Here is a 72089-nt window from a genome sequence, read left to right on the forward strand (position 1 = left end):
ATCAAAGAGTGGGACCACTGATGTACCTTGCTTGTGGCAATCATGAATATATCTCTGTCTTGACCAGAAATTGTCCAGGGACATTAAGAAGCTAGTACATCATATATCCTTCCTAACAAAATCTTTTGTTACTTCTTTTTCTCATCACACCATTGACCCTACTTCTTAGTTTTCTGAAGGAAAGTATTCTCTTTGCTTTTCTTTTCTCTGTACTTTCTTTTATATTTTAGATATTTCAGAATCAACATTACAGTTTTATATTAAGAGGTAAAACAAAACTTTCTTCCATAAGAATCTAAGTGGGTTTTTTGTTTTTTATTAATATTATCCAAGTCCTTCATAATTGTACTTATTATGAGGCTTTGTTTAATAGAATACCACTATTCAAATTGCAGCAAATAGACCTAGACTTTGCTCATTATCAACAGCAAGTGTGCTGCCAGTGTTCAAGACTGAGTGATAATCTATTGTTTGAGAGTTTATTAATTCCATTAAAGCCCTTAATATAAGCTCATATTAATTGTGTCTTTAAGCCTCATTCCTCAGCTTAGCAATGTTGAAATTTCCTAATTGGAATCTGGACTCTAATTATAGTTTACTTAGCTGGAATTTGCAAACTATTTTGCCTCTTACAATTGTTAAAGTTGAATCTCAACTGAAAACTTTCAATAAAGAGGTATAAAGGGGCCTAACCACACATGGAAAGTTTTATCGCATGCAGGCATAACATCTCTGAAACTTGAGCCATTCAAAGTCATATATGATACTTTTGTGTGGATAAATTACTTTTAAGATCAAATCTTCTGGAGCCGAGCTCCTTTTGTGAACAACACATTTGTTAACAATCATCTAAGGAGTCAAAGATTTTCAGAGGAAGAAACTGCCACCAAGGACTCAAATTGAAGTCTTTTGACTTGAGCTCAGATTCTGGTTCACCATTCCACCTGTCGAGAAGCTGAAAAATATCATTATTTGACTTATTTGAAGCTAAAAGCTTATGATATGATGCTTTATGACTATGAAAAATGTCTCCCTGAAAATCACATCTTCATAAACCAAGCCCAGATATAAATGCTATTCTTCCAAAACATTTTTTAGTAATTCAAAATGCAAGCATTTATAGTAATATTATAGAAACATTATCTTTATCAAGACAGAGAGTAAATTTAATCATATTAAAGTGCCATTTGTCTGTTAGTATGTGAAGTTTTAAAGTATATGTAGAAGATATGGTACAGACTCAGAACTACACATTCAAAGACAGCAGAATTGCACAGAATCAAGGTGTTTATATGTCTTTTCTCTCCCTTTCTCAAAGTATGAGAAGAGCTGGGGGAGGAAAAGAAAGAATAGCCTGATGCATTAGAATTACTGATAGTTCAAAATTGGGATTCTGGGGCTGGGAATATGGCCTAGTGACAAGAGTGCTTGCCTCGTATACATGAAGCTCTGGGTTCGATTCCACAGCACCACATATATAGAAAATGGCTGGAAGTGGTGCTGTGGCTCAAGTGGCAGAATGACAGCCTTGAGCAAAAAGAAGCCAGGGACAGTGCTCAGGCCCTGAGTCCAAGGCCCAGGGCTGGCAAAAAAACAAAAACAAAAACAAAAAAACACACACAAAACAAACAAACACCCCCCCCCAAAAAAAACCCCATGGGATTCTGTTCTGATATTGTCATTAACAACATAAAATTTCCAGAGTACAGCTATAGACCAACCACAATGTGTTATGTAATTCTACCTATTGCAATCAATTAAAAAAATCTAGCCAGGCTGCCATGGTTCATGCCTGTAATCGTAGCTACTTAGGAGGTTGAGATCTGAGGATAGCAGTTCAAAGCCAGCCAGGACAGAAAAGGCCCCTTGAAGCCCTTATCTCCAGTTAATCACTCAAACACTGGAAGTGGGGCCGTGGCACAAAGTGGTAGAACACTACTAGCCTTGAGTGAAAGACCAAAAAAAATCCTAAAGTTTAGAAAGTCTAATAATTATATACTTCACAAGATAATAATGCATGTGTGATTGGAAGCACACTACTTGAATCAATAAAATAGTTACTTCAAATATTTACTACTAGTCAAAAATGTGTCTTAGCAAGCTTTTTAATTGAAAGCATAAAATGTTTTGTTAATAGCATCCTAGGTAAAGAAGACAAAACATATGGCCTAATAAATATTTTAAAATCCCTATAAATACAGGCACAAAGTGCAAACATCATTAGGAAGAGAAAATTTATCACTGTGTCCAAAAGACATAAGTCAATCATAAAAGGACAGAAATAAGGATTTAATGTTTAATATTGAAGGGAAATGTAGATATACAGGAATGAAGGTGAGAAAAGAAAATACAATATACTAGGAATACCAAAGGAAAGTTTCCATGTGATATTTTGCATGCTATATTTACTATTGCACTAGACAAAAATAAAGTATAGCCTCTGATTTCAAAATGGGTACACATCCTTGGAGAAAGTGCCTTAAGTTAATGGAATAACTAGAGAACAGCACATATACTATACATAGCAGCTGGCTTTCTTGATGGTGACTTAAACTCCTGAATAGCAGTTCATTTTCTGCTACATATGGAAGTACATTTCCTGTTAATCCAGCTACTCTCACAAAAGACAAAAGGAAAACTTGAGAGCAGGCAGAGTAAAGTTAGTGAGAATTTTATCTCAAAAATAATATTCAAAAAAGAAAAAAAAAAAACGTGACTCGGCCAAGAATAGAATACGCATACTTCCCTGGGTTTGTCACCAATATCACAAAGGATTTATTTTTTGGTATGTGAAGAAAAAACAGGTTTATTTAACTATAGTTTCAGAAGCAGAGAGTGCAACTAGGATTACAACTGCACTCAGTGGTACAACATGATGCATGGTGCATGGCAGAGTACCTGAGGGAAGAACGATCACATACTCATATGGAAAGCTGATAGAGTCTTGGTGCTAAAGCTCAGGCTTTGCAGGAACTCTGTAAGTACTTAGTTCAGGAGACCACCATTCCCTTTGGAAGGAAGCCCCACAAAGCCTGGGCAAAGATAACCAGGGCTTCTATAGTCCTTTCCCCATGTGACATTATATACAAACTTAGGGCACATCTGTGAAATAAAGAGCTAGGCAGAATACCCTGGATCATACCTCTTAATAGGCCTCTGGTAGTTTTTATTTATCTCACTTGCTCATGAAGTCCTGCTAATAGCTCTTATGACTTGTCTGGAAATATGGTGTGTGTGTGGGGGGGGGGCCCTCACACAAAAAAACTAATTTAAAAACAATTTATTATATTTACAAATAAATAAATGATTCAGGAAAGAAGGAGAAAAGCAATTTATTTTCCACTGGCATCTGAGAGCAAAGTTTGATGACCCTTCCACCAAAATCAAGAGGTATTGTTCTACACATCATTTTGAGCTCCAAATGTAAACATTTTGCATCAACTAGACATGGCTTTTTGCAACTTCACATAATGCTCACATCTTTTGTTATCACGTATATGCAAACAGGATAGTTATGTTCTACGAAGAAATGCATAGTCTTGTTAAAAAAAAACAACCCATGAACATTGTGAACCAAGAGAATTTCCAGAATTTTCTTAGTGAGAATACAAACAATTAAGAATTCTAACTTTATCTTGTAGAATTTTTCTTTCCTTTGGGAAAGGGGTCTCATGTTGTTTCTAGATTCTTTTTCATATTGTAGCAAAAATTAATGATCTTTGTTATATATTCCTATATGCTTTTACCGTTTGTTTTTTTCCAGAGTAGTTTTCTAATTTTCAGTCATCATTTACTTTGTGTTCGACATAGTGGTTACTACATGTGTGAAAGTATCTCATAGAATTTTTACAAAGCAACATGGGATGCTACATACCTTGTCATATCATACTTTTAGTGTAAGTGCTCTTGCTTAAATTCAAATCAAAAGGGCCTCTTGATTATTATTAGATATTATATACTTGGGGTTGTATGTATTTTTTACTCTTCTCTTAGACTGTCATTCACTGATGCAACTGTTGGGACAAAGTGAAAGGAATGTTTGTATATAGTTGCCATAAAATGTATATACCTTTACTGCATCACAGATGAGACTATTGAGTAATCAATTTCATTTTTAGAAGTAACTCTCTCTCTCTCTATATATATATATGTGTATCTATCTATTTATAGAGAGATCTATATCTCTATATAGAGATAGATACAGATGTATAGATACATATAAAAGTTATATGTACATATATATTTACTTTATTAATTTATTATTGTTTTGCCAGTCTGGAATAACTCAAACTCTCTATAAATACATTTAAAATGGCTGTAATAATGCTGGATACGTGCAGTAAATGATAAGGAAACAAAAGAAGTAAGGCCTACAAGTGCTATTGTTTAATATCTGAAGTTTACCATGCAATGATGCAGGAAGGAGGGGCCCACAGAGTGAAGGGAAATGGCTATCAGAGTCACTATAGGACAAAGAATAACTGTTCAGTGAACACCCCCAGAGAGCAGTTAAGACCCCATCTCAAGGATTCATCCCTGTCCTGATTACTGCATTTGTCACAAGTTTCCCAAGGGTGTAGACAGAACCATCTGAAAGAATTAGGAGAACACTGATTAGGAGAGCACTGTGTGTAATCTTAGCTCCTCAGGAGGTCTGGAGGATCCCAGTTCAAAGTCAGCCCAAGCAGAAAAGCCTGTGAGACTCTGTCTCTAATTAGCTAGCAAAAAGCGGGGCTGGGTGCATGGATCAAGTGGCATATTATCAGCCAGAAGCAAAAAAGCTGTTATACACACACACACACACACACACACACACACACACACACACACCCTACATGAAAAAAATTGTAAAATCAGTAAGGTAATAAGGTCTGAAACTCATGCAGGACTGAGATAATCTCTTTTTCTGTTTCTACTACTCAGACAAGAAATTTTTATTATAAAGGTCATCTTTCAGATTAAAAGTGAAATAAAGGTATTCATGAATAAAATTGTAAGGTATTGTTTCTTGCATACTAGTTTTGAAAGACTTTTCAGCTAAAATAAAGTGGCATTGGGTAGTAACTTTAACCTAGATAATTTAAAAAAATCATGTCCCAGTAAAAGAATATATGAGTAACTTTCTAGAAAGGATTATATAAATTACTTTGGATCACTTACAATATTACATTATTTAAACATAAAAATCGATAACGTAAGTTATAACTCTATGTAATCAGGTTGAGAGTTTAAATAATTAATATTTATGAGAATAAGAGAACAATGAAGCAAGCATAAATGAATAGGTATTTGTATAAAGTTTCTGTTTTTACCAGAACTTAGAATATGTTGTGGTGAGTTAAGGTATATCATAATAAAATGTCTAAAACAAAGCACAAATAAAATATAATTACAAATTTAAAATATAAAAATTTCACAGTAATGATTACATTAACTAATCTGGTTAAGGAAAACAAAGAAGATCCTTGAAAAATGTAAAATAGAGAAGTTTACCAAGAAGACAATAAATATGTAAACGAGTTTTCTACTGATCAAAGTCACTAATTTTAGTTTGTTTTAAATATAAATATGTGGGGCTCACCGACTGGCCCCGCCTGTCCATGCCCCAGAGGTGTGTGGCTGTTGTGCCTCACCTCTGAAGTGAGGCCCTGAAGAGCCCCACCTGCCTCAGTCCCTGGGGGCGTGCTAGCTTGTACAGCCTCTGAAAGAGGGATCCTGGTTAGCCCCGCCTGCCTTCTGGGTCCGGAACTGGAAAGGTGGCTCTAGCTGGCCATGCCTCCCAGCCTTAAGACCATGTGCAGCAAGATGGCTGCTGGCAGTAACCTGGGGGCGGTCCTGCTAGTACTTAGGCCGCCCCTTAGGGAGGTCCCATGGCCTTCTGCCCTTGACTAACAGCTCAGACCGCCAATCATAGCCCCTGACTAGGTATATTACACCCTCCTCTTCCTGCCATTGCCCATACTTAAGATCCGGTCCACACCACTAAACGGAGAGCAGTCTTGAACTTCTCCCAAGTCTTCTGATTGTCCAACTGCCGGCAAAAGGTTGGTTGGGCTGAGTGCGAGTGACTCGCTGCTCATTACCTATTCTGGGTTCACCCTCAGCGGTGTGCGTTTCCTTGCCTCTCCTGCTGGTTGGGAGAGCACCCGGGGCGCAAGGACCTCTGCACAAATAGAGAAAGACCCAAGTATCCTCACTAGTGATTTTTATCTATCATTTGAAAATAAAAGAGCTCTCTTAAAATATTAAAGGAGTTGGGCATAATGGTTTGTGTCTGTAATCAGAACTGCCGGGGAGCTAGAGATCAGGAGTATTGAGGTTTGAGGCCAGGCTGGGCATAAAACTCTAATTTCAACAGAAAATTCTGAGCACCATGCCTATCAGTCTATAGTGGGAAAAATCTCAGTCCAGAACTAACCTGGGCAAGAGAAAAACCTACCCTAAAAATAAACTGTGCATTTAACAAAATGACTACTAGGAAATTGAAACATGTTTCAATGGGGCTATGTGTTGGAGATGGGCTATGGGCTGTGAGAGAAGGTGGACATAAAAAGATGGGGAAGGAGAGAGAACATACTGTAAATGTGTGAAAAGGGAATAAGGAAACTGGGGGTGGGATGGGTATATGAAGGAAAGGAGGAGGAGGGAGGATGTAGGGATGAGTCTGATCAAGATACATTGTATACCAAACACTGCTCATACTAAAGGATCTCACTAGTTAACCAGGCCAATAGACCAAAACACTTCTGTGATAATGAGCTGATATCAGATAGAAGCCTGAAACCTTACATGAAAACCTAGAATGTCTCCTTAAGTAAATGTTTGAAAAGATTAAAAGAAGTAGAACATAGACAGAAGTTTTATTTTAGTTTAAAAGTGTCTGGTGGTTATCTACAAAACACAATGATCAAAATGTGGCACATTTTCCTAGCTTGCAGTAGGTAGGCATAAGTAATGTATTTGGAGCTCAATAGGAGTTGTTCCATAATTTTTTTGAAGACACATAGGAAAATGCTTTTATCTTAGGCAGAAAAAAAAGTTCAAAAGTTTATGTGAAAATATGGCTTGCCTGATCTCAACTTATTATATTCCCAATAAACATGAAAATACACACTGGTAATTGCAGCGTTTATAAACTCATGAACTCAGATTTCCCTCTGAATAGCAAAATACAGAACAACCATACGTTCCCAAATGCTATTCTCTCTTTATCCCAACAGGTGGGCCCCAAGCTTTTCTATACACCCAGTTATTGCTGGACAAATCGTTCCCCCTCTGCCTAAGCCATTCACCCCTCCCTTGGGCCACACTCCTTTATGATGAGATGACTCATTAGCTTTCTTCCTGGTAGGGAGCTGACACCCAATTAATGAGCTGACACTGTTCTGTGTCTGCTCTCACTAGTGCAATAAGGCTCTGTTTACAAACACAGGCTGTTAGATCTGTTAGGGAGGGCATGTTAAAATCTCCCTGCTGGGCCAGTTTGTTCAAAATCAGAAGGCTTCTTTAAACAATGCCTTTGTGCCTTCAACATCAGACATACTGCTTTCAGCAGGAAGCAAGTCACCCTAATGACAACATCCTGTTTGGCGGGAAAGGAATCAAAGGAGCCCAAGTTTGGGATTGTAAACATAAATGGTAATATTTTAGGAGAGGGCTTATTCACTATTTTTTAAAATAGTAGCTAAGCGTTTACTTTCCAGATAAAATTTCAGATTTGCAAACTAACCTCCAACTGAAAGGTATGGCTAAATATAGACTCTGATTCACTTCCTCTATCAAAAATCCCATTTGCTATATTTCATTTGGCAAATATCTATCTTACTTTACTCAGTCCAAGGATCATTCCTTCTGTGAAGTCTATCTTGAATTGAATAAGTGGTATTTCCTTAGATTCATTTCATTTTTAACACCCTCCTAGAAGCACTCATCACATTAACTCCTTTTAGTCACGTTCTTTTGCTAATATAATGATTAAAACATAGCATATGTGTCAGTGAACCCCTGTAATCCCTATATGGGAGGCTAAGGCAGGAGGATTGTGAGTTTGAGGCCAGAAGGATTGTGATTTTGTATCCTGGGATATACAGCAAAAAAGAAAAATACAGAAAGATGCATACCATTATCCATGATACATGGTATTTAATGCCTTAGGTTTTCAGTTCGAGGACTATAAATTTTCTATGGTGCTGTACACCTATTAACATACACTGTCATTTCATCTTATTCTTGAGAAACCCATTGTGTATTAAAAAAATACGTCTCTTTCTATACCCTTAGACTTCCAGTATTTCCCATTTGAATGTTTAGTTATCTGTATTGGCCATATCATAACTTATGTAGAGCTAGTTGGAAAATGTAGTGCCACCAAAGAGTCTTGTCCCTCCAACAAGTTTGACAAGTTTGCTTGACAAGTATACACATATGTTTAAATACCTTTTAGGCTGTGAAGAAGAGCTACAAATGATCCCTTTCAATCTGGCTTTGCCATCTCTGTCTCTGAGGTCAGTATGGCTAGAACTAGAGACAGATAGCAAGAGAAATAGGTGAACAGGCCTAAGTGCTAAAGACACTGCAGACCAGACTGAGTATAAATTACCATAAGATTCTGGTCAAAAACATTAAATGATTTTTGATGGGGTTGGACAAAAAAGACAAAATATACATTTCCAAAAGATTCTTTTATTGCCTAGTCAGATTTGGATGGGAGGGTGATCTAAAGGCCTATTAGACCAGCTTGGCGGTTGTGGCAGCAGAGAGAAAGGAGAATATGGACATTGGGGCAAGGTTACTAGTTGTAATGAGCAGCAGGGATATGGTAAAGCATCATTTAGGAAATAAAAATACAATTTTGGCAACTTAGAATTTCTTTGGAGCTTTTCCCATAGAGTGATAGAAACAGAAGCCATGGTGGAATGAGACAGGGGACAGAGGATATTGGGAGATGAAGAAATGGAATCACTAAGCATAGGGAAGTGTTTTCCTCCCCTTAAGTCTAAGGAAATTTTAATAACAAAGTTTGAATGTTAAATTTTAGGTAAACCGTTCAGTGGATTTAACTATACTCATGTTATTATGAAGCTCTCTGCCTATTAGTCACTAACTCATTTCTCAATCACTAGTTTTAATGGGAGGTCAAACAGAAGCAGCAGAGAAAAAGAGTTTATAGCATTCCCTACATTCTTTCAAATTGAAAGGAAAAAGCATTTTTTAAAGCTACATGAGAAGGATGTGTCTGAGTTAACAAGAATAAGACATATTTCCAAGAGGAAATAATTCAAGAAGATCCAACAGTTGAAGTAGGGGTTTTTGAAAGAAAATGAACAGACAGTTTTATGTTTTGTTTTACGACACTGTTTTACCATGTTGCCATACTGGTCTTAAGCTCCCAGGATTTGAGATTATAAGTATATGCGACTGTGAGCAGCTAAGATATGTAGGCAAGGAGAAAGGAAGATATAGTAACAACAGATACAAGTTAATTTCCCTTTGCTATGTAGGAAAACTTGGGATTTTTTTCATATATATTATGCATATATATATGCACACACACAAACACACACAGACACATGCATGAACAAACACATGAGTATTAGCAAATGGGAAAATGAGGACTAAAAACCTTTGAAATTTTGCAGACTTTAAATATTATTAGACATAGGAGACCCATTTTGTTAGAATAATTATGATGCTGAGTTGATAGCAAGCATTATACCTCAGAGGTCATTTTAAAAGTTAGATATATATTCAAACAGATGTAGGGAAGTTCTTCCATTCAATATACATTAAATGAGCAAGCACTAGTTAGGCACTTGCCAAGTATACAAGACAGAGCTCATTTCGATGTATGGCATGGTCTCAGAGAATTTACTCTGCAGCAGCACTGAATATTTGAGCTTTGATCCATAATGAATGTACTGACTTTCAGTCACTACTTTTTATGGACACACAGTGACAAACAAGGGTTACAATCTTGGTAGCTAGTACCAAGCAGTTTTAAATATTCTAAATATAGATCAAGAGGAAACAATGATTGCTCTTTGGCCAAAAGGGAAATCATGGACTTGTGTGTTCAAGAATGAATATATTTCCATCTAGAGAGGCAAAAAGCAAAAAGTGTTGTACCTGTAAAAGGAAAGAAATGGAAAACCCGGTTAGGCATTGAACGTACCACATAAAAAATGATATATATGTGTGTGTGTGTGTGTATTTATATATACACATATGTCTATAGATATAAATATGTATATATACACATATGCACACACATGATACATTCACCCATATGCATTCATCTAGGTACATGAGCCAATACTTTTAGGTAAATGGGTAAATGGGTTATAAATAGGGGTGAAGGCACTGGCCAATGGAATCATATATATATATTCTAGCCCTCAAATTTGTGTCATTCTGATAATTTACCTAACTGAAAATACTAATTATAACAAATATACTATTACATATGACATATGATCAATAAATAGTCTCAGATAGAAAATTGTTGGTTGTACTGTACATGTATGTATGTGGGGTGTGTGTGTGTGTGTGTGTATATGTATGTTTGTGGACTGCTCTCATGATCTCACCCTCCTGCTTAGCTTTTATCACTCAAGCTGGCACTACTTACAGATTTTTACTAGTTTATTGGAGATAAGAGTCATGGTTTTTGTCTGCCTGGGCTGGCTTTGAAACACAATTCTCAAATCTCAGTTTCTTAATAACTAGGATTATTGGAATAAGCCATTAATGTCTGATAAAGGATAGAAGTTTGTTGATACTTATTGAGGAAAGGGAAGAAAGAGCAGGAGATATATACATATACAGATATATCTAAGACTGAGTCATAGCACACTGGAGCCCCCCCACTGTGTAACTGTAAGTCTTCTCTCTTGAGCAATTAATTGCCCTTTAAAAACTTTTTTGATGTGTAAAATAAGTTTTGTTTTTGAGAAACCCTTAGGAAATGGTCTAGCAAGGAAAAAAAATCCAATTAGTATAATTAGCACATCCATCTTGCCCTGACTGGCTACTAGCCTATCCTGTGATATGCATACTCACAAACTAGTATAACTGGAAGATTTACTTGGTGCTAAATTTCACAGTTAGGGTAACATTTATCTACCTAATTAGTGATAAGGAACTTGTTTCTACTAAATAGGTCCATAATTTCCAAACTTGGAATCATAGAAAAGTTCACAACCAAACAGACTTAACATGAACTGAAAGCTATAATGTTTTCCTTGTCTATTTTTATGACTAGAAAGCTCAGATCCACAAGACATAAAGGTACATATATGAAAAGTTTCTTTTCAAATTCAAAGAGGGGGTATGATAGAGTCAGGGGGAGAGAAACCTTGTTAGCTTTATTTAATCATGCTTTTTCAAATTTGGTACACTACTGAGAAGTTTTTATCATCACTTTATCAATAGTAAGTGGAAGTATCACCCACTCTAGTCAGCACTATAGACTGGGATTGCGGTCATCTAAAATCTTGCCCAGAGCTAGAATATCTTCTTTTCCATAGGGTTGTGCCCAGGGAGCCTCAGCTTCTCATTATATGAACTTCTCAACAAAGTCACACAAGGGCTATCATGACAAAGCAACTGGCTTTTCCAGCAGCAAGCAAGCAAGCCCAGAGAGATAGGAAGGCAAATGCCATGGTTTTTCCAATACTTAATCTCAGAAAAGACATAGTCAGTTTCCTTTTCTTCTAAGTGAGTCACTAAATGCATCCCACAACTCCAAAGGAATGTGGTGGGGTGTAGTGGTTTGGTTCTGTATCTGTCTGTTCAGTCATCTCCTTGTTCTTCATTCACTCTGTCTCTGAAAGGTCTGTAGCCATGTGTCCAGGAATGTAGTTTTAGAATATTTATAGAACCTAAACAATAAATCCAAGGCAATGAAAACAAAAACCAATAATATTAATAATGACTCATTTTGAGGGGAAACATTTTTAGTACAGAGAATACCATACCTACACCTTTGGGCAGAGATTATAAGTAGTATATATGAAGTTATTATACATTGTGAGAAAGTATTTGTTGGAGAAATACCAGTTGAATACAATGAGCCTATGTGACTTTTCAATTAAGCAGCAGAATTTGATATACTCTAGTAATATCTCAAGAAGTATTTCTGTGAAATAGAAATACCCATCTATTCTTCATCAGATAAATTCAATATCCTGTCTATTCTGTCTTATCCCAGTGCTTTCTATTCTTTCTTTCTTTTTTTCCTCAAAGTAATTCAAGTGCAAATAGTGTCTTCCTGGGGCTCTTGCTAAAGACTTGCTGCAGCTCTTTGCTCAAGGCTTCTCTTTTAGCTCGGGTGGAAATCACATTAATAAATGATGACATCTGTGCCTGAGATCATTGGGAGCTATTTCAGGTAAGGCCATGTGTTGTACCTTGACCTAACATCTCATTTCTCTCCACACCATTGTGGCCAATTAAATGAGGGGCCTTTTAAGGAACCAGTTGACTGGCCTGGTCGTGTGCCGGCTATCACCACAAGAGCTTAAGGGCCACAAATCTCTGTTATTACCAAGCTGTTGCTGCCAGAAGCATGCTGATTCATGACAAAAAGAATAGATTAGGATCAATCAAATCTCCCCCAGGCTTATCAGTGGGACTTTTAACCACACCTTCTACCTCAAACTTTCCCCTTCACCTCCTTCCAAGCACCTACCCAGCAGCAAGCTAACAAGGTGTCTGCCAAACCATATGTTCACAATTAGTTAACTTCTTGCCTGTCGCTAGAGGCACCCCTGAATCAGCCACAGCTCTCAAGGGTGTTGGGCATCCAATAAGATAGCACCAACCAGCCCCAGCCCCTCCCCTCAGCGGTAGGAGAAGAGGCATACTTAATTCCAGCTGTGGCATTGTTAAGTGAATTAACTTTATCCTCAATTTAAAAAGCCAGCATGAAATCAAAGGAGACCCCAGAAAAGAAAAATAGAGAAAATGGAAGAAAAAAAAAGCTTGTAGGTTAACTCAACAAGTAAGCTGAATGAAACTCAACTGGGTTGGCCCCACTTAGCCAATCACTGCAAAGCAGGTTTCTGGCACCGTTTGTTACTTCTGGCATAATTCTTCCTTTTATTTCCCAGTTCTGTGGTTAAAGTCTCTTGTTACACACAGAGGGGATTGATGATATAATTGTTTATGAGTCTGTGGAAGACATTTTTAGATAGTTAGTGAGGTTACCCGGCAATGAGAAATTAATGTTACAGGACAGCAGAGTACGATGCTGGCTAAGAAATCTCATCTCAAGGTAAGAGTGCTACATGAAATTAAATTTGCAATGTCTTCTTTGAGCCTATACATGTTTGAATGTATGGGTTTTCTTTATGTAAAATTGTTGGCAAACAATGGTTTGCAAAAAGGTAAAAGAAAATGAAAAATTTGAAGTCTTTGATTACCATAGACTAAAGAAGAAATGTCTTAAGATTTTGAGAAACTTTATTTTCACTAAATGTGTTTATTAATGAGAAATACTGGTAATTACTCTACTTTGACCAAAACTATTTCCACAGATGCTGTAATTAAGTAACTTTAATACTAAGAGTATATAAATATACTGAAATTTAGTGGCCAGAATTAATTACAGTGTTATTTCTTGGTTAAAACCTAGTAAGACCCTGAGGAATAAATTTCTAAACCTGAAAAAAAATATTAAGGATCTATTACCTACAAGTATTACAAACTCTTAAAGTATTAAATACTATTTAAAGTTAGTATACATTAACATAATGAAAAATTGGAACAGAAAAAAAATTAGGCAAACCTCTGACTTCTAAATGTACATTCTTAAAATTGCTATATAACTTAGAATGAAAAGATGGAATTGTGTGACAAATATTTATTTTGCACTAACAACTCTTATGCAAAGAAACATGGTAATATACACATGCAACACAACAGATAATTTAAAGTTAAATAATAAAATAAAAGCAGCTCTGTTACTGTGATTCCGTCACTGTTATTCATGTTTTCACTAGGAAGAAATTCTCTTGTGAAACAATCTGAATTTCTGATGATGTAAAGATTGGGACAGAACAACTCACCATTTAAATATCTACTAAACATATAGGTCATTGTTCCTTATAAGTTAAGTATGAGATTCAGATCCAGTTTCATTGTCAATTGCAGGATCTCTGCTATTATATTAAATAACCATTGATGTTGGCAAGGGATTCAGGGGTCTTGGGTAACAGACATTGTCATAATGATATGTGGCTTAAAGTGAATTAGGAAACAACCAATGTGGTTTGGGACCAGTGAATTATAAAACATAAGTCAAAGGGAAAATGCAGAAACCACAGCCTGGTACAAGTTACAGGCAATTTTCTTAATCACCCCCTTTACAATAATGTTGGAGGAGCTACGCTGAGTATCTTCCCTATCCTCCATGACACAAACTGGTGAAAAATCAGAGCCAACTGTTTGCTTTTAAGGACAAATTTTGCTATCTGAAAAAAAAATTACTTCTCAGTAAGTAGCATTTCTCTGAAAAATGAAAGTAATCTGATTTAAAATGTCCACAGATTTAGACACCTTTTTTTCAGTTTCATCTGTCCAAATTTTTAGTTTTCATGTATTTTCAGCAAAATAAATAAGCTTCATTCAATTAAAAATACAGTCTTGTCTCCACAGCCCAAGCTTTTGGTTAATATTTTATAGTAGGTAATCTTTATTTTAATTTTCAATATGGTTAACTCATAATGAGATATAACTTATGAGTACTGGAGCTATAGAACATGAACACACATGGATTTGAAATGTGAACTAATGCTAATTAGATATTAAGAATTGATTTTGAGGCATCTCAAAATTATGTAGCTCTGTTTCAGAAAAAAAAATCAGTGAAGTACAGATAATGGTGATTTATTAATATGACCAGTGTGCTTAGACAATAACCTGAGCAATGTTAAGCAGTGCAGATTGGAGGAAAACAAGAGGCTGATTGAAGGTGCTGTGTTCCAAGTTAGCCATGAGCACTTTGCCAAGGCAACACAAATGGCATTGGATAAAAAGAGACAAATACAAGATGCATTAGCTATAGCTAAGGAAAGAGGGATGACAATGCCAAATCATCAAGTTTATGGCCCTGACAAAAAAGATGGGAAGATAAGTCAAGAGTTCAGTGTTTGTTTTATTTGATTGGAGAAGTTTTAGGCATAGTAGGATTGACTATTTGGCACAATGATCAGAGAGGGAATATTTCAGTCTGGGTTTTGTTGTTGTTGTTGTTGGATGAAGGGCTTGAACCCAAGGTGTGGGCTCTGTCGCTGAGCCTCTTTTTGCTCAAGGCTAGAGCTCTACCACTTTAGCCACAGCACCACTTCCAGTTTTTGATTCATTATTTGGAGATAAGAGTCTCCTGGCGACTTTTCTTTCCTGGCTGGCTTCAAAACGTGATCCTCAGATCTCAGCCTCCTGAGCAGCTGGGATTACAGGCATGAGCCACTGGCGCCCAGTTTGGGAGTTTTCAGTGTAAGGAAAACATCTACACTAATGCTAATGGGTTGCACTCAAGTCAATAGTAGGAACCCAAAATAGCAATAAGTCAGCATCTAGTTGTTTGATTGCTAATGGAAGACATTGAAACAAAAGAAGTGAAGATTGAGAACACAAGTGGAGTATCTGCATGGGTCAGACAATATCATCTGCAATATAATGGCGTGACATGTAGCAAGCAACTTGTAGAGCTTAGAGATCAAGTAGGAAAAATTGGCTAAAAAAAAAAAAAAAATCCAAGTAAACTCTATCAAAGATCCAAGACATCCTTGAAGATCCATCTCTAAACCACAGTAAGGACAAGGAACAGATAGAACATTTCCCAATATATCATGTAGTACTTCACAGCTATCCTTATAGGAGGGAACATCAATAAAACTACAATTTTTTTTAGGCATTTCTTTCTTTCTTTCTTTTTTTTTTTTTTTGTCTTTTGTGCCAGTACTGGGGCTTTCACGTGGGATCTTGTACTTTCATTTAGTTTTATTTGCTCAAGGTTAGTCACTTAAGTCATGTTTCTACTTCTTAGGCCATTCAGAATGTATTTCTACTACCTTCATAAACTTTTCTTTGCCATTACTTTCAATAAATTATCTGTATCAGAAAGTTTGATTGAAAACAAAGGTAAAGCCATAGGCCATCAGCATATGCCTATAATCCTAGCTACTTGGGATGCTGAGATTTCCCTCCTCAAATGCCAGAGAAAATATATACTACTATCTGCTTAGTTTCTTTTTCAAGTTGATTTAAGTTTTATTATCTTTAGTCAACTAATCTATTTCTACCTCCATACATATAGATAGGGAGAGTTCAAATTTATCATAGGAGACTCTGAAGCCACAAGAATGATATTTATGCTAAGATGAGAGAGTATTTGAAATAGGAATCATGAGCAAAATGTCAATAACAATGTTGTAGAATAAATGAAAACCATTTTGGTACTAAATATACTATAAAAATTGAATCCTAAAACTCCTAATTTTCGAACTGAAATAACATGACTAATATGACTAATATTACTAATAGTGATTTAAATATTGCAGGAATTTCCACAAATTTCTCCCCCCCCCTCCCTCCCTTCCTTCGTTCCTTCATTCTTTCGTTCCTTCGTTCCTTCCTTCCTGGTTTAGAGGAAAACAGATGAGAGATCATGGTATCAAACAGAATAAGCCAGTTTCAAAGGCAAATATGTTTTCTGTTATATTAAGAATCTAGATTTTTTTGAGTTACATGGAAGAATAAAAGAGATTATGAGAAGAGAGAAGGGAGTAGGGCAAAAAATATTAGAGAATCGAGGAGAGTAAACATGATAAAGCACACTAAATTCATGTATGTAAACATCATATTTAAACATGTTATTTTGTTTAAGTAACAAATGCTAATGAAAAGATCATGTTTAACTATTGGTAAAAAGAAATGCAAGGTTGAAGTTCAGGCCTTCTCACTATGTTTCTAATATTCTTTCATTAAGCCATTAAATCAACCTATGATATAATGTCACACAGATATTACATAATTTAAACTGAACAAGAAAAATGTATGTAGCAGTTTTGTTCAACAAAATAGCTCATCATATTTGTATCCATGTGCAGAGAAATCCATTAAAATCATCTGTGTACTAACACCTGATAATATGTAGCACATATAGATTTCAGCAAAAAGCAAAATAATAAAATAAAAATACTATACTAATGCTGCTCCTAAAGGAGCAGTAAAAGGAAGAAAAAGGAAGGGAGAAAACATTAAATTCGGACATAATTTCCACAATTAAACAAGAAAAAGAAATACTGTCAAATAAGTTAACGTTACACAAAGATTATCCAAATGTGACCTTCTGGGTTAGCTTCAAATATCAAAACTTAGTTAGATCAGCCAAAACTAATAAATAGATAAAAACACAATCAATGTATAACAATGATAGCTACCCCAGTATTGAAGTCTTTCAGGCTCAAAAGGAAACTGGTGGTCACATGGGAATGAGATGAAGCCATAGTAAAATGCTTAGAGCTTCCTAACAAATGTGATTACAGAGAACAGAGCTAATGAAGCAGAGTCTAAAGCACACAGAAATGCTATTAGCAATATAAGTGAAAATGAAAAACAAGAAGCAAAGTTTACATGGTGACTCTAGTGGTCAAATTATATACCATGATTTTTTCTTTTCTTTTTTTTTTTTAATGAAAGGGCAGGATGCTGGTGCCTCACATCTGTAATCTTAGCTACTTAGGAGGCTGAGATCTGAGGATCACAATTTGAAGTCTGCTCGGGCAGGAAAGTCTGTGAGACTCTTATCTCCACTTAACCACCAAAGAGAAAACCAGAAAGGGAGCTGTGGCTCAAAGTGGTAGAACACTAGCCTTAAATGAAAGTGTTCAGGGACAGCACCTAGGCCCAGAGTTCAAGCCCCACAATAAAAAAAAAAAAAAAAGGATAGATAAACCTCAAAATGAATAAAGGATAGCAAAGCAATGTAGGCTTGAGTTAGATATAGCAGTGGTAGAAGGGAAAAAAGGAAGCATTTGTCTATAATTAGTGAGGCTCTGGATTCCTTCTCCATAAATGGAAATAAGAAAAAAAAGTGAATTGAACCACTGTAATTCTTCCTTTCCCTTGTGTAATGACTGATTTATTAAAGAAAGCAAACTTCCCTGAAGGGTCTGGAAATTGGAAAGCAGTCATTTCACACCAGAGATGAAACCTTTCATGCCATCTGGCTTTGCAGAGAATGTTCCACCCAATGCATCTTATTCCCACAGTGCATTGTCTATGCCCTGGGCCATTTAAAGAGGACAAAATTTTACATACTTGAATGAACTGTTTTATATCACTGATATTACTTTGAGTATCTGCTTTCCAGGCATTCATTTGTTTCATCTGTTATTCTAGTCCTACTGAAGTCCTTTGAAATTTATGGTAATTGTGCTTTTATTTAGAACATGAAAGAAAAATGTATAACAATTAAAAAATTGAAAAGACAAAAGAAAAAAGAAATGAAGACTAAGAAGAGACTAAGGGCCTGATGCTGGTGGCTCATGCCTATAATTGTAGTTACTTGGGGAGAATAAGAGCTGAGGACTTGTAGTTCAAAGCCAGTCCATGCAGGAAAGTCCATGACAGTCTTATCTCCAGTTAACTATTTAAAAAAATGAAATTGGAGCTGTGAGTGTTAGCTCCGTGTCTAGAGACAGCATTCAGGCCTTGAATTCAAGCTCCTAGAAGAAGAGGAGAGAGATAAACTTGCGGACTCTCAAACACTTTTTGGTTATAAATATAAGGAATAATAGGTGAGAATACAAAAGAGGCAATGGATGCAAAGAATAAACAAAAATTACCTTAATTAATGCCAAGTATCTCCATCTGGAAAGTTTAGAGGTTTTAGGCCATCAAGGGAACATAATTCCAAAGCCTAAATTACATACTAAGATATAATATCATCAAAAGTAATAGCTAACAGATTACAAAAGAATAAGCAAATTGTCTAAAAAAGAAGTGAAGAATCAAATTCTTTTTGACCTAAAATATTAATGCTGTTTGACCAAAAATATATTGAACTCTTTAACAATTTAAAAAGCAATAAAAATGCAAATTGACTTTTTTATCTCCCCCAGAATTATCCTTAGAATGGTAGGAAGATTTTCTTTTGATCTTCACAAACGTCCTAAAACTGATTTCCTTGGATCTTAAGATGTAAATAAGTTCATCATAATGTTATAAAATTACATTGGTTTATTTCCTAAAGAATGTTGATCAAAAAGTGCGCTGGGTTCAGGGAGAATGCCTGATATCTTTAATCCTAGCTACTTGATAGGTTGAGAGAAAGGATTGTATTTCAAGGCTAGCCTGGGAAGAAAAGTTTGGGAAAGCCTATTTCAAAATAATGAACTAAAACATTGGAGAAGGACCAACTCAAGTATTAGAGTACCATCTAGGTAGGCACAAAGCCTTCAGTTCAGACCTTAGAGTGCCAAAGCAGAAACAAACAGAAAAGGCACAGCAATATCATAACTTTCCTTTAATGGTGTCTTCAAGTAGTAATGTATTCAATAGATAATTATGTCCTTCAGGATCCTACTTCCATAATGTAACTTTCTTTTCCTTTGGTTTCTCAAAGTGCTTCTAATATTTTCACAAATTAAAACGTAAAAGAAAGCAGATTCTACACCTGACAACTATTTAAAACAAATTAATTTAAAGTTACATTATACATCCATAAGTAGTACAAAATTCTGAAATTGTGGTATGATTCACACCATTTGGATATTTTACAGTACAAACTAGAACCACATTTCTTATTTGGAATGTGTGTAACCAAGAGGTTCATCCTTTGCTTAAATCTGAGATATAGTAGAGAAAAGTCTCTAGGAAGCCCCCTCTAGTGTTTAAAGAATGCAAAAACTGGTTGGCAAAGGATTTGTGAGAGATTAAGGTCAGAGCCCTTGATGCTTTCTTTATTTTTCAAATAGAGTCTTTTGTAATTGCTTGCACTGGCCTAGATCATAACCTGCCTGTTTATAAGCAGAGCTATCATGTAGTTTGAATGGAAGATAAGTGTTACCCTGTCAAGCTATTGGCTGAGATGGAATCTAGACTTTATGCTTGGACTGGCTACAAACTGAGATTGTTTGATCTCCTCTAAGCAACAAGGATTATAGCTAGGATTACAGGCAGGAGCCACTGGCACCCAACTTTTCATCTTTATTTCTTTATTCTGATTGTTGAGTTTTACATCCATTTTGTCTCCAAGTGTATTTATTTTATTAATGCTTTTGAAATTGGACACATCATGTTTACGAATTTAGATGTAAATTCAGAAGATTTAAAATATTGCAGTTTTCAACATGAAATTATTATGTTTATGACCATATGGGTCTTCATATAAAGGAAAAGAAGCGAATGATCACCACACTTGTGACAGTGATGATATCTTGATGTAGTGGAGAAAATATGTGATTATTTAATAGATACCCTATATCAATGGGAAAACTAAAAAGAAAGGCTGAATCTCCTCTTCCATATCACACAATGTAAAAAGGATATCCAGATTGACTATAGGTACTAAAGTGCAAGGTAAAACAATAAAACCTCCAGAAAAAAATAGCAACTTTCTTTATGATCCTAGAGTAGCTAAATTTTCAAAATAGACACAAAAAGTATCAACTACAAAGGAAACAGTGGTTAAACTACTTTAAAGTCATAGGACTTTAGATACAATAAAAAGATACAAATAAAAGCAATACATGGTAGTAAAAAATAGTTGTGCTTATTATACAGTTAATAATCACTGTTGATTGGGTTAATGAATGATAAGTGAGTTTTGGTTTCTCATAAATATTTGATTATCTCAGAAATTATGTAACAAGTACCTGCTACATGTTAAAAATGTTCATTAGGTACTTTATGTACACTATTTCATTTCTTGTTTACCACAATATGCAAATAATGTGTTAATATACTTTATTTACTGATTAAAAAAAACAAAGCTCAAGGATTTAGTTTATTTTACTAATCAAGGATTTAGGAAACTAAAACTCTCATTTCTAACACGAGACTGATCTACAATTTAAGTCACACCCTTCTTCCTCAAGTCCAAAATATCTCTGTATTCTGCCTTGGTTGCCTTCACTAAGACTCTAATTGTCAGTGTGCAATCTGTGATGAACTCAATGGACTGATTTAAGTTATGAATAGAAGGAGATTTAGGTATCATCTCTACACCACAGAAGCCTCCAGTGGGCTTTTGAACTTGTCGGAAGTAGCAGCTAAGTATTGAGGGCAACACTGGAGGGAAAGCAGAAGAGGAAAGGAGGACTTTGGCAAGAAACAAAAAAGATTCATTAAAAACCCAAATAAAGAAGTATGGAAACTTAAGGGACAGACGTAAATGAAACAGAGTATCTTCTGTACAATGCAAAGACTAAAGACTATACTGACATAGAATTCTGGAGTGCTTGTCCAAGAAAGTGCTCTGCAGGGTCTCCAGTCTGAATCTCTCTGTGCTAATCAGCTTCTCTTTTCAAAACTTTTCCTCCATCTCTGCCGTTAAGCAAATCTCCAGCTCAAGGATATATAGTCTTGGCCAAATGAATACTAAATATATCTACAGCCATGGGTTTTTATTTTGATGCATTTCCCAAAGTGCTTGATTAGATCCAATTCAACAGGCACTTTAAAGAGTTGGATTTATTTTCATTGCAATGTTTCTGGGAAGTTCAGGTTCCACTTCTACCAGGCACATATTCTATGTTAAATTTTAGTGAGGTCAGTATTATTGGAGTGTATAACATGTGACTGTCTTGTATGTGTCCATCCAGTTCCTTTCATGTAAATAAATGTGAATAAACTATTCCACTTAAAAAAGTTAAATACAGAAAGAAAGGAAAGGAGAAGAGGGGAGGGGAAGGGAGAAGAGGGGAGGGGAGGGGAGAGAGGGAAGGGAAGGGAAGAGAAGGGAAGGGAAGGGACAAAGGGAGAGAAAGGAGAGAGAAACACCAACTGGATAAACTGGATAAAGTTTCCTTCATAAGGGATGCTCACACCATGCAGTTAGGCCCATAAATGTAACAGAGAAATAAGATGGTACCATCTAGGAGCTGGAGATCCTGGCAACCCTGCCACATGCTCGTAAACATGTCTGGCGACATCCTCTGCCCACCGTTGCCCACGGTAAGTATCTGCCAGTGTGACTATGCTGTCGCTGCCACAGAGAATTGTATCTGCTTTCCCTACCTTGGATTATGGTAAGTGTCATTTGGTGAACAGTCATGGGAGGGGAGGGGAGGTGAGGGGAGGGGAGGGGAGGGGAGGGGAGAGGAGGGGAGGAGAAGAGAGGAGAAGAGGAGGAAAAGTTGTATACCAGCCAAAATCCCATAGAGGGCAGTATGGTCCTAGTTGTCTTAGCATTAAATGTTATTTTAATCCTATGTTGTTATAAAAGAATATAATTACAGCCAATTATAGAGAAACATAAAATAAAATATTGGCTGTGGGGAGATACTAATTGAAAATGTGCGTATTAACTTAAGAAAGGGTGGCCAAAGTACTAGTGTTTATAAATTAATAAGCAATCTTTATTAAATAACTACCAAAGTCAAAATACATTTTAAGTTATCCTTTATTCCCGAATTCAGACACGACCATATGGATGTCGATATGTCAATAACTTCTATCAGATTACCTAGTTTGATATTAATATTTTCTTCATATCACATAAGATTATCCTACCTTAGGATATTTGTATGACATTTTTAATGGATGGATACAATTTCTTTATAAGGACCTATATGAGATAATTTAAACTACTTTGCTCTTGATTTAATTTGAGATGCATTTCACCTTCCACTATAAGTTAATTCCATGTTAAAATATTTTACTTGAACTTGTATCTTGATTTCTTATATTTTGCAACAGCAATACCTAAAAGATAATATGCTGTAAAACAACTCTACATCTCAGAGGAGGGAGTGGAGGGAACCAGGGAGGGGGAAAGGTGGGGAAAAAACGGAGGAGGTAAAACGGTTCATAAGAAATGTACTCACTGCCTTACCGATGTAACTGTACCCCCTCTGTGCATTCCTTTGACAATAAAAAATAAATAAAATAATAATTAAAATAATAAAAAAAGAAAATACTCTCAAGGTAAGAAATGTGGGTAGGTGGAACATAATATGTAAACATTTCTTATATCTACTTCCAAAGTACCCTATTGTAATTATTCATCAAAGTTATAAGCACGTACAGATTTGACAATGTTCAACTATACTTTTAGTTTTAATTTGCAATTCAAGAATGGTTTCCCACTTTATATTAATTTATGACATGGAAAAGCCTTGCTATGAATAATAATCCAGAATTAAAGGTTCTAAATAATCTCAGCAAAATCCTATGAATAAAAAGTTTACAAAATAGATTATAAATATTGTTCAGAGATCTCCTAGGAAGGGCAGATGAGAATAGGGAAAAGAAAGAGAATAGATTTAATATCAACTCATCTTAATAGAAGGAAAACCTGAAGAGGTAGAATGCTTTCTTGAGAAAAATATTTAAATTTATGAGTCAGTTTATAGAAATGGAGTTCAAACTTTTGAGTCTTAGTCTAATTGGTATAAAAATACTATACCCACTGATTACCATCTGGATAGATATGGTTACATTCTTGATTTCTCTGTGAATAGCATGATGATTATATCTATCCTGTAGGGTTTTTGTGAGGATTGAGTTAGATTTTAGATATCATTACAGATTTTCATCTATAAACTATAGATAATATAGAGATCATTAACAATTTTCTTTTGGTCAAAATGCAGTAGAAATGTGTCTTAAGTCTGAGTACCTAGAAAGAAAGGAAACTACTGAGTAATAAAAAAAATATGGAATGGATTTCAAGCTAACAAGATGAAAATATGGAATGAATATAAGTTTTATGAAACATAAGATTAAGGATTGGAAGGAAAAAAAGATACAGGAAAGTTTAAAAAACAAAAGTAAACCAAATAAATAAGTGTAGAAAAAAATTTTTTAAATGAGAGCACTAGATCTGTGGGGAAGTGGAAGTATTCTGCATGACAATGTCATGGTAGATGTACAACACAGTACATTTGTCAAAGTTCACAGAAGGAACAACACACAAAAGGAACTCTATGGATGTCAGTTACAATGGTTTATCTCTCTTGGCTGGTCAGTTTTAGCAAAATGGACCATGGAGTAGGAGATGTCAATATAAAAAGGCAATTGAGATTGGAAAATATGTTCAGAGAATTCTGTGATTTCCATGTATGTATGTATGTATGTATGTATCTATGTATGTATCTATGTATGTGTATGAGGTGCCTTTCTCAAGCCCTCTCCCTCAAACATGTTTCAGTTTCCTGGTATTCATTTTTAGTTCAAAGCTAAAAATAAAAAAAAAAGCTAATTAACTAAAAAGTATGCAGAAGTATTTGTTTCACTCTATGCAGTATTAAATACATTTTGTGAGCTATGTAACATAATGCATTTATGTTAGCTTTTCTTTCCAAATTAATTTTGCTTACTAGCACTTGGAAAACTTCTTAGTGCTTTAAAAATGCTTGTAAATTATACCATCACCAGCATTCCCAAGAAGAATCCAATGATGAGTGTTATATATACTTTAAATAATAAATTGGAGAAATGAATGAGAAAAAAAGTAAATTTACCATAAAATATCTTAATCATCTTTGGATAGTTTTACAAAGGTGTTTCCATTTTCCAGAACAGCTTATGAATACAATGTATCTTGATCATGTATCCCGTTTTAACATTCTCACCCCTCTCCAATTTAGCCCTTCCCTTACTATTCTTAAATTTTTTAGTATAAACAACAGAAACTTGACTACATTCTCCAAAAAGATATTTTTGTTTTAGTGAACATAAAGACTAATTCTTCCAGTGTTTGATCTTAGGCAGATTTGTATTGATATTCATCATTTTTTAAAAGGCTAAACATAAAGATTCAAGTAAAACAAAATAAAATGGAACGCATAAAAGTTTCTACCCAATCATGACATAAATTCTAAGTGGCTCATAATCTTCAGGGAAAGACTTAAGCTCTTAATCTGAATTTTGAATACTACAGCTTTACTCTGTTTATAAGAATGAAAAAGGAAAGGACGAAATGAAAATCTGAAGTAAATGAAGGTTGGATGGGTTATAATGCCATTAATGTCAATGTATGTAGGTTAAGGTTTAAAGCACTATACAGGAAATAATGTAGGCATAGACTGATAAATAACACATTTAGTGAAGAAGATATACCATTGTAGACCATTCAATAACAAACCACAATAGCCAAATTGAAAAGTAGAAAGTACTTATTAATACCTTGGCAACTGCATAAAAATACCACTGTAGGAAGAAGAATTAATGTTGTTAATGTTCTTTTGAGGAAACCTAACTATTTCAGAAATAATCTTCACTATAACAATCCTGAGGCGTGGACATGTTTATAAGATTTACTTGTAATTGGGGAAAAGCGAAAAATAAGCAGGTCAGTAGACTTTTTTGAGATGTCCCATTGAAAATGATGAATCCCTCATAAATCTGCATAAGAACAAAAATGGAGTGTAAAATATAGGATTTTAGGAAAGATAAGACAACTATAGATGATGTTAATCAAATAATGAACATATGTAATTCTATGGAACAGTTCTACGTAAAACAAAAGATGTGGACACATATTTTAAAGCATGCATAATTGGGCTAGGAATGTGGCTTAGTAGAGTAGTTGCCTAGCATGCACGAGGCCCTGAGTTTGATTCCTCAGTAACACATAAAAAAAATAAAAAAGAGTACAAGACTTTATTTAAAATAACGAATAAAGATGGTAGAGCACTAGCCTTGACCTGAAGAGCTCAGGGACAGCATCCAGCCCCCAAGTTCAAGCCTCATGACCAATCCCCCAATAAATAAATAAAATAAAAATACATAATGATTAAAATGAATGAAACAATGGAAGAATTAAAACAAATACTTAGAGAAAATTTTAGAAAATCATACTCATAGTTGCTTTCTCTCAAATATCCAAAGAATAAGGACTTCAGATGCATTAAAAACACAATTGCTGCAATAGAGTATCAATTATGTCAAGAAATAAGAATACAAGAAAGCACTTAAATTTAATACTTGGCTATGTACATATTGAACAACAGATATAGTCATCAATAGCAAAGGATGTCATGCTGAAATTTGTATGGGGGCTGCCTTAAACATTAAATTTCAATATTGGTTGAAGCTATCTATAATAACAGGATAATTAATATTACTACTAAAAAAGACAAGTTTGCTTCTTTGTCCTGTTTGGATGATTCTAACAGGTGATTCTAGAGAAGCATTTCAATTAACATGGGAGTTCAGAATGAATCTGGATAGATGACCTGCATTTAAAAATATTGGTTTTCTCTTCAGTTTTGAAGCGCTTATAAATGGAAAACAATTTCAAACCTCAGTGATTATAATGGGTATGTATGCAGCAATAAGTACTTACTTAGAAATTAAGAGTGGAATAGTACCTATATAAAATATGTACCCCTACATATAAAAGCATGCATGCATAATCATGTGTCTCAAAGCCAATCAATGCAGAACAATTAGTGGTAGTCTCATCTCCAGTTAACCAGGCAGAACTGGAGGTTCAAGTGGAAGAGCCTCAATCTTGAGTGAAAAAAGAAATAAGTGACAGCATGATTCCCCGAGTTCAAGTCTTCAAACATAAGGAATATCTCAGAAGTTCTACAGTTCCTTTGCTTGCAAAAGTGACAAAACCCACAAATGAGGTTTCAAGTTAAAAGAAATTTTCTCCTGTTGAGAATGACAGTTATAGAACATGGTGAAACACAAGTACAGGTACAGCCATTTTTGAAAAATGTAATCTACAGAAGCAATGATGTAAGATGTCATGTGTAGGATTATTTCTGTAAAACTAACTAAAAATAGGGCTGGGGATATAGCCTAGTGGCAAGAGTGCCTGCCTCGGATACACGAGGCCCTAGGTTCGATTCCCCAGCACCACATATACAGAAAACGGCCAGAAGCGGCGCTGTGGCTCAAGTGGCAGAGTGCTAGCTAGCCTTGAGCGGGAAGAAGCCAGGGACAGTGCTCAGGCCCGGAGTCCAAGGCCCAGGACTGGCCAAAAAACAAACAAACAAAAAAAAAAAAACAAAACTAACTAAAAATAGACATTTTAGAACTTGGTAAAGTTAATTTTACAAATTGGCAGCCATATATTTTCTTCTGTGAATATTTATACTCATTTTTTTTATTTTAGTGTAATATTAGAGTTGTCTTGTTTACCTATACATTCCAAGCTATTATTAATTACCCTCCACCTAAAAATATGCCTTTTATATTACAAATACTGAAAAATGATGCTTAAATAGTTGAAACACTAGAGCTATTTCAACTGTAATTTGATTTCAGAATATTATATCAATGTTTTTTAAATATTTAGAATAGCCAAAAAAGATATTAGAATCAATTTAATAGCCTAAATTATTGGAAAATATTTTTCATATTTAAAGCAAGACAGAAGCACTGAATAATTAAATTTTAAATTATATGTAAAACAATATTGATTAAATAGCAAAACTTCCTAAGAGCTTAAATATCTAATTCTAGTTCTAGCATTTTACATTGATGACCTTTTGCAATGCCATCAACCTAGATGGGTCTCAAGAGTGGGGAAAAATCAGGAGGATGCACAGATGCAAAAATATTAGAAATTCTACAGGATCAATGGATAAGAATGTCTTAGTTTTGTTTTCAAGTGTGTGTGTGTGTGTGTGTGTGTGTGTGCTCTTCATAAAGGTTATAAAGACCTGTACTGCCCAAGTCATAACTTATTGGAGACAGTACCTTAATTTTGAAGACTAAAATATTTAGAAGGACATTGTTTCACTCATTATTTGATGCTGCAAAAACAAATTTGATTTTACTGCCCTAACCCAAAGCCTGCCATAACTTCCCATTGTTTTTAAGGTAGGTCATGTGACCTGTAGGTAGGCTGAGATCTATCTCTGCTGCCTCACCATACCATTCCTCCTATGTGTGTGGCTGAGCTTTTGCATGCTCTTTATCTCCGAGTGACACATTTCCTTCCACCTTCCCTCTGCTCAGCACCTACTCTCCTTCAAATCTTGTTTCAAATGCCATTTCACCAGGAACCTATACCTTCAAACCTTGGTTTGTTTTCCAGCTTTCTTCTTTAGGAGCTGGATTCAAATGGGCTGGGTCACACAGGAGAGGAACACAGGCCAGAAGGCACACAAAACCCTGTAATTCCTCCCTCTGCACACATCACAGTTCCCCTTTACATAAATATACGTGAAATATTTTTCCCCAACTTAAAGAAATTATATGTGTTCTGCTTAGCATTTTCCCCCAGGACTTATGTAACTATAACATAGCATAAAATGGAAAGGAAGATCTGTCGCTTCTTGAATGAATGTGTTGCCTATGATCACTCAATAAAGTCTGCTCTGTGGCTTTTAGGACACTTTCCGGCATGGAAACCTTATTATTACTTAAAAGACAATAATTTATGACAATTCTATGAAAAGCACCTTCAGTTGTAGACCATAAACCTGTGTCCTGCGTTCAACCTTTTGATTTTAGTTTCTTCATTTACATAGTAACTTGGAAGAGTCATCAAACATGAAGAGCTGCCCTTGCTTGGAAATCATGTTCAACTAGAATTGTCATGTTAATCTAGAACTTAGACCCATTTCCAGTGGTGACATTTTCAGAGAACGGGTTTGTGACCTGCACCAGTGATGAGGGGCCAATGACTTGCTCTATAAAGGGAAAATGTAAACTAGTTAAACTGGGGTTTATTGGACTCATTAAAGAAAAAAACTAGTCCACACATTCTCCTCTACAAATTGATGACTTTTTAGTTCATTTTTTTAACAAGTAATTTGTTTTAACTAGTTCATTAAATTAATATTTTTCTTTTGATATATATCATCTATCTATTTATTTATGTATGTATGTGTGTGTGTGTGTGTGTGTGTGTGTGTGTGTGTGTGTGTTTTGTCTTACTGAAGATATTCAGGAAAATTAATTAGAAAGAAGGTTCAATCTCAGCATAACATGAAATTGTGAGTTTGTTGCATTGGAAATGATTTTAACTTCCTGGTAGTATGGGTGAATGTGCTAATGTAATGCATATGAGAGCTCCAGTAATCTAGCCTCTTTGGGAATTCAGGTATTACCATGCATTCATCTTTTGTAGGGTATCAAGTTTTATCTTTATTTTTTTTAAATTTTTATTGTCAAACTGATATACAGAGCAGTTACAGTTTCATACTTTAGGCATTGGATACATTTCTTGTACTGTTTGTTACTTCTTCCCTCATTCCCCCCTCCCCCCTCCCCCTTTCCTTTTCTCCCCATGAGTTGTTCAGTAGACTACACTAAACAGTTTTGCAAGTATTGCTTTTGTAATCTTTTGTCTTTTTTACCCTGTGTCTCTCGATTTTGCTATTCCCTTTCAGTTTCCTAGTTCTAATACCTGTATACACGGTTTCAAGTTTTATCTTTAAATAGTACTGTGTCACTAATGTATTTTTTTCAATCTGGCACTTTGCTAATGCTAACTAGTTATAATAATTCTGTTTGATTTTTTTAAATAATGCTGTATGAATTTGAAGACTATAATCTTGTTCTAGTTAACTGTATTTTCTATCAAATAATAAGGGTAAGACCTGTGTTTTATTACCCTGAGTCATTGGTGTTCAAGTCCCACCGTGTCTCAACAGTGGTTAGAGTTTAGAGTAATGTCCTCTATATTTGTAAGGATTTTAAAAATGAAGAGAAGGAAACAAATCATACACCCTTTCTTTGTAAATCAAGTAAAATCCAAAACAGAGAAGACTTATTTTGGTAAATTTGTACATAGTTATAATTTGTCACTACTCTTCAAGGTGTCCTGTTTTAATTATGAGTTTATTCCACCAAATAAATCACTTATAGTCATTTTTAAATTTTATACATTTTTTTGATTATAAAAGCAAAAATTCTAAATTTTCAGAAATGTACAAGAATGTGAAAAATAAGACCATTATTTCAGTATAATCAGTATTTCTTCTATGAAACATCATAAAAATATTAGTATATTTTCATTTTAATGTTTTTAAATTCATACAAATTTTAATACAATTAACCATTATTTTCCCATGAATCTAATTTTTCCAGAAAGGGTTTTCTATGAATATACAATCCACATTGCGAACATACTCTAATAAATTAAGATGCTCACTTCCTTTTAATTTTTTAATTTTTTTATTGTCAGGTGATGGACAGAGGGTTTACAGTTACATGCATATGTAAGGCAGCGAGTACATTTCTTGTCAAACTTGTTAGTTTGTCCCTCATTTTTCATCCACCTTCTCTCCTCCCTAATCCCCTCCCACCCCCCACTGCCCACCTGTGTTGTTCAGTTAGTTTACAACATATTGTCTTGTAAGCATTACTGTTGCATTGGTTCACCTTTTACCATTCTAGGGACATTTTAAAATGTTTATAAATGTTCCTTATACTGACATAATAAACAAAGTTGTAAATAATTTGTGCTGAAGTTTGTTATTTTCATAATTAGTTTCCTGGCTTGAAGGATGCAGAGGTATTAACCTTCTTGAAATACATCTTACTGAAGATAGAAACGGAATATATCTTACTTGAAATACATATTACTAAAGGCCAAATGCATGTAATTTTCTTTTGATTATTTTTGTTTTTAGAAAAATCACTTGATTATTTATATAGCCCTTTTACATGCCTTTTTAAAGGACAATAAGTTACAAACATAAAAGACAGAAAGATAAATCCTACTGTTAAAAATACAAAGCCTGATTATAACACATATGCATATAGTTTTAGTAGGCTTCCTAATATCTACTTCTAAATAATGTAGATTTTTTCACAATATTATGAGTCAGACTGAAGACTGAATGAACCACAAAACTATTTGTTACACTATTCTTTGTGAGCTTTCTTTATTAAGTGGTTGTACAGAGTTTATAACTCCATAAGTCAGGTTTTGAGTACATGTTTCTTGATCAGCATCACCTCTTCCCTGTTTTCTCCCATTTTCCCCATCCCTTGGGTACATTGAATATGATGGCTGTATTTACTCACCCTTCCTCCCTCCATTCAGGTGCTTCCCCTTTACTCTCACCCCTCAAAACATGTTTCCACTTCTTGTAGAGGATACTTGTTTTCTAACACCTGTACATTGCAATCTGTAATTATTTCAATATTCAAAATTTGAGTTTAATTGATTACTGCAAAGATATCTACATGTATATATGAGAATGTATAACATGTCCATACCCAACTGATATTAATAGGTACTAAAGAATTCATAAACTAATTGTTAATGTGCATTATTATTATGAAAACTCTGCAGAATGTAGCAAAGCATGTCCTCAATGCTTTCTAAGAACAAAAAGGTATTTTAAAAAGTAACTAAGTCAACTTGCTTGCTTGTTTCTTGATATTTGCATACTCCCAAATGAAACTACTGAAATGTACTTGTTTAAAACTCATGAGGATGATTTGGTTAAGCATTGGTGATACTTCTGTTACAGTGATTGTAGCTGGGCAGATTCTGTTTGAATAAAGCAGAAAGATAGAGGGACATAGAGAGAGAGGGGAGATAAAGAACAGAGAAGGAAGGAGAGAGAAAGTTTATCTGTACTTTCTTACCTTATCTACTCATAGAGGATTCTGAAATTTCACTTCACTGTTGGATTGTTCCTGGATTGTATGAAAGATACTTTGTTGCTATTATGCCATTCTTCTCCATTCCAGTGATATTAAGCATTATTAGTTTCATAGCAATATGATTTTCTCTAATTTAATCAAATTGCTTTAGAATATGTATATGATTCCCCAGTAATACTAAATCTTTTTTATTAAAACTTCTAATATGTAAGTGCATCCACTAGATATAGGTTAGCATTGTATTTTAATTTTCTGAAAAAGGAATGTGGAAAACAGAGTTTGATAAGGAAAAAATTCATTTTTTAAAAAAGTAATTTTCAAGTAAATTTCTTGACCTATTGCAAATAAGATGATCAAGCTAGAAATCAATAAGTTTCGAAGAACTTATTTAATACTTATATGTTTTTCTTATCTTAAAAACATGGAATTATAGCTTTACTGTAGGTTCATGTAGTTCCATTTGCACTTTATTTACTTTTTAAATTTTCTTTTGGTAGAAGAATCCCATTCTTTCAAATTATCTGATTTTTGTTTTATTAAACATTTTTCTTTATTGTCAAAGTGTTGTACCAGAGGGGTTACAGATGTAAGGCAGTGAGTACATTTCTTGTTCAACTTGTTACCTCCTCCCTCATTCCCACCTCCCCCCTTTTTCCTATACCTCTCCCCACAAGAGTTGTGCAGTTGACTTACATCAAATGGTTTTGTAAGTATTGCTTTTGAAATGGTTTGTCTTTTTGTCCTTTGTCTCTCAATTTTGATATTCCCTTTCCCTTCCCCAGTTCTAATACCTATATAAACAGTATCCAGGGTAGCCCACAGATTGGGAAAAGATTTTTACTAACCATACAATGGACAAAGGCCTGATATCTAAAGTGTACACAGAGCTCAAAAAATTAAATTCCTCCCAAACACTTAATCAAAGAACCAACAGCCTATCAACAAATGGGCTAAAGACCTAAAAAGAAACTTCTCTGAAGAGGAAATGAGAATGGCCAAGAATCACGTGAAAAAGTGTTCCACATCACTGGCCATAAAAGAAATGTAAATCAAAACAACATTGAGATTCCAGCTCACCCCAGTAAGAATGTCCATTATCAGGAAATCCAATAATAACAAATGCTGGAGAGGATGTGGCCAAAAGGGAACCCTACTACGTTGTTGGTGGGAATGCAAACTTGTTCAACCCATCTGGAAAGCAGTATGGAGGTTCCTAAGAAGGCTAAACATAGAACTCCCCTATGACTCAGCAGGCCCACTTTTGGGCATCTACCCAAAAGACTACAAACAAGACCATAGTAAAGCCACCAGAACAACTAGGTTCATCACAGCACAACTTGTCATTGCTAAAACATGGAACAAACCTAGATGCCCCTCAGTAGATGAGTGAATCAGGAAAATGTGGTACATATACATAATAAAATTTTATCTGATTTTATAATTCCAAAGCTAGATGAAATCCTGGCTGTCGTTTTTGAGTACTGTACTCTTATTCTTTTTGACAGAAAAAATTACTACCTTCTTTATTTCTCTATCTTCAGGAAATATTGAAATGACATGGTCATTTCCAATTCACCTTTCAGGCTTCTTTAGCAATCAGTCCACTACCTTTCAATCAAGTCTCTGAAAGGGATTTCTCACAAAAGCTCTGAGTCATAGTTTGTGAAAATGCTGTCACTCCTGGCACAGAAATTAATTTTACTTATAATTTTAGTTGACTAGCATATCTTTGATGTATATTGGTAACTATTTGATCCATCCTCTAGTTTTGCGGAGCAGAGCTGAATTTACTTATATTTGTGACTCCAATCTCTGACCTCCATAACAATGCAAAGTAAATGTCCATGATCAGTAATATTGATAGTATTTTATTTCAATTTGCCCAGACTGGTTGCCCTAGAGGAGGGTATCCCAACCATGGCGCTGATGCATAATAGGTTGTGGACATGTGTGGCACTTCCTTCCTCTAATCTCAGGTGGGATGTGGGGGATATCACAAGTCTCATTTCTATCAATAGTCAGGAAATCAGTAAACCAATATGCTGGGCTACTTATTTTAACTTTGGAGTATTTTATGATGAGAAAAGTAATGCCATCAAGTATAAGAAGGGTTTCTCTCAGTTTACGAACTGAACACAGATCCCTTACCCATTTGTTAGTTATGTCTTAGACATGAAGTAACTAGTTGATTTTTGAAAGATATCCTGTTAGGCTAAGAATGTTCAAATTTGTGAATATATGCATAGTAAATTGCTATAGTATGAAACTGCTCTAATAAAATGCAATGCAGTATAACTGAACAATCACTTGATTAGCCAGCAAATAACTGAAAATAATTATAAAGGTAGTTACTAAAATATATTCTGGCTGAAAGATCCAATGAAACACTTTCATCCTAACACCCCCACCCCACTACATTTGGATATAGTTCTATTTTGATTAAGCCCTCAATGGAACATTGTACTCCTTAATTAATCCAGGGCCTTTCACTTTTCTGCTTGATATTCTGCTATAATTTTCTGAAATTATTATTATCTTCATTTCTATTGCTAGATTCAAGAGTTGACACTCTTATCTTTAGCTACTATTTTGTTCATGTAGACATACATTCACCATTACATATGTCATAGCTACTAGAAAGTTATGTTGGCATGAAGATGGTGAATAGTACTCAAGTCTCTGTCCATGACAAAATTAATTGATACTTCCAAATACTTCTGTAGAGGTATAATGTAAATCTATACACAAATGAGCAGAATAGATTAATGGCTTTCAAGTTATGTTTACAAAATTGTAAATGCAGCTGGGCCCCAGTAGCTCACACCTTTAATCCAAGCTGGTCAGGAGGTTGAGATATGAATATCATGATTCAAAAATAGCCTGGGGAAGAAAGTTTGTGAGATTCTAATCTCCATTTATCCACCAAAAAGCCAGAATTGGCACTGTGGCTCAAGTGGTAGAGCACTGGCCTTGAGGAAAAAAATCACAGGGACAACACTGAAGTCCTGAGTTCAAGTTCCAGGAACAGCACACACAGAAATTGAAAATATTAAATCTTCCAGTGCAAAATCTTTACGGCACTGAAATGTCTCTAGTAGTAATACTCTATCTAGAAATGAGAACAGAAATTTTATCTGTTTTTATTGTCAAGGGACTCAGCTGTTGAAGCTTTAGGGAAAAGCTATGTTCATGAAGAAAAACTTAGAAATTTTCCTTATTACACATGCTACTGAATCTACTAATGGGATAATCAATTAAGGTGTTCTCCAGGGGTGAAATGAAAGAGCATTCCATATGCCAGTCTATTTGTCTCCTCAGCCTACCTCTCTGCTCACACTTTACATTCTCTGTCTTCAGATGTGGCTCTGTGCAGATCAAATTACCTCCTATTTTGTTGTATCTTTGCTCTGGCAGGAGGCAGAACCTTGACTCAATAACTGGCCTATTATTATTCACCTATCTTACAGTATCCCTTTAGACACAATACAGAAGGCAATTTTCAACTGATCTTATTATTCCTAGAAAGAAAAACATCCACATGGGTTTGTGACTTGTCTATGTCTCTATAATCTTCTTTCTTTCAAACAGTTGAGGTACAGTTGCCAAAATATTTTACATTATTGCTTACTGGATGCAGTTTTAAAAAAAAACAAAACCTTTGGGGCTGGGAATATGGCCTAGTGGTAAAGTGCTCATCTCGTATACATGAAGCCCTGGGTTCGATTCCTCAGCACCGTGTATATATAAAAAGCCGGAAGTGGTGCTGTGGCTCAAGTGGCAGAATGCTAGCCTTGAGCAAAAAGAATCCAGGGCTCAGGCCCTGAGTTCAAGCCCCAGGACTGGCAAAACACACACACACACACACACACACACACACACTCACACACACAAACTCTCACAACAATAGTTATTAAGCTCCTAATAAAGAATAGATCTTATATATATAAAATGATGGACTAAATCAGATCTTAATAATCAAATTTAAAAAAAAAATTTAATAATCAAATTTTAATGCAGGGAAGATTTATGTTTTGATTTATATTCAAATTGTCAATAGCACTTCACTACTTAACTGTACCTAACAATATTTAATTTAAATACTGTGTACATTACCACACACTAACAAAGCTAAAGTAGTTGATAATTCATAAAACACTCATCTGTTAGATAAAAGACTTTAAAATTATGTTTATTCTTCAAACTATTTTGAGGATTTTAATTTAAAATCTACATTTCATAAATATAGGATTGATTTTCACCTATTTGTACAAGATAGAACAATAGAGTCTTTCAAAAAGCTGAGTTCCCTACCTCTAAGAAAAAAATAGTAATTATTCACTATTGAATTTGCAAAGTAGGAAATTATTCAATATTAAGAAAAGCAGGGACTGGGAATGTGGCTTAATGGTAGAGTGCTTGCCTAGGATGCATGAAGTCCTGTGTTTAGTTCCTTAGTACACTTCCAGAAAAAGCAGGATGTGGCACTGTGGCTCAAAGTGGTAATGATTAGCCTAAAGCAAAAAGAAGCTCAGGGACAGTGCCAAGGCACTGAGTTCAAGTCCCAGGACTTGAGAGAGAGAGAGAGAGAGAGAGAGAGAGAGAGAGAGAGAGAGAGAGAGAGAGAGAGAGAAGCAATCATGTTTTCTTTTATGATGATGTTGTTTTTTATTTTGTGCTGGTTACTGGAGTTCTAACAGGCTCTTGCTCTTTGCTTAGCTTTTATGCTCAGGGTTGACATTACCACTTAAGTAACACTTCCACTTCAAGCTTTTTTTGCTGTTAATTGGAGATATTCATCTCCAGATATGTCCCCCAAGTCTAGTTTCAAACCAGGATCCTCAACTCTTGAGTAGATAGGATAGTAGGCATGACTCACCAGTGACCAGCTTGAAAAGAAACCAGGTTTTAATGTAAATGTCTCGTGTGGACATTGCTATCCTAATTTGAGAGATGAAATAGTAGGATTTAGAAATCTTAATAACATAACTCCAGGTAATTTATTCTCAGAGAGAAGAACTTATTATTAAAATCTAGGTAACTTATAGTCCTTTTTCTTCTCATGTGTGGTCAATTGCTTAGTTGTATTATTTCTGGAACTAGAAAAGATACCTTCCAGAGGTTCACATTTAATTGTGACAGCTTTCCCCAAACAGAACAGCTCTCCTTTTTCTGCCCTGCTGCTCATCATGAAACCAATTAGGGACTTGTCAAACAGATTGCATTTTGGCAGGACTAAATGCATGAGCAACTCTTTACCTTAAACAAGAGCACCAGTTCTGATCATCTAAGCAAAATTTGATCTGTGCATTCATATCCTGTCCCTTCTCCATTGAGGGCAAGGAGGGGGCCTTTCTTACATGTCACACTCTGAGATGAGTCACTGTTGAGTGATTTGACTTGTCTGTCTTCCAGGAAGTCATCCAACCCCCTGGTACTTCTCATTTAAATTTCTCCTTTCAAATAAATAGTATTGAAGTATGAGGAGAGAAGTTCCACCAAGTCAGATATCTTTTTTTCCCCTATTTCCCCCCTCTGGCTTTTGATACAGAGTATTTAATGAGTGTCCTAGTCATTTTGCTAAGGGCTAAGACTGATAAGTACAGGAATAGTGAAGAGTTAAGGAAGGTCAAGGAAGGGCAACAATGCTACCCAGAACTGGAGATTGGTTCTTAGTTCCTAGATCATGTACAAACTAGTACACCAGGACTGCCAGAACAAAAAGGCCACAGAGAAACTGACCTTAAACCACAGAAGCTATTTTACAGGCTGGGACATTCAAGACCAAGACCTTGACCAAGACCTTGGTTTTGGCAGAGTGTGCCCCTGCTCCCAGTCCTCCCCCTGAATCCTACTTGATTTGCAGACAGGTGACTTTCCTTTGTGTCCTCATGGAGACTTAATGCTATCCATGGAAATGGCTTCATTTTATAAGAACTTCAGTTTTGTTGAGATAGCCTTTTAGCCTAATGTCCTCACTTAACCTTAATTATGTCCTGAAAGGTCAGATCTTCCATATACATTGGTAATTGCATTAATTACCTTTTTAAAGGCTTTATTTCTATAATACAGATAGATTTGAGTGGAATACAATTCAGCCTGTAACAATGCCCAATACAAAATGTCTATAAGAAGTCAAAGAGAAATCAATTACTTGTGAAAAATAGGAGCTGAATGATTTAAGACTTTTGCGGCTTTGAATTGTCTTCACAGTGACTGGGTTTCTTTTTTAAAAACATATTCATTTATTGTCAAAGTGATGTACAGAGGGGTTACAGTTTCATACATAAGGCAATGAGTATATTTCTTATCCAACTTGTTACCCCCTCCCTCATTTATCTTTCACTTTTCCCCCATCCCCATTTCTCTCCCCCCTTGAGTTGTACAGTTGGTTTACAGCATAGAGCTTTGTAAGTATTGCCGTAAGTATTTGTAAGTATAGCTTTGTAAGTATCGTCTTTTATCCTTCGTCTCTCCATTTTGATGTTCCCCTTGCCTTCCCTAGTTCCAATTTATGTACATAAAACACTTAATCTCAGAGCTTCATCCCCATGCCAGTAAAACAGAGACAGTGGGAGTGTTTCCTTCATCTTCTGGCTGTTCTATCTGCTTTCTGTGTTAAGCTGAACTGTTAAGTGGGTAGTGGTAGATGAAACATTTAAAGATGGCATTTCACCTGTTTCTACTCTGATAAGGCCTGATAGAAAACACTGTGTAAATAAAATAGTAGAGAAATGATGGAGTAGTTACAAACTTTCAGGAATATTAGTTTATACTGTGTGTGTGTGTGTGTGTGTGTGTGTGTGTGTGTGTGTGTGTGTGTGTGTTGATACTGGGACTTGCTTCTGGCTTTACCTTAGCTTTTCCACTCAAGGATAGTAATTACCATTTGAGCCACGCCTCCACTTCTTGCTTTTTTCTGGTTATTTGGATATAAAAGTCTGTATGGTTTCACTGCCTAGGCTTGCTTTGAATCATGTTCCTCAGATCTAAGCTTTCTGAGTAGCTAGGAATGAGCCCCCTGCTCTGGGATTAACATACATCACTTTTAATGAAAAGAACTCAATTTTCATAATAATATTTGTGAAGAGATCTAACAAAGAGAAACTCACTTTCAGTTCCTGAATACATAACTCAACTCCTCTTTCCACAAATCTTTATTGAATACTTATTTTTCGGTGTTATAATTTGTCCTACCCAGGCATTTTGAAGATAGCTGGGGGAAAAGTCTCTTTCACATGCAGCTTACATTATACTCTTGATACAATGTCACCTTCACACTTAATATTCATTTCTAAAATTTTTTGGGGGTGTATCTTTTTAAAACCTTATGCAACAAGTTGATATTAATTTGTTATCTGTTGCAAGAAAATACTAACTGTGGGGTAGCTTGGATGGGCTTCCTCAGGGGCAGCCCACGTCCCTGAAATAGGGGTTTGGCTTTTCCTAGGTAAGATCCTGAAATAGGGGTTTGGCTTTTCCTAGGTAAGATGCCCTGGTACCTGAGCTCATCTGCCTGCCCAGCCCGGTCCTGCCCCGACTGGCCCCTCCCCGTCTCGCCTGCTTTTGTGCGCTGGCTTGAACCTCAAGGTCCAATGCCAGGCTACTTGGCCTCCTGCCCATCACTGGCCACGCCCAGCCCCAGGTGCGAGTTGACCGGCACACGCGCGGGTTTCAAAGCGGCCAGGCACACTCAGTGCCCCGAGAGTGAGTCTCGGATACTGCCTAACCGTCCCTCCCCACCCCCAGTCCCAGCCCAGGGCTCTTCCGCGCATCTCAGGTGCAGATGCGATGGACGCAAGAACCTTTAAAGGCTGAGGCTGGGTAGATTCTCAGCGCTTCACCTGTTGGACAGCCTTGCACCACATCAGAGCGCTGGCCGGGAGTCCTGAGCGTCACCGGTCACCAGGGGATCTCCTGGATTAGAGCTTATTTCTCCTAGCCCCTGCCTTCTATCCCATGTAAAAGCTCCCACTGGCTTTAAGAAAAAGTTCAGTGCCGGTTTAGTGCCTGCAGCGATTTCCTCCACTGCAAGATGGTAAGTGAAAGGGGGCAGGCATTAGCCAGTCTGCCGGCAAAGCGGGGAGGGAGGAGTTTGAAGCCTAAGGAACTTTGCTTTTACAAGTTTCACCTCAGCAGCAAGATTTCCTGGCTAACTTACCAATTAAAAACAAGTCCTCTCAGCTACCCCTTTACCCTCTTCTCTTCCTCTCTCCCCTTCCTACTCTCCTTTTCCTCCTCTTTTCTCTGTTACTTCTGGTCCTATAGCTTTCTTCCAAAATTTGTATCTTCACCTGCTGCGCTCAAGGTTCACACCACCCTTCCTCTAGATTATGCACATATTTGCAAACACAAGTGGACTGCTCTAAGAGACTTGGGTTTGTTTTCCTCTCAGGTGGCACTTGCATAATCCTTTAGCTCTGATTCCAATAATAGCCTCCAGGAAGGAGTCAGCAAACAGGCTTTCAGAGTAAAACAGAATAGCACTAGATAAACTGTTGGCTGGACTTCCTAGGTCAGCACTGCCCAACCTGCACTTGCTTCAGGCCAGACTTTTTCAAAATTTAACTCATTTGGAAGCAGGAACAAAGTGTAATTTTATTGAATTGATGGTTTTCTTCTTATATGTCTACTGTTTGTGGTTTGTTGTTGTTGTTGTCTTATTTCCAAAGAACTCCTCAAGTCAACAAAAGACCATACAGGTCAGAAAAAGAGTTGATCCAAATCTGAGTTCTGTTGAAATGAATTGCTTTGACCTGATTAAACATTGACACATCATTTGTTGTACAAATTAACTCAGGAAGGCTACATACCTGCCCCTGTCTGGAGATTTGGGAAGACTGTGTGTTTGAGAAGATTGGGGCAAGGAGACAGGAGAGTGTTCATTGAATCAGAACATTGTGTAGGATATCTGCCAGAAAGTTAGTGGCTGGCAAGATAACTTTGGGAGTGCAGGGAGCCCAAGTGATGAAGGAAACTATACCTCATTGTCTTTGTATCACTTGTTTCTTGAGGCTCTTATTAGGTGTTTGTTTGGGGTGGTATTAGGGTACCAGTAACTAGACTTGGAAGGAAAATTGACTTAACTACATCTGGGATACACACACACACACACACACATACACACACAAACACACATGTGCATATGTATATGTATATGTGTACACACATATCCATATCAATCATTAAACAAAGACTCAAGCAAATCTATGAATCAGAAGTGAAAATATGGACTTTAATTTATATGATGACATATTCTGTATATTTCATTGTTTATCCACTGGTATTTCCTAGGTTAGCAGAAACTCCTTTGACATAGTCTCTGGAGAAAGCAATATATTGTGTGTATCTTCAGTCATTAGTCCAATTACTTTCATTTACTCCTTGAGTAACTTTAAGAGAACTAAGCATCACAATGGAGAATACCCTGGGTATTTACAAATTTTGTCCACTCAATACTTACCTGCATTTTTCTCAAAAGACTGTTTTGGTAGTTATAATTAAACCACTTAAAATTAATCTGAATTTATACTTAACCTCTTTATTGTTTGTTTGTCACTGCTATATTTTCTTTATGTTTGTCCCATTTTTTTCCTCCTCAAATCTCCAACACCCTATCTCCTGCCACCCCCCCCCCCCACTTGTCATCCTGGATTTCACAGAACACCATTCTGCCTTGCCAAGACCAGTATTTCGCAGGAGGCCAGAACTATAATTGCCCCTATTCCACTACAACGTCAGACTCTAGTGTTGATGTTTCCACGGAGACTTGGGTCTCTTTCTGGGCTGCTGGTCTCCTGGACAACAGTGAGCCCCAACAAGCACCACAGGCACCCGGTAAGTTCTGTTCTTCTGCCTTACTGATAAACCTGGAGCCATTTCCCAGCCCCATGACTGCAAAGCATCATGGCTTGGGACTACAGAAAGTGGAGTGTTACAGAAAATTTAAGTAAGGCCAAAGGTTGGAGTTTACAGATTTAGAAGTTGCTACTTGACTTGATTTGCCAAATCATGAAAATGGAGTTTTTTTCTCACATGTTAGACAATGTTTTACTCCCTACATTTCCAGTTCCAAGAGACTCTCAACTCACTGACAGAGTTTGGGTCTGGGTCAAACTTTTATAAGCAACACTTTCACAGGAGTCTTAGGAGTTAGGATACCAATTGGGACATTTATTCTGGAATTCAGGAGATTTTTCTGGGTATGAGAGAAAAGCAAGAATGAATAACTTAATCAGTGCCTATTAATAGAAATAATTCCCTCCTATTCTTACATGACACACATACACGCACATGCACGCATGCACACACATTGTCTATTGTGGGTGGAAGTACAACATTGATGGATAATTACAAATAGCATTAATTTTAATCTGGAGCTTTCTGAACAACTATTACACATATTATAGGAACATCTATAATTACATTTAAATTCTATAAAAGCTCTCAGGCACATAAAAACTAAATATCTGTAATATTGATTCCACCATAAGATTATGTGTTTATCTGTATCTGTGTATGTGTGAGGGGTTATAAAAAAGACACACAAAAAAAATCCTCAGAAATATGGAAACATGTATCATGGGAGCATTGTAGCTTTTCATTATAAGCAAAGGTAAAAATAATGCCTAATAATTCAAACACATTGTTTAGTCACAATTTAGTCTTATGTGTTTACACACCAATCCACTGGAATAAAAAATATACTTCAATAACAGGAATTTAGGAAGTGGTGCTGTGACTCAAGTAATAGAGTGCTACTAGCCTTGAGCTGAAGAGCTCAGGGACAGCGCCCAGGCCAGAGTTCAAGCCCCAAGACTGAGAAAAAGAAAAAACAAAACAAAACAGGAATTTAATTAGAGCAAGAGATAGATCAGAATGGTATTATATAGGGGATAATAAAAGTAAGCTAATTCAGCATACACAATTCTGATTGATAGATATCATTGACTGTCAATTATGGAAAAAAAATCTTTGAGAAAGCCTAAGAAACACCAATGCAAACATGTATAACAGGTCGTGGGATCATTTATTTCTATCATGATTTTCAAAGAAGATGTGAATAATTTTGATAATTTTAATGGGAGTTGAGAACTTGGTTCAGTGCTCCATATCTACTGTCTAGTAAGTGGCAAGCCCTTGGTTCAACTCCTACTATGACATGAATTAAAAGAATAATGAATACATGAATGAATAAATAAATGAAATTTAATATTCAAAAGTGCGACCACACAGAATTCTAGCAAATACCATACTTTCAATGTAGCAGGCAGCTAGGCAAATGGTAGCATTACGAACAAGATTCAATTTTGGAAGGAACATTGCATCATCAAATGCTAAGTTACTAGAGGAAAAGAAAAATTAGACAAAGAGAAATTGCAGTGTTATTCCTAGTGGAGACAAAGGACCCATAAACATGTGAATGAATTTGTAATGTAGATGAGGCCTTTCTTAATTCAATCTGCAGACTCCACACATTACAGAAGCACATGCTCATTAAGTTTCTAAAGGGTGCAAATTTTAGCCAGTTTGGTCTATATTGTATAAGTATTTGTCTATCCCAGCTGGCCTTTCCCTTCTGAAAGCTTCAAATATTTTATTTTACTATGAGAAAGCAAAGGTATTTTTAGGAGTATCACTGAGCCTACTGAATTTTAGAAACCAATTGACATCTCTATTGCACACATATGACAAGTATGTTCTCTCTGTTATTAATTTGTGTTTTTACACAGAATCATCTTGTGACTCAAATTTTCCTGTTTTGGACTCTTGCTCCTGGGAAGAGGCTCAACTCTCCTCCCAGCTCTACAAAAACAAGCAAGTATGTGTAGGAACTCAAAACATGTATCCTACATAGACACCTTTCCTTATTATCAGGTTGATCCTTCTAACTCCTCCTCTGTTTTTGTGGTGCCAGTCCTGGGGCTTGAAGTCATGGCCTGGACGCTGTCCCTCAGCTTCTTTTCCTCATGGCTAGTGCTCTACCACTTGTGCTACATACAGCTCTACTTTGGCTTTTGGGGGAGTGAGTAATCTTATTGGAGACAAGAGTCTCATGGACTTTCCTGCCAGGGCTGGCTTTGTCCCCCTATCCTCAGTTCTCAGCTTCCTGTATAGCTAGGATTACAGATGAGAACCACATCTGTGAAATCAGAATATTTATACATTATATCAGTGGACTGTTGGAAAGATCAATGATTTCTTGAATATTACAGTATTTTAAAACAACAGTCATAGTTTGATACTGGAAGAAAGAGATAAGTATAAGTGTTTTGCCAATGATGGCTTTTTTTTTTTTTAGTATTTTGTTAATTGCTGTTCCTCAAGAATAATTTAATGTAATTGGCATACAAGGAAATAAATCTGAGACTGGAAGAAACCGAACATGCATTGTTTTATTTTTTTTTCCTTTAGAGAAGTACAAGAAATGATTTTAACCGAACCTTTTCTAAATATCTTTTTCTATATTTAAACAATTGCATGCAGCTCATTTTCCTTCATACCTACCTGACACTCTGTGGTTACAATTTTATAAATCATATAATCTCTTCAAATACTTTGTCATGAATAAAAACCTTAGAGCATAAAACTGAACAATCAAGTAGTAGGAGGTTGTAGACTAATGTAGGTTTCTGAGGATAAGGACTCCTTGAAATTGTGTTCATAAAACAAACAGGAGAAGAATCAAGTTTAAGGAGGCCAAGGAACAGTGGCATTGCTATAAGGTTACAGAGTCAATACCATGGAACGCCTTCCCCATTGTCTGCCTTTGCAGCTCCAAGACACATTGGTACAGAAGGAAGAAGAACTTGCACGGCTACACGAAGAGAATAATCACCTCAAACAATACCTGAGTTCTACTCTGGTAAAGTGTCTGGAAGAAAAGGCTAAGGTATGTAATTATCTTTTTTTCTAAAGTAAGTGCAGTGATTTGAGAAAAGAGGCCATTCATGGAAAACTTAACTAAAGACAGAAGCATATTAAACAATGTCTTCATGTGGGTTAACAGGAGGAATAAATATATTTCTTAATGAAGTAATATCTTCAACAACAACAACAAAATTTCTCAAATCATTTCTTGGACATATCTAGATTTCCAGTTTGACCAGACATTTAAAAGAGGTTGATTAAGATAGATTAATCCAAAGAAGAGTTAGCATTCTTTCTTTTCCTGCCTCCTCCCATTGATATCACCTCCACAGTTCCCTTTAAACATTCATATCCAATAATCATTATTGTTATTACTATAAATATTGTTGTACATATTAGCACTTCTATTCCACAAATGGTCAAGACCATACAAATATGGCTTTTGAGTTTGGCTTATCTCACTTAAGAAAAATTTAAAGGGGGTTAAATTTCCTGTAAATGACCTAACTCAATTTCCTTTATAGTTTAGTAATATTCCATCATATGTTATCTTTAGTTGAAAATAGATGAGCTGTAAATGTGATTGGCAATTGTATGTAATTATTCATTTACATTATCTGTTGTTTCCATTTTTCCTATATTTTTAAATGAGTGACTTTAAACTCAGGGGCAAACACCTTATTCACAGCTTCTTTTTCTTGTTTCTCTGGTTTTGCATATTTTAGTGTATATTTTCCATGTTATTATGACCTCTGTCACTTTTTTACCTTATATCTAGACAAGCTGCATTATTTGGTATTGTTTTAGTTAAACTGATGAGGCATTCTATTGCTTTTACGGAATGTAGCATTTCCGAGAAGACACTGGCTTGGACTCCTTCACCTTTAAGTTAGTTTCCATGAAGAAGGATCACATCTTGCTAACTATTATTCTTTCCTTGAGCTTCCTCCACCCAAAATACACCATGAAATTATTGACACTAATTAGGCAGTTTAACTCTCTTGGTCTCAGTTTTCCAAGGTTTGAAATAATATGATCATATTTCTTATGGAAATGCTTGGAAGTGCTTTAATGAAATAGAGTGAGCTAGTGTTGAAAACAGAGGCACTGTCCACATTCACATGATGTAGGTTGAAATCTAGGCTAAGCCATTCTCAGAAATGTTCAAGTATGTCTGTACTTCAGTTCCCTCCCAAACAGATTTTAATAGCTTCTCTATCCAATGAGAAAATGCATATAATTGGTTGCAAGTTATAATCAATGGCAATTTATTTACTTATAAATGAGAGTTTAATATGTTATCCTTGCTATTATTCTCACCATCCTGCTAATTATTACTTCTTTGAGAGGAAACCTTAAAGATAACATTTGTTCTTTCAACTTTCCAATAGAGGTAAAAATACGAATTAAAATTCCACGCAAAGAACTTTTTAGCATGAATTTAAACCTACAACCCCAGATGAATCCTTTCCGTTTTAATTTTGTATTTAAAATAGACATTTAACCAATTTTCCCCCTAAGGAATTAGGATAACTAGAAATATTTAAAGCAAGTGTCATTTTCAAACATTACTTCTCCAGAAATTACTGTCATTTGATGAGTTCTCCAAAGTCTATGGAAAATTCAGAAAGGGCAAAAGAAAAACCAAAGAGCAGCGGTGCTCTTCTGCTGAGAGCCCCCATCCTAAAAGTGCAAAGCGGAACCTTTCTCGCGAGTTTGCTCACTGCGAAGAAGAGCCTGGGCTCAAAGTGGACCCTTGGGTTCTTCAGACACTTGGCTTGAAAGACCTCGACACCATCGATGACACCGAATCAGCTAACTACAGTGCCCACTCCGCCTCTCATCCCAGAGGAGTCCCCAGTACATACTCCCAGTTTGCAGAGGATGTCCCCAGGGAGGAACAGCCCCCCTTGGAGTATGCGAGTGAAAGAGCCCCTCACTTGCATGACACTGCCAACCAAGGGGAAGATTTTCACTACTTCTCTCAACTTCCACATCCTCCCATGGGACTTCAGTCTGTTCCATACCACTCTGCTGATGTGTCACCCAACAAGACAGAGATGGCCTTCTCCACATCCCTGAGCCCCCACAGCAATGTGAAAACTCATTCCTTCCACCAGGGACAAGCCTTCGTGCGTCGAGACGAGGAAGGAGGCTGGAGATTTACCTGGGTCCCTAAACAGCCCTAGGGACCCCTCTTCCAACACAAAGCACTGCCAGGAACTCTTGTTTACACAAGACTTCTCTTTGCACTTGAACAGACTATGTGAAACACGGACGCTTTTGTCCTGGCTGTCCTCTGCCACTTTAAAGGTTCCTCCCAATGACAGATGTCAATCGGCAAGGATTGGCTTCCAGGAACCCGCAGGAGAGATGTCTGCTGTTCTTTCAACTAAATTTGTTTTGTTTACAAAGCAATAATTGCTGTTCATTTCTCTCTGCCTTGTACTTGAAAAGGTATTTTCCACTCATGTGTGGGTTTCTTCCCCATCTACAGATACTTTTCCAATCATTTAGAAGTGGCTTTTCTTCTTTTCTTACTTCCTTTTAAAAAATCTTCTGTTTATCTTTACTTTTCAAACCTGCCTATAGAATCAACATTATTATTTCTTCAGCTACTGCTTCCAAATGTTCCAATAGCTGAAGATGGAGCAGAAGCAGGTACCTGCTCAAATCCTTTAAAAAGACACAATATGGATGCAGTAACATTATTGGCACCTCTGGTCTAAGGTCTAAGTTTCTCAGAATAGACAATTTAGCCAAGTATCTCTTCAAACAATTGGGCCAACTCATATGCAATAACTGATAAATCATAGCACTTCAGCAGAATTAACATCACTTTAAAATGTTCCATGGCGTATATGTTTCCATTGGTACCTGGCATTGTTTCTTTAGACAGTATGTTTGAAACAAGAACATTACTGAAGAATTATGGTAACGGAACAAGTCATCATCTTAAACTACACAGAGACTGACAAATTTCTTGCTGGAAGTATATTCTAGGCTATCTCTACCATTGCCTCAGACATTCATGCCCTCACTTGTGTATTCAATCTTGCAGTAATGAATTCACCCCAGATATTCACCCAGATACTATCTACTTTGTACCAAGCCATGTGATAGAAGGTGGTGACAAAAATGCAAATAATTTAGCAATTTTCTCCATACTCATGATTCCAAAAACTGTTCATCTGCTGTAATCTAGAGAACACCATCTCCTTTGCGTAAAGTCTTTTTCCCAGCTGCAGAATCTAGAAATGTTTGCTAGGTAATCAAAAATATACTATGAATGAGGTCTGGATCCCACCAGCTTCACTCCAAATATGGTCACTCTAGTTCTAATCAAGTGAAATGCCACATACAATTTTTTACAACTGTATGAGAAACAATTGATCTGATCACAATATTCTTTTCCTAGCACATTTTTCAGCTCAACATGGTTTGTTAGTATAATTTGCATCTAAACATAGATTTCTCTCTTCCTAAAGTAAAAACATGTAGTCTTCATGTTAGTTTTCTTCTTTGTCATCTCCCATGCTCACTGTTTCTACAATAAACTATACATGAAAATTAGCACATATGTTTTAAGCGTGTGTAACCCCATTTCAATTTTTCACCTTTCCTTGTCCTCTTAGTAAGTGTCTAGATACAATATGTTTTAGATGAGTGCTCTTTGGAATTTTCAGTAACAAAGATACATCATTTGTTCCTATTTTTTTTTATTTGTGGCTTGACCTTTGTCTTATTTTAGAAATGTGACAAAAAAAATCACACTTTGTTTGGCTTGTAATCCATGAAGATAACTAATATTAGTCTTTGGAGTATTCATGACTAGGAGAAAACAGAAAATATTCTGCTTTCTCAAGAAAATATAAATAAAACTCAAGTGCCCGTGTGTGTGTGTGTGTGTGTGTGTGTGTGTGTGTGTGTGTGTGTGTGTGTGTGTGTGTGTTTTTTTTTTGCCAGTCCTGGGCCTTGGAGTCAGGGCCTGAGCACTGTCCCTGGTTTCTTTTTGCTCAAGGCTAGCTAGCATTCTGCCACTTGAGCCACAGCGCCACTTCTGCTATTTTCTATATATGTGGTGCTGGGGAATCGAACCCAGGGCTTAATGTATACGAGTCAAGTACTCTTGCCACTAGGCCATATTCCCAGCCCCTTAAGTGCCCTTTTTATTGTAATATCTGTGCCACTGGTGAGTAAAATGTAGCTCTTTTTAGAATAACACATTTGATTTTTTTTTCCTACAGTTTTCTATACTTCACCATGCTAGGAATTGAATAAGTACTATAATAGGTTTGAAAGTTGAATCCTCAAGCTATTAAATGAAATGAATCAGTGCACAAATGGTTATTTTGTACTCTTTCCATGCTTATTATGTATTAAGTATTACAAGGAGATACTCTGTTTAGCACAATGCATTTGATAGATAAAACAATGCCACATAAAATGTCATCCCTTTTGAGAGCTTTTAAATGAAACTACATCTCAGCCTGGCTGAAATTATATCAGGTTGGTCTGGTACATTATAATAACTTGTTTTATGAATTATAGTATGGAAAAATTACCCCATATATTTGTAATTATGTATACAAACATTTGGTAGTCATTGGAATTATAAGTAAATAATTGTTCTGTTGATGCTTGAGAAATTGGAAGTTTCTTGCACCTGAGTATATGGTTTAACTTTTTTATTGTGCCTTTTCAGAAAACCACAATTAATATTTTATGAACGTAAAAGTAGAGAAATGAAAACTAAATACTTATGTGATTGTGAGAGACTTTAAAAAATATTCTGCATAACAACTTCTTCTCATCAATTTTCTCCTTCTGGGTTGGAACCACAATCCTATCTATTTGCACCTCTTTGTGTGTTCACTTTCATTATGCTGTGTTCAGTTAGGTTTAACATTCTGGGTTTGATGGTACCTTCTACTCCCAGAACACATTCAGGGCACACTCATATGTTAGGTGGCCTAAACTGTAAAGTGCTTAATGTGTACAGAGCTTGCTTACCTAATCCTGCACACAGATTGGAATCCAGTATCAACTTGTAAAATATGATAGCCTTTCAAATATCTGCCTGTCATCTAAAAATAAGTCAGTCATGTCTCACTCTATGGAAAATAAGGGCATTTGTAAAGCCTCAGTTGTACAGATAATTAATGTGTCAGATTACTTACAACTGAGAAATTGGAAAAATAAATTATGTGAATTACTGAAAAGGGTTACTCACTTTTACCAGATTCAAGGAAACAGAGGAGAGACGTAGGAGAGTGATGGTGAGGATGACATTGGTTGAGATATATTATACTCACACACTGATATGTTGACATGAAACCTCTTTAAAAACTACTTAAAGATAATAACAAACATGAATTAGAAAATGAATTTTTTTAAAAAAGTGTGAGGAATGGATTCATCAACTGACCTTCGTATCACAAATACAGTAAAAAGTATAAAGCTTGTGCATCTGGGGGAAATATTTTAAGTCTATTAATCTCTCATCTGTGAAGTATACATAAAAATTATATATTTGTTTCACTTTACCAAAAAATGCTCAGAATGAAATAATAAGTTCATCACTTTCCTTTTTTATTTGTAATTTAACCAAATAGATTTGATTTGTGAGCTACAGATATATGGCTTAATTATATTTCTATATTTTTATCTACCTGTTTTTTATAAGAACGTAAATGTTCAATTTTAACTCTCATATTGGAAATTTTACAAATGTAAACTATAATTTAATACTTAATGTTTTAAACAATATGATTTCCTTGTGATTTGAAATATTTGTAATTATGTGAGGTGGTTTCATAATGAACTTATGACTAATAAATTAATGACAGAGAATATTTTATCTTTATTTTGGCTCTTATTTCAAAATACATTTCAATGAATGCAGCAATGAATTAAGAGGCTTTCTTGACCCATAAGTGCTAAATTTTATGTCATAAAAATATGCATTTCATCAAATGGGTGAATTAGTCATATGAAGAGTAATTAAATATATTCAATAGATACAGCCTGTGCACCCCCCTCCCCCATAGCATGATAAAAGTAACCTAGCTTTTAAGTGAGAGGAGCATAGCTTAAACATGTTTAATCATCTCAAGGAAGCAAGTAAGTCTTGGTTCCAAGAGTGGTTGGATCTGTGTGTTCAAAAACTTTTGCCAGGAATCTGAGCTGAGATTACAGGAAAGCTATGCTTGGGCATGAATTCCTCAGTCGGACTAAGATGGCATTTACCACACGAAGACATGTCAGAAGCCAAAATGAGATAAGTGCAGTGACTTTGAATAGCAATCTACACTTGTAACCATAGCTATGTGACAGGCAGGGATTGACAGTATTGGTTTGGTCAACCCAGGCAAAAAGTTAGTGAGACTCCATCTTAATCAATAAACTGGGTATGGTGGTATGCTTCTTTGGTACCAACTACTTGGGAGACCATAGACAGGAGGATCACACTCTGAGATCATTTGGGAGAAATATATGTGAGACCTTGCATGAAAAATAAATACATTCCCATGTGCATGGGTCAAATGGTAGACCATGGGCTTTGCACAAGTGTCTGATCTCAAATTCAAACATCAGTACTACAAAAACAAAGATAGAAAAAGAAAATTATATCTCATCAAACACTTCCTGGTTTTTCCTTGTATTTCCTATTTATAGTGCTCCCCACATGAGCAATGCTTTAGTTAAATGTTTCAGAATGTTCAGTTATGGGAATAGTGAACAGACTGGATTGTCTGAAATGAAAATTATGAGCAAGATTTCTCTGGAGTCACTTACTGCTCAGATCATGTATCCACTGAGGATAATGAATAGCAAGAGAGTAAAGCTTGTGATTCCAAAACAGGCCAATAATAGCCCTGTCCACATACAGATTCTGCTTTTAACAATCACAGATTAACTGGATTTTATCTAGATTCTTTTTCAGAGTTATTTAATGTTTCTTCTTTCTTGGAGAAAATTACATGTAACCCTCACTCATTCTAAATTGTCTCTGAATATGGTTATAGTTGATAAATTATTTCCTTTTCATAAAAAAGAAAGAAAACTTGTTCTAAATAAAATCGAACTTGAATATAATTTACGTGAAATCTCTCGGCTGTTTCCCACCATCTTCTCCTCTATTTCAGAAGAGAAGTCATCTTCCATTCATACTTTATTCACTCTCAGCATATACCCAGGGAGTAGATAGACTATCTTTATTACTGATGCTCATTGTTTTAAAATAAGGAATAAAAAAAGGAGAAAACCTTAGAATCATTTCATTAAATCTCTACATAGTATCTTTTTACAAATGCCTAGAAACCTGCATTAGAATTAAAACATCTTATTTGAATGACATATGTATTTTTAGTTTCATTGCAAGATGAGAAGACGGACCCAAATGCTGTGTCTATAGGATTCATTCAACATAGAATGGCCACCTATTTCTTTTTCTTTTTCTTGCCAGTCCTGGAGCTTGAATTCAGGGCCTGAGCGCTGTCCCTGACTTCTTTTAGCTACAGGCTAGCACTCTACTACTTGAGCCAAAGTGCCACTTCCAGCTTTTTTTGTTTATGTGGTACTGAGGAATCAAACCCAGAGCTTCATGCATGCTAGGCAAGCACTCTACCACTAAGCCACATTCCCGTCCAAATGACCACTTTTTTTTGCACAGTGATTTATATTTATTCTAATGACTTTTAAAGACTCAGCTATAGAAACTCTGAGAATAAAAAAGGAAGAATCTTCAACCAAGGTGTATTCTAGAGCTCCATTACAAGGCCAAATCCATCCTCCAGCATTTTGAGGAAGAGCTACATCTAAAATGAAACCCGTTTTGGGGTTTGAGGAGTATAGAGTGGCAAAGTGGCAAAAAGAAAACATCACCTTGAGAAATATCCATGTGCTACTTTAACCAAAAAACCAAACATATTAAAAGGGAAAAAGTTTTCACTCCCAGTTACTTTTGCTAATAAGGCTTAAAGTGGCAGTATTCTTTAAAATATATTTTAAGTGGTTGTCCAAAAGAGTTTTTAAGTCGAATGTCAATTTGTGAGTGAAATGCATCTAAATCAATGTCACCCCCTCTGTCCTTCTAAGGTAGCAGTATGGTTCCATGAGAAACAATTGTAATGAAGGTATCTTTCTTTATCTCTTCATACTGAAAATCATTTTTAGACTTGCCCAGGTATTTACATGACTTCGGGTTCTGTCAGTCCCTTTAGGTTTATCTCCCAAGAAAGTAAAATCGTGAGCATGCGCAGTGATAATGCTCAGCCCATCCACTCTAACACCCTGGGAGCATTCTCTACCTCCTCTTAGGAAATCAGGGGCTAAAAGTTTCTTTTCAAGGGCATAGCATATTTTCTCCCTTGATTTCAATGCCAGGTTGGTAATTTGGAATAATCAGGCACAGAAAGGGCATTTCATGGTAATTTCTCATTTGAGAGAGTCCTGATGTGCCTATCCCTTTGGGATGATGCCCAGCCACTCCAGGAGCTTTCTAAAGGGAGTGTTCCCCCAGGACCTTCCTTTTGCACTGAGGCCTGGAGAAAGAGAAGCCTTTTAATGAGTGTGTCACGAGAACGCAGGATCCCTCCTTACAATCAAGCATAAACCCAAAATGACGCCCTCTATTATTTGGATCTCTGGGGATTTGTCACCTCACAGGAGCCAGTTGTCCTCTTCCATCTCAGCCTCCCAGGAGAGGCACTCGGGCTGAAACCTGAAAGTGGCATCTGCAGACTCCTCCATGGTCCTGCCTCTCAGGGGAGCTGTGCCTGCACCCTGGGTATCACAACCTTCATTGGGAGTTAGAGCACCATATTGCCACAGACAGCCTTTTCTTCCTGCGCCTTTATGTACCATGACTTCTCCCACTGTCTTCTCTCAAATTTACACATTGTTTTTAATTCATATGCTGTTTCTTTTGAAAGGATAGATGGACCAGTTCTTTTGTGTGTGTGTGAGTCTTCCTGTTATCCACAATAGAATTTGAAGGGACCTGAGATCTAAACAAGCTTTCCGATGCATGGAAATAAGTCCTTTCAATGACCTTGGACCTGTGTTTCTCAAAGATAGTTTAGAATCTGCAGCAATTATTAGTGTCTGGTCTGTTAGACCAGAATATGGATTTGTACTCCCCTTTCCTGTGAAATGGATGGAAAAAGTCTGCAGTCAGAACAAGTGTGCTTCTTCACTGGCACTTCTGCAACAAGTCAAAATTAATTTGATCTGGCTCAGTCTAGTGTATAGGCCTGTGAAATGGTGATAAGAATGTTTGCCTTACACAACTTACAATATTGTGAGATAATCATAGAAAATTTAAAGCCCAAGCATATGTTAAGATCCTGTTATTTAGCCTTAACTTCTACACAGAGTAAAGAAAACCTGCTTCAACTAGAATTTTCAAGTGAAAAGAAAGTCACATTTCACAAACCACACGAATAAAAAATTCATAAAAATGAATAAATCCACTGTACTTATTTCGATTCATTCAATTCAAAAAGTGCTCACTTTCTTCCTATTGTATTTAAAACGTGATGTGGATGTAGGGTTGTTGAATGAAGGAAAAACAGTAAATGATGCATTGAGCAGTATATGAGAGACATTCACTGGATATAAAGTTAGAATAACAGTAAGTACAGGTGGGAGTATATGCTAAAGAAGATGAAAATATACTCTGGGAAAGTATAGAACTTTATGTAAGGAACGGTAACCAGCCAAGAGCATTAAAGAAGCTTTCATAAAATAATGTATCCAATAATGCTATTCAATAGAAATGTCTGCACAATAACACACAATACACAGCTTTCCATGAATGTTCTGTTAATACTAGAAAAAAGGTAATCTGTATTGATTACAAAAGTGAAAAAATAACATACATCTACCATTTATTTACTTCAAATGTAGCCATGCCTTTCATATATATTTATACTAGTAATTGGGAAATCTGTCAAGTTTGTATAGATTTCTTTTTAGATATGTTCTGAAATGCTTTTGACTAATTCAACATTATGGAGTGTTTCCAGGTTAAGTTGTTTTATCAGCATTCTTCCTTAGTGCTTCTTTGAAAATTGTACACACATTGTATGTATAAAGTGAGAATTAGAGGAAGGTATGGTGGTAGTCACCATCCCTTAAAAATACACAAGGAAAGAAAGGTACCATAATCTCCTTCCCATTCAAAAAGGAGAAATGCTATGAGGATTAGAACTGACAGCAAGAAAAAAGAATTGAGAGATTTTCTTCAAAGAAGGTCTGCAGCAGCCTGGCCTGGATTTCAGGCAACAAAGTAGAATCATCTGGTTGACCAATATTACTCATAATGAAAGGATTCCATATGTTGAGAAAATGTGATAGAAATTGTTAGCATTTGAGATTTCTTTGCCTTACCTTACTCCACTCATGACCCAGGGAAAGGGTATGAGCAAAAAGAGACTGCAGCATAGATAACCCACAGTTGAAATCAGAAGTCCAGGAAATGATTTGATCAAGCCAAAGCCTGTGGACGTTCTTCATGGCCTAAGGAAGATGTCATAAATGTATCCCACAAGGGGAATTATCAGATAATTCACATCTTTACTTTTTAGAGTGGCAAGTGCTAAACTAAAAGGAAAATTGAAACAAAGATGTAATCCTCTGATATTTTAACCAAAGGTAGAAGGTACTCAGTTAAAAGATAAGCCAGCTAGATGCTGGTGGTTCATGCCTATAATCCTACCTACTCAGGAGACAAATCATTTCTGCCTGGGCAAAAAACTCCATGAGACTCCTATCTCCAAATAACCAATAAAAAGCTACAATTGGACATGTGGCTTAAGTAGTAGAATACCAACCTTGAATGGCAAGCCAAGTGAGAATGCAGTGCTCTGAGGTCAAGCCCCAGTGCCAATACAAATAAACAAGGCTGCCAGGTACAGGTCACTCAGGCCTGTAATCCTAACTACTCAGGGGGCTGAGATCTGAGGATCACAATTTAAAGCCAGTCCTGGCAGGAAAGTCCATGAGTTTCTGATCTCCAATTAACCAGCATTGGAAGTGGTAGAGCAAAACAGCTTAGGGACAGTGCCCAGGACCTGAGTTCATGCCCTATGACTGGAGAAACAGAAAGGCTGAAGGAGTGTGTCAAGATTGAATCATCTGATTATTCCAAAAAGCCTTGAAATGTAAATTAACCCACTGGGGGAGAAGGACTGATTATAAATATACCAGATTATTCAAGTGATTTAGTAAAATTTAATGCTCACCTACTTAGATTCATGGACAGAATTGACCTAATATTTATGATATTGACTTCAAAATGGAAAAGGTAATTCATCACAGCAAAGTTGAAATCAGCCAAGGGAAAAATAAAGTCAGTTCAATCCAACTAATTTACATTCTAATTAGTTGGGATGTCTCAAAAATAACATTCACAAGTGATTGTAAAAAATGAAAAACAAGTAGAACAGAAAAAGTAGAGAGAGTTTTATGAGATGAAGTGGAACAAATTTATAGTTAGTAATCAAAATGTACAAAAATAAATTTGAGTTATGATACATCTTTCTTCACCAATAATCAGGTTTTTTGCTAAGTCATAAATGACAAAATAAATATATAAAGCCTATATATGAAATACATATATATAGATCATACTATATATAATATACAATGTAATATATTATATATATATATATATATGAATAATTTTGCTCTAGCTGGGCACTTGTGGCTGACACCTGTAATCCTAGCTACTCAGGAGGCTGAGATCTCAAGATCATGGTTTGAAGCCAGCCTGGACAGAAAAGTTCATGAGACACTTATCTCCATTAAACTATTTCTTAAAAAGATAGGAGTGGAGCTGTGACTAAAGTAGTAGAGCACTAGTTTTGAGAAAATGCTCAGCCCTTGAGTTCAAGCCCAGGACTGTCACACAAAAAGAAATATTCTACAGTATGATTTTCAGTTGGTTCATAATTTGTTTTCCTATGTGTATGGGGTAGGACTATAACAATTCAAACTAATGACTTCCCAAATATGAATGTTATTTTCAATTTTCCTTATTATATATAAAACTATGAATATTCTTGTACTTTTTGTATACATATTTTCCTTGTTCATATCTTGGTACTACAGTTGTTTTGTGTAGGCTATGTACACTGGTACAAATATGGACATAGATAGTATAAGAAAACATTCCCAGAACTTATACTTTTCAGTATTTTATCTACACAAGCTACACTTATTCCATGTTGGACTCACAGTGACTAGAGAAGCTCCCATCAAACCCCTCAACAGACCCTGGTTTGGAATGACTAGAAAGGCAATCTTTAGAATTTTATCCTTGCCAATTTTGTTGCTTCATGGTACAAAGTCTAGCAGATACTATTAAATCACTTGTAATTTTGTTTTCCTTGTGAATCTTGTCTGTTGAAATATAACTCAAAAAATTCTGGTCAAACCAGAAATGTCAAGATGCTTATTTAGAAATTCAACCTAACAAATTACTACCATCAATAGAATGAACATTTTATTTTATTTTTTTATTAAAATTCCTAGGGACTCTAAATTCTAGCTGACTCTATAAATGGATAAACATATTGAATTTTGAGATGAGTGATTCATTTTGTAAATAATCTTCACTAATTTTTTATTGTGAATGCATTGCCTGCTCACATTGACATGGATTATATTTTATGAAATAGCTTACAAATGGGAATGCACCATATATTTTAGATGCAAAAAGTAAACAAATGAATCAACACCATTTCTAAGAAAATTGTAAGGTATTAAGAGCAATTTTTTTTGTTAAGTGTGATATTTTACATATGTTAGTACTGAGGATTTTTTTTTAGTTGTTTTCATTGACTTATGGAGATTTTTTCTTTTATTGGTGATACTGGGATTTGAACACAGTACCTTGTGCTTTTTAGGTTGGTACTCTACCACTGAGCCTCCAGCCAACCCACATGAAGATATTTCTTGACAGGAGATTCAATTTCAGTTTTCCATAAGGTGTTTTGTTTTGTTTTAATGTTAATGTTGGGGCTCGAAATCAGGAATCCAGGGCCTTGGTGCTGTTCCTGAGCTTTTGTGCTCAAGGGTAGGGCTCCATCACTTTGAGCCACAACTCCATTTTGGCTTTTTGTGTTGTTTTGTTTTGGGTAGTTAAATGGAGATAAGAGCCTCACAAATTTACTTGCCTGGGTTGGCTTTGAACAGCACTCCTCAGATATCAGCCTCATGAGTAGCTAGGATTACAGACATGAGCCACTGACTCCTGAAAAATCAAGACTTTTTTCATGCAAAAAATATTTGATAAGTATTCATGATTCTAATAAAGGCCTTTTCAAAACTATATTGTTTATATCTAGTTTATGAGCTTTGTATTTTCTTTTATATATAAAATAAAACGAATTATAAAATATATATTAAATTATAAAGGAAAGTCAAACTCTGTCTTAATTGGATGAAGCTAATCAAAACGTATACATAGACAAAACAAAAATACAAACTGATATAAACAACAAAAAGTGGGATGGGAAACAGTTGGATAAAGGAAGGGAATAATAAACGAGGGAAATAACTAGTGGTCATGCCAATGAACATATGATGACTTTGTATTCTTCCAAATCAGTGACTTGTCAAGTAAATACAATGGAAGAAAGATAAAGATTGTAAGAATGTAGTAGATATTTAGGCAACAGACACCAGAGCCATTTTATTTCTTGATAAACTCATGATAGCCAAACCACTGGAAGTAAGTCATATACATCACTATTTGCTTAAATCCATTCTATTATCTGCTGAATTGTGTGTTGCTACCTCTTAATTATAGTAATAAATTAATTCACTAGCTTTAATTTCATTAAAATTTGAATATAATTTTCTACATGAGTAAATATTGGAAAAGTGTGAACATAGGAATATAGAGGCAGATTTTCAAGAAATATGGAGAAGAAAAGTGTAATTTTATGAACCAGTATTGGAAATGCAATAATGTAGGATCAACTGATTAAAACCAAAGGCAGCCACTATTTATAATATGCAGTGATTAAAATCCCATGTGGGAGCATATTTGTATAAATTTTATGTGCATGAAATGTAGAACTGAGACACAATTGTTGAAAGAAGCTGACTTCATTTATCTGTATAAGATGTAGGCTGAAACACAATTTCCTTGCAGAATCTTAAAGAGAAAGAAGGCAGGAAATATTAAGGTCCTTTGTGTTCATGCCAAGTACCTTGATCTTTGTAATACTCCCTTGCTCTCCAAGACTTCAACCAAACTAGAAAAGTATAAAATATATCTGAGCATCTGCTTTCTTATACCTTTCTGCTATTGAGTTCTACAGCCTTACCTAGAAAATAATTTTCTGTCCTTGGATTGTGGCAGTTTTCTTATTGTCTTTCTTTAAGATTATTTTCAATGTCAGAGCGCAGCTCTGACTTCAAAACCCCTGTACCAACAAGAGAAAAGACACTGTCAGTGGTGATGGCAAATATGTGTTATGATACAGTGACTACATCAACCAATTGTAGAGATAACAGAATTATGTTATGTGATCAGATTGCATGCTACATGAGCTCAGATTGTCAGATGGTCATATGTCAGATTGTATGCTACAAATCTCAGTAGTGATAATAATGTACCATTTTCATATAAGAACAGTACACAGCTGGAGGCATGTCTCATGTGGTAGAGCACCAGCCTAACAAGTAGAAGACCTTCAGTGCAAACCTCTGTAGTGCCAACAAAAACAAATAATTACATATACACTAGAGTATCATCATCTATTTTCTTCCTTTATGTGTGCCAGTACTAGAGCTTACATTCAGGGCCTGGGCACTGTTTCTGAGCTCTTTTATTCAAGGCTAGCACTGTACCACATGAAGCGCAGTTTACATGGGACCTTTGAGTGATAATTAGGGAGATAAGATCCCCCTAGACGTATGTGTCCAGGCTGGGGTAGAGCCATGATCCTCAGATTTCAGCCTCCTGAGTAGCTAGGATGACAAATGTGAGCCACCGAGCCTGGTCCTTTCTTTCATTTTAGTGCTAGAATAAGCTCCATTACACTCAGTCTTGGTATTACTCATCTAGATGTAGAATACTGGCTTCCTATGAGCTTTAACAAATAATCCAGAACATTAGACTTTTTGCAGATATATTTTCATTGATGAGAAATTTAGTTTATAATAAATTTGCTGTAGAGCAAATAACTTAAGGAAAAGTCTGTCTACATATAATATGAGGTATGGATTTGGGATTCACGCCCTTAGATAATTTATTCAGAACTAGGGCTTGTGGATTGATTATTTTTTTAATTTATGCTTTTTAATTTGAATGGTATGAAACCTTTAGTTGATACTTACAGAATTATTATAGTTGGCATTATTGCCCTTTGTGACACATTTTTAGCTATATATTTATTGGTCTATGGAGGCAATAACTACTCTGCTAAAGCCAAGGTACACAAAATATATAAAACATTAGAAGCTCAATGCTCTGGCCAAGGTCCTGAAACCAGCTTGAGAACTTGAATTGTAGCAGTCCCTAGTCTCTACTCCTTTCCTATCCACATGCACATGAAGAATGTCCCATGGCAACTTACACATTATCTCAACATCTATGATGTGTCCCTGAAGCTAACAAATATAACCCAAACCAGAGTTGATCATAAAAGTTAAAATTAGAGTACAGCCTGTTCAAAAGAATTGACTGTCTGAATGCCAAGAAAACAATGAAAATGCATGCACAGCTGGGTGCCAGTGACTCATGTGTTTAATCCTATCTACTCCGGAGGCTGAGATCTGAGGATCACCACTCAAAGCCAGCCCTGGCAGGAAAGTCCATAACACTCTTTTCCCCAATTAAACACTAGAAAAACAGAAGTGGCACTGTGGCTAAAGTGGTAGAGCTGAGGGGCAGTGTCCTGGCCAAAAGTTTGAGGCCCACAACTGACAAGAAAGAAAGAAAGAAAGAAAGAAGGACAGAAAGAAAGAGAGAGAGAAAAGAGAGAGAGAGAGGGAGGGAGGGGGGAGAGAAGGAAGGAAGGAGGGAAGGAAGCACATGCACATCATGAAAATTACTTTAGTATGTTTTCAGAATAGAAGTCTGAATTATTCTGAGTATTACATCAGAAAGCAGAGCTCTTGGAACCCAATGTTCCTACTTGCAGAAAGTCCAACTAGCAATGCATGGTAGACTAGACTATCTTTTGGCAAAATACAAACTATCCTGACATGTCTATGAAGTTGGCAGAAAGAACTGAAATCTGAATGAGAAGATTAAGAAGAAATGTAAAAATCTAATTGATGGTGGTCAGTGCCTATAATCCTATATACTTGAGAGGTAGATATTAGAAAAAAAAAAGTCCTTATTTCTGTAGGTTAAAACAGGCAGAAAATTAGCAAGATCACTTCTCAGCAAAGAACCATGACAGAATGAACAAGTAGGGTCTTTAAGAATGTTTGAGTCCTTGAGAACTCCTTCAGAATATGACATTTTCATAAAAGAAACATTATTCAGCATTTTAAGGTTTTTATAGAAGAAACTATTCAGCATTCAGTATATTAGAGGAGAGATGCCCTGGACTCACTATGTAACTCAGGTTGACCTGAGTTCTTGGACCTCTTGTTTCAGAGTGAGTGCTAGGATTACAAGCATGCATCCTCATTGCTAGCTTATTCTTCCACCTTTTGCCATGTGCCATATGAGAACAGTGTTCCTCTTCTCTAGAAAGCTCAGCAAAAAAGCACTATATAGATGATGAAAGTGGAGAGTAATCCTCTCCAGACAACTGAGACTGCTATTGTCTCCCTGTTATACTCTCTTATCTGTACAATTATGATAAAACAAATTATTTTATTTTTTACACGTGGATCCAATGTAACCTCTTACAACAAAATAACTGATGGGTATCTTTGAATTGTGGGGGCTGTCTCTGTTGATGACAATTGATAGGAAATAATAGTAATTGGATTGTTGAAGTCTCACTCTACCAATGAAACTCCTCCATTTGGGGACTACTGTGATGCATGCATTCTCATGTCAGATTTCCTTTGATAAATGATACAAAAAGTTTTCTTTCTCTTTGCTCATTTTTTTGCTCTTTGCTAGTATGGGGGTTGGACTCAAGGCTGATATTTCTACCCGTTGAACCACAGGTCCATTTATTTACTGGTCAATTATTTTAAAAGGGTCTCAGAAACTTTCCTTTGTGGGCAAGAAAAGCCACAATCCTCAGATCACAATGTCCTGAGTAACTATAATTACCAGTATGAGCCAGTGACTCATACCTACCATTTGTCTTAGTAGAGAGAAACTCCGTATCTCTGTGGTTTTCCATCATGCTGGTTCTTCTCTTATTAGTACAGTGATGAGAGTGCTAATCAACTGCTGCATTTTCTGGCCTCACTGTGTATCTCCACCCCAGCCAGCCACTTCTCTAAGAATTCCTTTGCCATCTGTCATTTCTATTTCACTTGGTATGGGATACAAATTTCCATAACTCAACAGATATTAAAACAGCATTTTAGTGCCAATATTCAGAAACTTCTTTTTCTAAAATATACTCTTGAATCTGTTAGCACTATCAATTTCTTTTATCCAACATTTTGAGGGCCCACTTCATGATGAGTATCGAAAATATCTTTTTGCATTATTTCCTTTTCTGGTCCTAAAATTTGGAGCCAAGGTCTCACACGAGTTAGGGAAGTGTTCTTACACCAAGTGTTCTTATGCCCTCCGCTCCTTTTGTAATTTTTAAGGGAAGAAACAAAACATCTAAGGCCAGTAATGAGCAATTATAAATGACAATCATCTGCTCAGACAGTATTCCCCTATAAGCACTCTAAATCAGCTTTACATTTTATATTTGCATATATATTCATGTTTATAAAATGTGGAAACATACCAATTTTTTGTGCACACAACTTTGGATGACATGTATACACACACAAATTGAAATTATGTTTAACACCTGCATGAAATATCAAATTCCATGTAAAATCTCATCCTTATGTTAGAGGAAGAGGTAACAGTAGGTTTAACCTAGGTCAAGGGATGACTGAGTGGGGAGTTCCAATCCCTTGATGTTTCAGTGACCCTAGTCATGCACGAATAAGAAGAGCTAATTCCACTTGCAGAGTTTGTTAGCAGACAGTTCTTTGAAAGGTCAGAACAATCTGGTCACAGATAGCCTTGTCTGTCACTGGTCCACTGACTTCCATTTCAGTTCAATAACATTACGCATTATAACAAGCCTGGGTTAGAATGAAATAGTCATACCCATTACCTGACTTATGTAGCTGTAACTCTTCTGTTTCTCTCCATTATAATAACAGTAAAAATAAAAGAAAACATGTAAAAAAGATGAAATAGCCATGTCAGAAATAAGGCGATTTCAGGTAGATGCACAGAAACTGCCCAATCAAGATGAGAGCTTTCCAGGAGGTACATATGAGGTTGTAATACATATATTAGACTCAAAGGGGGGAAATAATGCTTATTAGAGACTTGATAAATATCGCTACATATTTCAGCATAATATTAAATTAAACAGAAAATCGACTGAACTTTATTGTTCATACCTGTAGTTGCAGCTACTCAGAAGGCTTTAATCCACAGTACTGAGCTCCAAAGCCAACCTGGACAGAAAAGTTTATACATTTCCATCTTCAAAAGAATCAGCAAAATAGCAATGTGGAAGGCATGGCTCAAGAGCACAGACAAGTAAGTGAGCTAAGCAAGTTCGAGAGCCCAAGTTCAAACCCCTATACCAGAAAAGGAGGAAGAAGAAAAATTAGTACGTTCTGACAAACTTTTCTAAAATTGTATTTACTATTAGCCTTGTAAGGAGTTATACTAATGCTGCTAACACTGTAATGTGTGTTCCATTGAAATCTAAACTATTCACATGTGTCTTTGTCTTTTACTATCTGTCATTGTCTCTACCTCACCATGAAGGATAAAGTCCTCTAAGGCTTCTCTAATCTCCACAGCTTGAGAAAATATATGATGTTGTCTTGTCATAATTCTCCCTTTGAGATGTTTGTCTTGTATATTTTGCTTAGAAAAAATCAGTCCTTACATAAATTGTATGAGGACACTTAAAATTGTAGAAAAATAGATTTGACTAAATGAGAAAAGAGTGGATTTCAGTCCTCTTCCATTTTCTTTTAAATATTTCCATTAGGGGAGAAAGATTTCATGAAGGAGTGACTGGCTGGAAGACCAAAGAATTTCCTGTCAGCAGGACTATTTAGGTGAACTATTCAACATGTCTATTTCTATTGTATAAATATGGTATAATAATGGAAATTTCATACCTTTTAGTCTACCTAAAGCTACAGCTGCAATGCACTTGAGTGGGATAATACCTGTGGAAGCATTCAGCAAATTAGGTTGGTAGGCAAAGTATGAGGCTAAATGTGGCCACTTTGTGATTAGTCTTGTATAAAATTTAATTGAATACTCTGGCGAGAATTATTACCTTAATTATACAATAGCTGTTTTATTTCAAAGCAGTCAAGTAATTCAGATCATCTGTAACTACAAAGTACACTTTGGGGTTCAGCCCACATGTAGGGCTAATTATCATGAGAAAGCCTAACTAATCTGACTAACAAAACCCTGCTGGCTAGACAACCTAACTAACCACAGATTTCTTACTTTAAAATCTTTTTTCTACATTTTTTTCATTGGATGAAATGAATACATTCACTTGGGGGTCTCAAATAGACTCTGTACTATTCTAAATGAAGTGGAGGATGGAGTTATAGTTATTTGCTATCTTGACTCATAAATCAAAGCCTCTACTCCACCTCCTAATTTTTATCTATTATTCCTTCCACTTTTGAAAGTACACTTTTAAAGGTTATTTTCTTCTTATCTTAGAGCCATGCCATTGAGGCTGTCACTTACATGCATATTTAACTAGATAAGTGTGCAATAGCATACAGGAATATACTTCTCTCCCATTGGGTGCAATCAAATGTAACAGTGCAATGGAAGGTGGATGGCAGTCTCTTCAGCAGAGAAAGCCCAATGTCTACAATTATCTGTGCTCTGTGCTAAGTCAAACTATCAGAGTAACTTCTGAAGAACACTTTGGTTGCAAATTCTTCTTTTTTAATGTTACTCTAGCATTACAGAAACAGGAAATATGTACCAAATATATCTACATATCTGGGTAACAAAATAGTTTTCAGATTACTTCAGTGCTTAGAAATGGCGATGATGGCATGAAACAGGGGATTCAAATATTTCCTAAAGAAAGAGGATATAATATTGATGAACTCTATTGATCACATAGTACCTTATGCATAAATATCACATTACTATTTAGACAGCATGTCCAAATCTATACCGTTTAACTGAGATTTAGAGGATTGTGTTGTATGATTTGGAAACAGAGGCTAAAGGCTTGAGTTCTGTTATTTTTTTCTTTTCTGTTAGATAACATGAAATGGATACATGATTCAGAGTTTTCATTTTTATGTCTGTAAATGAAGCTGCTTACAAACATCTCTCATAAATACTGCTGCAAGAATTATTTGAAGAATCACATGTAAAATTGTGTACAATACAATTAAAATGTTAGAAGTTCTAGTTGGGGATGAACAAGCTTCATCTTTGTTTTTATTTTAACTACATTTTTATTTTGTCTTTTTAATTTTGATACTGGGGATCAAACCCAGGATGTTTCACTAGCTAGGCAAGCACTTTGCCACTGAGCTACATCCCAGTGCAAGCTTCAACTTTGAAAGCAAAATTATCTGGCCAAAGTCTATATAACTATTTTTTTTTCAGAATTTGATCTCAAAGGGATAATTACTTATAAACTTTCTCATCCTTATGAGTTCCTAGGGCTTATATAACGCTTACATATGTATGTTCTTTATATTTTAGTGAGAATGTTGTATTAGGATATTTTTTTAACATTTGATCCAAGGCCTAAATTTCCTCCTACTTGGTGCTCATTAGAGTCTTCTGAATTGTTTGCATGCACAAGATGCAGGGATCAGAGTTGTCTTCCATGACCAAGAGAAGTAATGGGGCTTATATCTTGACTTAGTTCCTAAGAATGCTTCCTTTCCAATCCCTATTATCAATTTACAAGTACATCATTTTCCTCTGAGCCAACTCATACTAGTTCCTATAGATAAATTTAATTTCATAGCTTTGTGCAAGACTTCAATACTGGATCTCAGTAAGATTCAAGCATCAATATTTCCTTTATGGAGAATTCCATGTTGCATGTGCAAAGAATTACAGGATTGGTTATACTGTAGAATGAAATCTTGGTCTCTGATGATCTGAGAAGGGTCACTATTATTCTCTAGCGACTCCATCAACAACAAAAGTACTCTGATCTGTAAGAAAAATGAGTGAAATATACTGAACACTTTCTCTTATCAGATAGCATTTTTAATAACATAGCCATCACTTTTTGAAAAAAAGTGCTGATAATTCAGCATAGCTGTGCCACTCTTTAAACTTTAGGTTTTTCTACAGAATACAATTGAACAAAGTCACATTTTCTGAGAAACTATTTCTTAAGACTCCCAAATTAAAATATATTCTCTATCTCTGCTATTAACATCTTCCTTACAGCAACTTCTATAGTCTATACTTTGTCACTATCCATTTATTTGATATATGACTTCATGGAAGAGATTGTGTCTTTAGGGGCAAGAAATGTCTCAATATTCTTTCTAGTCACGATGATAATGATAAGGACATTATGCTATCTAACAGTTACATCTTCATTATGAAAGCTGAAATAAATCTGACACAGAGAGTCAAATACTACTTCTTCTCATACAGATGGGAAAACTTGAGAAGCTGACTTCACAGAAGCAGAGAGAAGAGTAGTGGTACTTAGAGATGAGGAAAGGGAGAAGAAAGGAGGATAAAAGTAGAATGGGTAATGAGTACCAATACAAAGGTAGAAAGGAGGAATTAGTACTATTCTTTAGCACAGTAGAATATTATTAAGGCATATAGTAGCATTCTACAGTCTACAACAATGTGTTACGTATTTTACAAAGTGCTAGAGGAGAAAAGTTCAAGGATCCCTTCAAAAAGAAATAAATGTTCAAGGAGATGTAAATGAAATAACCCTGCTTTTTGACCAATACCTATCTTATAATATTCACATTATCTCATAATATTCTAAAATTATATATATTTGTTATTTTTAATACCATATCTCAATATTCTCTGATTCCATTTACATTTGCATTTCCTCTGTCATCTTGCTAGTGAAGGCTTTGAGGAAGATCTAGTGTTTTATCTAAGAAAACAAGTCTCCCATAAGGCCAATAGCAGAGTCAGATATATAACAGGAAAACTGATTTAATATTTTTCAGCAAAATTGTGAAGGAAAAGTTAAAGCTTCGGAAACCCAAAAAAGCCCATTTTTTCCTGCATAATTCTTATGCCATAGGGTCATCGTCCAGTGTGATTCCTACCCTTGAACTGAGCTGTTCCTGACCATACTGAAACATATGGCATGCTGCTTTCTCTTTTGCTGTTGCTGGCAGAAACTCTGAAGATTTTGGAGACTTGTCGTCTCAGGAAGACATCTGTGATTCTTCTTGTGAGGGTGAATTCTGGGAGACTGTTTGAGAATATCTCAGAACATGGCAGTTGAGCCAGAATCGTTTGGGAGTCTAGTGTGCATGGCATATTAGTTTTCAATCTAGAGAAGAAAAATACTACAATCCAATAGGCTACAGGATGTCTCTTTCCTACACATGATTCTTCATCCTTCCTCTTTTTCTTCTTTTGAGCTGATCTGCTGTGGATCTCTTCGGAATGTGCTGTTCATTTCAGCATGGATGCACTCGGTGTTTCACTTCCTCAGCAGGGCTGTGCTTGCCAGCTTTTGTTGAAAAATAACAGGAGGTTGTACATGGTGTCAAGAGAATGTTGGCATGGCTAGAGAAACAGGTATTGTATTAGTGGCAATGAATTCAGACCTGCTGATGGTAGGATTAATGAAATCCATGTCTGGCACTCTCCACAGCTCGATGGAGCTTACAATGAGGAGGGCCTGAGTGGATAGGTTCAGCAAGCCCTCTGGCTCTTGGCCTGCTCGATCAAGCCAGACTTGTTCAAGGCATCTGGAAAGCAAATGCAGGCCTCCCAAGAAATCTACCTGGATAAGGAGGATGAGACAAAGAAAAAATGAGAGGGCAGGGGAGAGAGGAATAAAGAAGAGAGAGAGAGCGAAGGAGGGGAAGTGTGCGAGAGAATTCTTAAAACTTATGAAACCATTATTTCAAATTAAAATAACCACAACAGCAACACACTAAGTGAATCATGTGTTGAAAATCTTTAAGTATATTAATGATTGTCATATCACTGCCACACTGTGAGTTTAGTACTACTTATTTTTCACTTTTACAGATGAGAAAGTAGACATAGAGTTAACTTCCTCAAGAATTTGCAGGCAGGAAGAATGAGTTTTTGTCAACAAAAGCTCAATAGCTATGTGCACATGATTATATAAAATAACATTTAATGAAATGAATTCCAAGACAAGGAAAGAAGAAATAGGTTTTAGTTGCAAAAAAAGAAAAAGAGCCAGGCGCCGGTGGCTCATGCCTGTAATGCCAGCTACTCAGGAGGCTGAGGATTGTGGTTCAAAGCTAGCCGAGGCAGAAAAGTCTGTGAGACTCTTACCTTCAATTAACTGCCAGGAAAGTGGAAGTGGCACTTTGGCTCAAGTGGTAGAACACTAGCCTTGAGCTGCAGAGCTCAGGGACAACACCCAGGCCCAGAGTTCAAGCTCCAGGACTGACAAAAAAGAAAATAGAAAAAAAAAAAAGTAAAGAAAAAATGCTCACAGAATATATTTCTTGTCTTTTCTTCCTTTTCTCTTTCTTTTTCTGTACTGGGATTGAACACAGGGCCTTGGTGTTGTCTTTTGCTTTGTTACTCATTCCTGGCATTGAACCACTTAAGTCACAGCTCTACCTCTGGCTTTTTGGTAGTTAATTGAGAATAAGAATCTTATGGACTTTCTGCTTGAGCAGCCTTCACAAAATCACAATCCTCAGATATCAGCCTCCTGCATGAGTGGGACTGATTATGGGTTTATGTTGCCAGCATACAGTTTAGTATATGTTCATATATGAGCACATGACTATATTTCCACATGCTAGTAGACAAGGAAAGTAATTATGTGCTGGATATGGGGGAGAGGGCATTTACACTTCCTATACTTTGATATGGCATCTGATTTTTTCTTCTCTATAATATCATTTGGATGCGTATTTATATTTGCAGTTTAAAGGTTTCCCAGGGAAACTTTTATTTTGTTATTGATATACACATTTTATCATTGTCTAGTTCTGGGTCAGCTTCCCACCCCAGATTTGTGACTGCCTCCAACACCTATGCAGAAGGTGCAGATTAGAAATACTTTCTGTGAATGTCATGTAATGAGAGGAATACACATACTTATGTACATAAATTATGTATATATACATGTGTACATATGTACATATACATATGTGTAATTTAGCTACTGTGATGCTAAATTTATTGTCATATACATTGCTATTAATACAAGGAAACATATGGGAGGAATGTCAAACCTTGTGAACATCTACTGTTTGGTACCCAGACTGCATCAATAGTTTTTCAGGTTTTTCTGTGCATTCAGAAGATGCTTTCTTACTGTACAAAGGACTAGAAAGTGTTAAATCAAATGGTGAGTCAGAGTAATTGTTCTAACTCATCCCTCCTTTTACAAAGAAAGCCAAACATGACACCATAAATACCCTACCCTCAGGACCTTACCTTTTCCTTATTACCTCCCCAAAACCCCACCTCTAAATCCTAATAACAAATCAGTTTTGAGATTAAGTGAACTCATGAACTTTTGGAGCATATATTCCATTTTTTAGCAGAACAGTCATTAATTTCTGTGAACTGTAAAAAAAAAAAGGAACATTTCTCCATAAGGCAAACATTATCCTTCCCATTTTATACACGACCAACTGAAGCTATGAATAACTCAGTAATCTGCTTAGTACTACCAGCTAGGCAGGTTGGTCTGTAGGGTTTATACATGAAAGTCACTTCAACACCTGTCTTTACCAGCACACTATGTTAACTGAACAATTAATGCTCCTGCCTCTGAACAAGAAAGCTCCCATTAGATGTGTGAGATTTAAAAAAAAGGGGGATGTTTCAGTCATGGAACCAGTGACTCCATATACCAAGATATTCAGGAGGCTAAGATTTGAGGATCACGATTTGAAGCCAACTGAGGCAGGAAAGCTCTTATCACTAAATTAACTATCAAGTAGAAGTAGAGCTATGGCTCAAGGGGTAGAGTTCTTGCCTTGAGCAAAGGAACAGCTTGAGGACAGTGCCCAGGCCCTAAGTTCAAGCCACAAGACCATCACAAAATAAATAAAGAGAGGCTTTAGATCTAATGAAAAATAAGGTCACCAAAAAATAAATTTCTATCTCTTCTTTCACAATCTAAATCCTTTCAAGAAAGAATTACATTGACCTATTCCTAGGAAATGGAAGAACATGGAAAAAAATTATACTAAGTGAAGTGAGCCAGATCCAAAGAAACATGGACTCTATGGTTTCCCACATACAGAATAATTAGTACAGGTTTAGGCTAGTCACAGCAGAGGATCACAAGGGCCCAATGGCTATGCCCTTATGAACACATAAGATGATGCTAAGTGAAATGAACTCCATGTTATGGAAACGAGTGGTATATATCATTATTGTACTTATTTTCAACATGCCATGTGAAACTGTAGCCTTTTTTTGTTGATGATCCTCTTGTATCCCCTTCCTGTGGTTGTCCCTGCGCTATCACTGTATCTCATCTGAGTACCCTGGATACTGTATAAATTGTAATTAGAACTAGGGAAGGGAAAGGGAATATCAAAATGGAGAGACAAAGGATAAAAAGATAAATGACTCCAAAAGCAATACTTATAAAAACATATAGTGTAAACCAACTGAACAACTCATGGGGGAGAGAGGGAAAGGAGGAGGGGTGAGGGGGTGAATGAAGGAGGAGGTAACAAATCATGCAAGAAATGTACCCACTGCCTTACGTATGAAACTGTAACCCCTCTGTACATCACTGACAATAAATAAGTAATTATTCAGAAAAAGAAAACCCTTTCAAGAGCAAGCCAAGGCTTGCTGTATGGTCCCCTCCTGCCCTCAGCCCAGGTCAGGCACTACTCTGGTGTGATTTCATACTGTTTCCTACCTGCATTATCTTCCTAGTCATTCCCTCTGCTTTACCCATATTTCAAAGTGCTGCTCACATGATCTATTTGACATATATACACTGCCATGTTGCACATCTGCTTAAATTCTGTATGTAATTTCTTCCAGAACAAATTTCAAATTCTCATCAGCAAAAGCAACAAAAGTAAAGGCTCTTCAAATGTACAAGCACATTTACAGTTCCCTGTTCTCAAAATCATTGTTTATACCTTTCTGCTTAATAATTACTATTTATTCTTTTTTTTTTTTTTTTTTTTTGCCAGTCCTGGGCTTGAACTCAGGGCCTGAGCACTGTCCCTGGCTTCTTTTTGCTCAAGGCTAGCACTCTGCCACTTGAGCCACAGTGCCACTTCTGGCCATTTTCTGTATATGTGGTGCTGGGGAATTGAACCCAGGGCCTCATGTGTACGAGACAAGCACTCTTGCCACTAGGCCATATCCCCAGCCCTATTTATTCTTTTTAAATAAAGTGTAGCCAACAGCAGTGACTCATATTTGTAATTCTAGGTAGTGGGAAGGATGAAATCAGGAAGATTATTGTTTGAGGACAATCCTGAAAGAAAAGTTTGTGAGACTTTCATGTCAACCAATAAAAGTGGGATGTCATAGTACAGACTCATAATCATGCTATGTGGGAGATACTATTAGGAAGATAATGGTTGAAGTCAATCTGGGGCAAAAAGTAATATGGTACTTAAATAAATAAAATAAAAAGAAAGCCAAAGGTGCTAGTGGCAAGACCTTGAATTCAAACCTTACTACCACCCAAATTGACATTAAATTGAAGTCCCTTTGAACAACTACTTAAAAGCTGTAACTGGGGCTGGGGATATAGCCTAGTGGCAAGAGTGCCTGCCTCGGATACACGAGGCCCTAGGTTCGATTCCCCAGCACCACATATACAGAAAACGGCCAGAAGCGGCGCTGTGGCTCAAGTGGCAGAGTGCTAGCCTTGAGCGGGAAGAAGCCAGGGACAGTGCTCAGGCCCTGAGTCCAACGCCCAAGACTGGCCAAAAAAAAAAAAAAAAGAAGCTGTAATTGAAGACCTTTTCAAAAAGAAAAAGGTAAAGGAAAAGAGGGATGTCACCTTTGTAATAAAAGGATTCTCTTGTTGGTTTTGAAGAATTGAATTTCCATGTGGTGGAGATCATTTTGTAGCAGACAATGCTGGAAGATCTTTATGACCTCAGGTCATCAA

General features: G+C 36.0%; 1 protein-coding gene across 1 annotated transcript; it reads left to right on the plus strand.

The window, feature by feature from the left end:
• The first annotated feature begins 13184 nt into the window (after nt 1-13184).
• On the plus strand, nt 13185-46811 carry Gmnc (geminin coiled-coil domain containing). The gene is made up of 5 exons (XM_048345839.1): nt 13185-13273; nt 41415-41589; nt 43485-43573; nt 44528-44644; nt 46203-46811. Exons 1-5 carry the CDS (start codon nt 13247-13249, stop codon nt 46809-46811), a joined length of 1017 nt encoding a protein of 338 aa, XP_048201796.1. The 5' UTR covers nt 13185-13246.
• The last annotated feature ends 25278 nt before the right edge of the window (nt 46812-72089 follow it).

This window comes from Perognathus longimembris, chromosome 5 (genome assembly GCF_023159225.1).
Source record: "Perognathus longimembris pacificus isolate PPM17 chromosome 5, ASM2315922v1, whole genome shotgun sequence".
Taxonomy (NCBI): Eukaryota; Metazoa; Chordata; class Mammalia; order Rodentia; family Heteromyidae; genus Perognathus; species Perognathus longimembris.

Excerpts from the sequence above, each read along its gene's own strand:
- Gmnc (XM_048345839.1), top strand. The coding sequence starts at position 13,247 with ATGCTGGCTAAGAAATCTCATCTCAAG. Across the intron at positions 41,590-43,484 it reads ACAAGCACCACAGGCACCCG|AATCATCTTGTGACTCAAAT; the intron begins GTAAGTTCTGTT and ends GTTTTTACACAG. Across the intron at positions 43,574-44,527 it reads AGCTCTACAAAAACAAGCAA|CTCCAAGACACATTGGTACA; the intron begins GTATGTGTAGGA and ends CTGCCTTTGCAG.